The 72,089-nt window shown below is 36.7% G+C and overlaps 2 long non-coding RNA genes across 3 annotated transcripts in view; both read right to left on the bottom strand.

Annotated features, from left to right (window-relative positions):
• Positions 1 to 10,030: 10,030 nt before the first annotated feature.
• On the bottom strand, positions 10,031 to 59,985 carry LOC148007688 (uncharacterized). Of its 2 annotated transcripts, XR_015646699.1 has the most exons (9): positions 59,920 to 59,985; positions 51,897 to 51,926; positions 50,594 to 50,672; positions 38,825 to 38,917; positions 38,134 to 38,212; positions 37,477 to 37,617; positions 16,036 to 16,101; positions 13,799 to 13,825; positions 10,031 to 11,112 (listed from the first exon to the last, which is right to left on the bottom strand). It is a non-coding gene; the product is annotated as an uncharacterized LOC148007688 (long non-coding RNA). The 2 variants fall into 2 exon arrangements; XR_015646704.1 differs by lacking the exons at positions 10,031 to 11,112; positions 13,799 to 13,825; positions 16,036 to 16,101 and adding an exon at positions 36,725 to 36,803.
• A 10,187-nt stretch (positions 59,986 to 70,172) lies between these two features.
• LOC148007690 (uncharacterized) overlaps positions 70,173 to 72,089 on the bottom strand; it is a 124,282-nt gene continuing 122,365 nt past the window's right edge. The window contains exon 18 of the long non-coding RNA XR_015646712.1: positions 70,173 to 72,089. This exon is cut by the window's right edge and continues 359 nt beyond it. This is a non-coding gene — a long non-coding RNA (uncharacterized LOC148007690).

Here is a 72,089-nt window from a genome sequence, read left to right on the forward strand (position 1 = left end):
TTCTGTCACTAACAGGGAATTTAAAGTAGTAAAGACAATCTTTCATTTTTTTCCTCATCTAAAAGACAGCTACATTTGAAAAAAAAAACAGATGTTTTCTCTTTCCAAATTCATTTTCACACAATGCTTTCATTTTCTGATTATTTCATATAAATCTAATATCTTGACATCTTTTCATGTTTCCTTCTTGACTCTCCTACTCCTCCAATGTAATCTACTCCCCTCTAATCACTTCTATAATTATTGTTACACAGACACACAAACCAACACCCACAAACACACATACACATACATACACACACACACACACACACACACACACACACACACACACGCACAGAGAGAGAGAGAGAGAGAGAGAGAGAGAGAGAGAGAGAGAGAGAGAAGAAATGATGAAAAATCTTGATCTCAAATCGTACTAGAAAGATGGCATAGGAAGTACAGGTGCTTGCATCCAACATCTTCTTTCTATGTTCTCAGTTTAATACCCAGAAGTCACATGGCAGAAGGAGATGATTAACTCTTTCAACAAATTTCTAAACTACAATCGTTCTTTATTTCGACCATGCCATCCATTAGTACAGAGATATGAAAAATGAATAAATGAATGTGAGAAAACTTTAAATCATAGCTCACATCTCAAATGAGAAAACAGTTATCATTGGTCTTCAAAAAAGAAATGACTTCATCTAGCTACTTATTATGGTAGTACTTAAATCCTTTAGACAAGTAAGTGATGTATAAAATTTGCTTAGTAAAACCATGTAAAATTCAATAATACACCCAGGATACACTGGTGATAGTAATATAACTGACTGCTTTTTCAAGAATTTTTCCAATTAATTTTCCAATTAATCATTTTATTCACTTTACACCCAGATCACAGCCACCACTCATAGTGACACTCGCATAGCCCATCCTCTTATCCCCCTTTTTCCTCATTCTTTACCCTCGGGGAGAAGGGGCAGTCCCCCCTGGATACCAACACACCATAGTATATCAAGCCTTTGCAAAACTAGGCACATTTTCTGCACTGAGGCCAAATAAGGCAGCATCATTAGAGAAACAGGATTAACCATCAGGCAACAGAGTCAGGAACAGCTCCTGCTTCAGTTGTTGGGTGGCTTGCAATACACAATTTTTAAAAATAATACAAAAGTCCTCTGTGAGTATGCCATGTGTGTTTGTTCTAATGACTGGCTGGAGTTACATCGTCAAGCATCCATTATACAAAAATGTAAGCCTGCATATCACAGAAGACTGTAAAAATATGGACATGATGACACAAAACTTAAAACATTTTTTGTTTTGGTTTTCCAAGACAATTTGTTTTATGGCTGTGAAGATACAACTTCAAATCTCATAAGTGAAAATATTTAATTAGGGCAGGAATACAGTTTCACACGTTTAGTTCATTATTGTCATGATGGGAAACTGGGCAGCATGCAGGCAGAGCTGTTGTTAGAAATTGAGAAGACAATTGTATATCTTGATCTGCAGGCAGCAGAAGCAGACAGTGTGGAGCTTGACCATAGGAGACTTCAAAACCTGTTCTCACAGTGACACACTTCTTCAAACAAAGCCACACCTTCTCACAACACCATTCTCTGTGGGCCAATCATACATTCAAAGCACTATACAAGATTGTTCCATGTAGGCTTGGCTGTCCTGCATCTGCTTTCTGTAGACCAAACTGGCCTTGAACTCAGAGAGATCCTCCTGCTTTGTCTCCTGAGAGCTGACATTAAAGGTATGTCAGACATCTTGTATTATATTAAGCCATAGAAAAGATTATCACTTTAAAATGTTAATGATGAAAATGAATACCATTTATGAACTCTCAGTTCCAGGGCTGCACAAAAGAATATAATGTTGAGGCAGAGTAGAGTGGATTGGAATGACTCCGATAGACTCATGTATTTGAATGCTTCTTCCATAGGGAATTGCATTATTAGTAGGTATGACCTTGTTGGAGTGATTTGACCTTGTTGAAGTTCATGTGTTACTATGGGGCAGACTCTAAGGACTCAGCCACTTCACTTCCTCCTGCTTGTATACCACAGTGTTGAACTCACAGCTTCTTCTCACCTCCATATCTGCCTGCATCCAATCATAGGTTTGCCATGATAATAATGGAGTAAATATATAAACAATAAATAATCCAACATTAAATGTTTTCTTTTATAAGCATTGCCATAGTTATTTTGTCTCTTTACCATCAGGAACATCAGGAATATTGGACTGAATACAGCTGAAGTTTAGGAAGCCCAACTAACAGAGAAGAACTTGTTACTAGGATTTTGGGGTATACTGTGAGAGTGCTGACCATGTTTTGAGGAGGATTGTGAAAGGACTTTAGAGATTTGATATTCAAAATTTTGAGTGTGAAAACTCAATGAGAAGTTTTGAGGAGACTGAAAGACAAGAATGTTACTGGCAGTGAGGAAAATGGAGGTTTAGCTTTTGAACTTTCACAGTGAAATTTAAAGTGTATAACAGAACAGTTTGCCATTTTAAACTGAGACTGTCATTCTGGTCAGTTGAAGATAAAGAGTCAGCCATGATTAAGAGAGACTGGTAACAATGAAGTGAAACACTTGTGTTACTGGAGAACTTGATCCTGGTTAGCTGCAGCTGACAAATTATAGGTGGTTGATGAAAAAGAGAAGAGCATCATTTCCTGAAAGCACAGAGAAACTTTGCTCAAGAGGTCCCCGAAGTTGACTGTGTCTTGAGAGCTGGACTTGGTAATCTGTAGAGACACCCTGGGAGTACTGGTGCTGAAGGCATGAAGCAAGGTGGGAGACAGGGAGAGCACCTGTAATCTCCTAGTGGCACTGTGAGACACAAGGAGATTGGTAAAGGTGAATACTCAGTCACACTTGAAGCCTAGGACCAAAGGGGTTATGCAAAGAAGGTTGACACGAAGAAGAAAGCCTTGAGAGCCATGGGTGAAAGTGTAGCTCAGTGCCTGCAAAGGATGCCTGCAGTTTTGTAGCTACCTGTACCATGGGAAAACACTAAGAACAGCAGCAACAGTGGAATGGATCCAGCTCAAGCCTAGAATATGAAGTATGTGCTACAGAAAACAGAGTTGTAGATGTGATGCAGGTCTATTGTAGGAGATCAGAAGATCTTCAGTAGATTCCAGACACACAGTGTTTGCAATCAGATTTTGCTTTGATTTGATTATAACTATGCCCAGATGTTTATTTTTTGAAGTAAAAATGTATCTTACTGGAGCCAAACAACTGAGAATTTAAATTTTAATGGGCTTTGGATTTTAAAAGGGATTTTTATAAGAGACTGAAATTTTAATGTGTTCAAATTTATAAAGCACATTAAAACTTGAAATTCTCGGACTTCTAAAATTATTTATATTTTTTAATGTGAGATCTTATGGATGGATAAAAAAGGAATAATAGTGGCTTAATAGCAATGTGCTTATGGGTGAAGTGAACAAGGGGTTAGCTGTACCACCTGGTTTTATGTATCAATTTGATACAAAATTATTAAAGGAGAAGTCTCAGTGGAGGAAATGCCTCAATGAGACATAGCTATAAGATATTTCCTCCATTAATAATAAATGAGGGAGGGCCAAGACTATTCTGATTAGTACACTCCCAGAGATATATTTGTACAGTTTATAGGCAAACAGGCTGAGCTAGTTGGAAACAGTCCTCCTCCATGGCCCTGCATTAGTTCTGCTTCCAACTTCTTACTCTGTAGTTACTTCCTTTGGTGATGAAGAACAATGTGGATATGTAAGCTAAATTATACATGTTTCTCTCCAATTCGGTTTTTTGCCATGGCATTTTTGTTGTAGCAATTGAAACAGTAAGACACAGAGATAAAAAAATTATGAAGGAGGTACAATTACAGTAACGCTCGCATATAGGAAAATCTGCACATTCACGATTACTTGTGGGCTTTGGCCCTTCCATTTTCAGATTGGACTTTTGTTCAAAGATTGTTTATATAAGTAGGGAATAAATAGTTGGTATGAAAAATACAGAATAAGACATGAGGAGTTTACTGTACTTAAGTATGTCTGTAAATTATGTTTTCCCACAAGATATAGGAAGGTTCAACAAAAATAAATAAATTAGCTGATAATAATAATGATGATAACAAAGGTATTGATGATTTTGCTGAGAAAAAGCTTTAAATCAGAATGATTCAAACGATCAAATCTCATTGATAATTCAAGAATCCTTGAAAACACAGAAAAAACCTCTTAAAAGAGAAGGAACTAGGTCTATACACATCAAAGTAAAAATGCAATTTTGTGTGCAAAAAATGTTTTCTTCATCAATTTACCACAATTATGTGATAATTCACTCTGGATGACTGACCATGAGCATGATAGTTGGCATTTACTTGGCCAAGTGAATGGCACTATTTGGAGATGTGGCCTTGTTGGAGTAGGTGAGTCACTGTGGGCATGTGCTTTAAGTCTAGCTGCCCGGAAGTGAGTATTCTGCTAGCAGCCTTCAGATGAAGATGTAGAACTCTCTTTTCCTCCTTTCCTCCTGGACAATGCCTCCCTGGACACTGCCATGTTCCCACCTTGATGATAATGGACAGAACATCTAAACCTGTAAGCCAGTCCCGACTAAATGCTGTACTTATAAGAGTTGCCTTGGTCATGGTGTATGTTTGCAGCAGTTAAACCCTGACTAAAACAAATACCCTATAAAAGATCCATGTTTCTGTGGTTCACAGCAAAAAGTATGGATTTGGTTCCCAGTACCCAGATTATGGTTTACAAAAGTTTGTAACTCTCATTGCAGGGATTGAACAACCTCTCCTGAATTCAATGGGCACGAGTCCCACATGTAGTACATAAATGTTTGTATAGCCAAGACAATTACATATATAAAATAAAATATATTAATCTAAAATGATTTAGAAAAAATGTTTGGATGAAATATTCTGTTTGTTTCTTCAACAGTAGATATCTTGTGGTCCTTTCTCTAACACACAATAAGAGTATTTCCTACCTGTGTTTGATAAATGCTCTCCAGGAGACATTGCCATGAATGTGCAGTTTAATATTCTTGTTCTTCATTTAAGGGTAGAGTTCTAATAATTTTTACAGTTGTATGGTTATTACAATCATGGTGGTCAGCGATAAATATCATGACAGACATTCATGTTTTAAATAAACTCAGAATTTCAATAAAGCACAATAATTGCACACAGAAATATACATAATTATATATGGCAATGTACACTTATCTATGAGAAGACAGAAGCGGAAATCTAATGTAGGTGATGTATTGCTTTTCCAATGGCAGCACTCATAGTCACAAGGGAGAGTTTTCTTTACAATTTCATTCCCCTTCTCCTTTTCTGTCAGCATTATTTTAGGCTTCTTTAAAGAGATAGGATAGTTAATATGAAGAAAAGTATGAGTTTCTTGAACATGATAAATCAAATAATCAGAGTAGCAATACTTAGTGATTTGTGTATGAATTTCTCTTCTTTCTCCAAGATTCTCAAATATTGTTCAAGCACGTTATTCCTAGACTGTAAATTTGAGGTAAAATAAAAGTACTTAAGAGATACATGGATATAGGAATTCATTTGTGATTAATAATCTGCCATTAGTTGACAGTGAGGATAGATTTGCAAGATTTAGGATTAACTTGTCTCTTCAAAACTTACATTGGCAAATAACACTTTAATAAGATGCCTTCAGACCATCTCAGACTACGGCATCCATATTTAAATTGGCAATGTGTTTCTACTCCAGCTAGTGAAGACTAGTGCCTCAGAATGATTGAATGACTTACGAAATGGTCCTTTGTAACTGAAAACAAATAGTGAATTGTTAATTACACATTTTTATCATATTTTTCTATGAAACTGAGAAATAAATACAAAACCCTGAGTGCAATGAATGTTGCAAACTTTAGAGAATAATTGTGGCGTAAGTGTCACAGGAATTATAAGTGATAGATTATAGTAAGTCAGGATATAGAGCTGCCACCTCAGTACTTGTTTGAAAATGAAGTGGGGAAAGATCTTTGTTGTGGAAATTATTGAAACCCCAGCTCAGGGTTTCTACCCAACCTTTGGTAATTGAGTCCCACACCCCCCGCGCAAAAAAAAAAAAAAGAAAAAAAAAAAAAAACCACTCACAGCCTTTATATTTACATAAGCCTTAATCAGCACAAGAGATGGGCATATACCATGATATTAGAACCTAATTTCCTATTGATAACCTTGAATTTGTACTGTTTTATCTGGGTGGTTTTTAGTTCTTACAAGGCAGCCCTGATGACAATGCTATCTTCAATCTCAACCCATGGCTGGTTCTCCTTTCTCATCACCTGCACCTTCATTCCTGTTTCAGTGCTATAGCTGGATCACTTTCCTCAGGCCAAATTGGAAAGACAAGGAAAATAATGGGGGGAGGGGGCATGTGTATTCTGGAATTCCTTTTTATCATAACGATATGATACTAAGCATATACACTGACATATGTGTGACTTTCCACAATGTCAGAATTTATTGAATGTTGATAAATTTAATGTTTGGCATAAAATTTCAAGGGATTTTTCCAAGTACACCCAATTTCATTCAAGAGGCAAATTATGTGGACAAATTATTTTTCTTAGATTTTATTTATTTTTAAGTTTATATAGTATTGCTTGTCTATATGTACGTCTGTGAAGCACTTACACACAGAGCCTGAAGATATCAGAAGAATTCTCCAAATTATCTGGGGCTGGATTCACACGTTTTTTAAATAGTCATGGGAGTTCCGGAAATTGAATATAGATATATGTAGAAAATATACAGTGCTCTTAAACACTGAGTCATCACCTAAGGCACAAGACAGGTTTTTACAATGTTAATCTTAATTACTATTATTAACCCTATATCTCATTGTGGTCTCTTTTGATCAAGATAAACACTTTAAAACCTCTATCACCTTCAGAGTACATTGGAAACTAAATATCTGTGTCAAGAAGAGGAGCGCTGAGTACAAGAGGCCAGAGATATATAATATTTATACTAAGATCAGAGAAGTAGTTTCATCATGTGATGACACAAATGTATAAAAAGTGGCTATATGGACCTTGCCATACATGTCTTAGTCCTAGGTGAAAATTACTGGCAGTGTAAAGAAAAACTTTGTACAGAGAGAAATGTCAAAATGAATTACTGACAATTTACACAATATTGTGAGGGAGTCTAAATCTGTTTCCCTGTCCATAAGCTGTGATATAATTTACAGAGAATATAAATATAGATACTGAGCTAATAGCACAGGTTATGTAGACTGGGACATTTTCTTTTCCCAGCCTACATAATCACAACCTTGTCTCTTAAGTCTGTCCACTAATTGAAATGTAGCATGATAATTTCACATCTCTAGAGCAACAGGTTCATAATTTCTAGTAAAAGGGAATGCTCAAGTGAAAAAAATTAACCTCTAACTTCAATTTTCGTTATGCGATATTGAGAATCAGAATAATATTCATTATTGGAAAAAGAAGATTTCAGTGTAAAGTGAAGCTATTACTTAAAATAGAGTTGTAAATTACTAGAATAAGAGTGTTGCACACTAGGAAATAGTTTCCCAAGCTTGTTCAAAGCTCTGAATTTTGATCCTTGCAAATATAGAAACAAACAAAAAAAAATGAAACAAAACAAAACAAAAACCCCAAACAAAATTATATTATATATTCTGATTATGACATACATTCATTCTTTAATCAAATTCCATTTGGGATAATTAACTTTTTTCATTATATCTATAATTTTTCATGTAAAATCTTATTTAACAAAATAATTTTTCAGTAAACAAGCACCCACCAGTCTCTATACCAGAATATGTTTCTTATCCTTCCCTGTTTTCAAAAACTAAAGTCTCTCTAGTACTTAGTAATTTTCCATCCACTGTTCCTTCACTATAAACAAAGAAGTGTCTATAAACAAATTTCCAATAACCTATGATGTCCTCAGAAGCAGTTTTATCTAGAGTATTGTGTAATATTTTTTACAACAAATATAAGACACAGATGCTCAAAGTAAATGAGACTGCACACACACACACGTGTGTGTGTGTGTGTGTGTGTGTGTGTGTGTGTGTGTGTGTGTAAAAGCAGAATGATACTTTAAGAAGATTTATGTGGTACTTATGTAGTAACAAATATCTTCTACAAAATTTTGTTTCTCACTTTTTTCTTCGTGATATATTGGTAGAAAAAGTACAGTATGCTAGAACTAAAAGCAAAAATTTGTTTTATACATCCATATTTTATTTAAGGAATAATATCTAATTAGATTTAAAAAAATTCCTACCGGTAGAAATAATACATATATTTCCTTTGATAAATAAAAGGCAAATTGACACATTAGATGATATCTTTTGTAATTAGAGAATTATTGCTGAACATTTTGTTTCATTATTTATAAAAGCAAAACTTTTTGTAGGTCATGCATATAAAAGTATATTTAGAGAATGGAACCCTAATATAAAGAAATGTATTGTAAAATCTGTATCACTGTACACACCTTATTTTAAAAAATCAATTCTTAAATATGGAAGTGAAGGACCAAATCATCTCTACGTTCACAGAGCCTGAGGATTGTCATCTACAAAAACAAAACAAAATAACCCCCCAATAAAAAAGCAGGCTAGAGTTATAAATGTTTTTCAGCTAGAGGAAATTGTATGCCCAGAGGTTCATTGGGCCATGCGATTTCCTGATGCCTTCACTGCAGCCAAGCCCAGTCTGTGATCCAGGATTGTGATGCACTTTTGCTTGCCAGTATTGCCAAGAGGAGTACAACACTGCAATGAGATTTTAGTGAAGTTGGTAGATACTGAAAAGGAGAGGAAATACTGGTACTCAGTATTAATGTTGGTTTTCAATACTCTGTGGAAACAAACACCTTTCCAATTTTGCTGTATTCTAAATCCATGCTTCAAAATAGGTTAGGAGTCAGATGCTAAAATAATCTTAACTGTTAAAGATAATACCTGCCATAAAAAAAAACCCTGTCAAGAAGTAGTCATGGATGGAGGAATAATGTGATATATAAAATATAGCACCATTATTTTCAATGAAGCTTACTTGCTTTGATATTTTAATATAAGTTTGGGGCTTTAATAATTTCTGAACAAACATTGCAATGTGGGCACCACTCCAAGGCTCTTCCCTGAAAATTGCTGAAACACTGTGTCAAACAAGAAAAAGATTCAAAAGTAAAAGTGACATACTTCCACGGCTATTTGGAGTACAAACTTTTATATCAACTTGGAAATCAATTTGGCAGTTTCTAAGAAAACTGGAGATAGTTCTACCTCAAGAATCAGCTATATGCCTAGAAAATGCTCCAACATCCCACGAAGACACTTGCTCAACTGTGCTCATAGCTGCTTTATTCAGACTAGCCAGAAATGAGAAACAACCTAGATGTTCCTCTGTGGGGCGGCAGGGTGTGAAAGTTACCCTGATTCCTCATTGAGAAATGTCGAACCCCGGTAACCCGAAGGGACAGTGGGAGCACTTGAAATCTTCCAGGAGATCAGGCCCTTCTCTTGTAGACCACAATCTCCTCTGAAGAGAAGTTTGAGATGGATCAGTCACTTAGGGCAATGCACCAAACACCTCCACCACAGGTGAAGGTGTGACCACAGGTCACATAGCCTCAAGACAGTTAAGTCACATGGATGCACAACCATGCCCCCAAATATATAGATGAGGTATTCCAAAGCTCTCAGTCCAAACAAATAAGAGGTACCTGCTTTCAGACCCTGACCAGTCCCAAAAGTGTATTTAAGAATCCTATCAGGACGGATTAAAGGTATGCAGGAATTACTCCAACGTCTGAGAGCTTCTGTCATAAGAGCTGGAACACTGCTGCTTGGGGAAGAGATCTGCTCTCCAGAAAATGCACCAGAACCTCCTTGTCACTCTCCAGGTGGCTCAGCTGGCCTGGGCAACCTAAGTGGCAGAAGCAGAAACAGAAGCAGAGCAGCACCAGCAGCAGGGCAGCAGAAGCAGTTCCCCCTCCTTTCCTGAGTTCCCTCCCCTTCCTCTGGACCTGCACAGCTAGCTCGATCAGAGACCTCCATGGAAAGTCTCCAGCATGTAGGCCAATATCTCTCAACTGGAGAATGGATAAAGAAAATGTGTGACATCTACACAATGGGATACTATTCATCTATTAAAAACAAAGACATCATGAATTTTGCAGGCAAATGAATGGAATTTGACATTATCATCCTGAGTAAGGTAACCCAGTGCCAAAAGGACATGAATGATACATATTCACTTATAAATACAGATTCCATTTAACACTGTATAGGCCCAAAGAAGTTAAACAAGAAGGAAAATGGAGATACAAACAATAAAGAAATCACCAAGTGAGACAACCCTGGAGATAATGAACCAAGGAAAGAGATCAGGAGTCAAGAGACAAGCATCACCAACAGAATACAGAGATAGAAAAGAAAATCTCAGGGGCAGAAAATACCATACAAAACATTGACACAAACATGAAAGATAATGTAAAACACAAAAAAGGTCCTGACCCAAAAGATTCAAGAATTTCAGACAAAATGGAAGACCAAACCTAAGGATAATAGGTGTAGAAGAGATCAAGGAATCTGAAATTAATGGGCCAGCAAATATCTTTAATAACATTATTGAAGAAAACTTGCCTGACCTCAAGAAAGAGATGCCCATTAATATACAAGAAGCATACAGAACTCCAAATAGATTGGACCAGAAAAGAACGTTCTCCCGTCACATAATAGTCAAAACACAAAATGAACAAAACAATGAAATAATATTAAAATCAGTAAGGGAAAAAGTCAAGAAACATATGGAGTGAACCCTATCAGAATTACACCAGACTTATCAATAGAGACTATGAGAGCCAGAATGTTCATGAAAAACAAAACAAAACAAAGCACAACTATAAATTCTTCATGCCATTGTTCTGGACTTAGGAAGATGGTCAAATGCATTGAATCATGCTTGCCTGGGAATCACAGTACATCAAATTCAGTGCATTACAAATGGGTAATCCATTGAATTCTCTCCTCAGCCAACCAATCGAATTCTTCAAAAGAAAAATTTCATCCTGCATCAAAATACAGATAACTTCAGGGCAAACCACAACATTCCCCTGTAGACTAAAAGTCACATTTTGTACATTTAAAAATCTAATGTTGTTATATGTCCCATTATTCTAGGTCATCTTTCTTAGAAGGTGACAATATAAGGCAGAATTCAGGGTACAAAGAGTTGAGAACGCATTAAGTAAGACAATACAGAATCATGTCAATATTAATTACACTCCTGATACAGGTATGATATCATTCTCTTCTGCTGTACTTGACATTATATTTATATGCAATGTAGAACAGGATTCTGATAAATGAAGGTATAAGAAAAAAGACCATAGTATGATGACAGAAGTAACAATAACAATTGAGGTAAACAAACATTCTATCAACCACAGATTTCTCTGCTTGTGCAATCACATAATTTATCAACATTGAATATGTTACTTCTGTTGTATTTACATTTCTTTATATTTTATGAAATATTGGAAGTGTAGAGAAAGCAAAATCATTCATCATTGTTTAAAGTTTAGTATTTTTTGTGTAGTTTATTTCATTACAAAATTTACCACATATTGTTCTTAAATAACACTATTTTTGTAACTGATACTTGTAATTAATAATTTTATTGGACTCATTATTTTGCCTTACTAAGATTTAGTATGGAGATGTTAGAAAATTGTTTTTGGTTCCAGAAGGGAGTACCCTGAGGGAGCAAATCTGGACCAAGAGTGAAGTAAAGACTTGTAAAAACCCTGAAAATCATCAGAAGTAGGAAAGTTTTCAATATTGCTTTGAGCTTGCATGTCCCAGAGCACACAGACCTTATCCCCCCTCCTCCATCAACGTTGATGTAGTTACTTAGTCTGGTGGACAAATTACTGCTCAAACATCCTCTCTCACTATGAGGATGTAGAACCACTTAGAATTCTTTGTTCAACTAAAGCATTCTTAGTAGTTCAGCCAAAGATAATGAGGTATGTTCACTCTACAAACATCTATCTCCTAAGTTTATCTAACTCTTCTTACCTCAAATATACAACAGTTATTTCACTGAAAACTATCTCTGGAGAAGGCCACTTATCCAACACTCATGCAGACCATGTTCCTCTCTAAAAATATGGCCCTGCCAATATTCATTCTTTTTATTCCAGCTTGATAAATATGGGAGCATGGATTCCCCCAGGGCAGAAGAAAACCCAGCCCCAAAGATAGTTAAATTACAGAAGAGACAAGATAAGGACAAGTTATTATTTAAATTCTCTTCTTGGGGATATGGACCCTGCTTGGGCTAGTTCTAGTGTCCACTTAGGAATGTAAGTGCAAGGACAAAGGGACCTACCCAAACACAAGACATTCAACCCAACATATGTCCAATCTTTATGACACGAAGGGACCAAGTTGAAGCAGATAACCAGGAAATGGCCAAACTTGAGACATATCCTATGGGGAAGCACCAATTCCTGACATGATTAATGACATTCTTCTGTGTTTAGAGACAGAAACCTAGGATGACACTTCTCCGAGAGACTCCACACAGCATGAGACAAAAAAAGAAGCAGAGACACACAGAAAAACATTGCTTGGATCTCTGAGAATATTATGGAAGAGTTGGAGAAAGGATTGAGGGCAAAGAATGTAATAGGAAATCCACAGAAATGTGAAGAGAATAAGCTATCATGGATTCGGAGGTCTCTCAGAGACTGAAGTACTGACAGAGCAGCAAACCTAGGATGGACTTAGGCCCTCTGTATATATGTAGCAGATGTAGAGCTCAGTCCTAGGACAACCACAGTGTGGGCTGACCCTCAATCTCTTGCCAGTTGGTGGCATCCATTCCTTTGGCTGTGTTTCTTTTTTGCCCTCACTGGGAGAGGATCCACCTAGTCCTTCATAGACTTGCAATGTCGTGGTAGGGGTTACCCAGGTAGGCCTCCACCCTCTCAGAAAATAAGAGGAAGGTGGTTAGGAGAGAAGGACTGTATGAAGAGCAGAACAGAAGAGGGGTCAACAATTTGAATGTAACATGAATGAATGAATGAATGAATAAATAAATAAATGTGAAAAATTAAGTGAATTGATTGAGAAAATATATTCATGACATGCAATGTAACCTAGAGAGGGAAAAATGAGGTCTACTCACTTTCCCAATACAGGCCACTCCAATAAAGTCAAAACATTCCATATTTGGGTTCCTTATAACAATAAAACCTAGATATTTCTGATAAAAAACAAAATAAATGTCTTAAAGACAAAGATTATTCAATATTACCACAAAGATTGGAATAAACAGACTCTCCCACAGAGTTCTTTGTGACAGCACAATCTCCTGTTCTCTGTGCAACTTCTTTCTATTTTAGGAGTTTGGCAATATTACTCATGCTTTTCTTCCATGTAGGAGGCACAGTAGATTTCAAAATAATTGCGATGTCTCAAGGCACAATTTTATACCCTGATAAACTATTGTAAGAAGTTTTTCCTGCTGCTGTTAAAATAAAAGCAGGTAAAATTTTTACTTGCATATTTATTTCACTTTGAGGACACTTGTGGACCTACATTATAACCTATGAGCCTTTGAAAGTAAAAAATATAAAAGTAACAAACTGTCAACTTGGTTAAATGATTTTCAAAAAATAGATTAGATCAAACCGTTCATTTGAAGTAAATAAATTAACATGCATCACAAAATTTTAAGGCACTCACCCATATTTGCACTTCTTGGAAATAATCCTGAAAAGGAAACACAAAAAGGCAAATATATTACTAGGGTGATGTGGTATTTGCCTTCTATGCATATCATAATCTAATTAAATATTGTTAATGGAAATGGGCCAATGAATATGTTGTGATATAAAATACCACATAAAGCTCAAGAAGAAGGATGGTCAAAATGCATATGCTTCAGTACTTCTTAAATGGGAGAACAAGAATATTCACAGGAGGAGATATAGAGACAAAGTTTGGAACAGAGACTGAAGAAATGGCCATTCAGAGCCTGCTCAACCTGGGGATTCAGCAACTATACATATGGCTACCAAATCAACACAATATTGCTTATGCTAAGAAGTGCATGCTGAGAGTAGCCAGCTATAGCTATATCCTGAGATGCTCTGACAGAGCATGGAGAATTCAGAGGCAAATGCTTGCAGGTAATCATTGAAATGAGAATGGGGTCCCCATTGGAGGAGATAGAGGAAGGAAGGAAGGAAGGAAGTAGCTTAAGGGTTTTGCAACCCCAGAAGAAAAACAATATCAACCAACCAAAGCTCCCGAAGAGTAATTCACCATCAGAAGAGTACACATGGACAGACCCATGTCTCCACTTGCCTATGTAGCAGAGGATGGTTTTGTTGGGCATAATGAGTGGAGAATCCCTTTGTGCTGATACAGCTGGACCCCTCAGTGTAGAGGAATGTCAGGGCAGGGTGTTGAGTCAGGATGGATGTTTTGGTGGGGAACACCCTCATAGAAGAATGGGCCGGGGTGAGGAATGGGGGTGGTTATATCCAGGAAACCTTGAAAGGGAATAATATTTGAAATGTAAATAAAAAATATTCAAAAAAATAAATAAATAAAATGAAAGTTGAGAACCATTAGACTGCCATGTTTTATGTGTGTATAAAATCAACTGCTCATTGGTTGTGCTTTCTTTCTGTACTTTGAATTCTGATCCACTGGTCAAAATGTATAACAATTACGTACATACATTCTGTAATATATAAAATATGTGTTTGGTACATTATATGTGCATTTTAGTCTGGATTTTTTCTCAACTTTACTAAAGTTGAGTTTTCTGTAATTAGAGAACATCAGTTGAAATGTGTCTATGAGGTAACCTATTAAAAATCTGTAGGTCATTTGCATAATTGATGATTGATATGAGAGGACCCAGCCCCCTTTGTGTGGCCCTATACCTGGTTAGGGTTTATTGGTGTGTATAAGGAATCATTCTGAACTACCCACAGGGAGCAAACTGGTAAGCAGTAGCATGGCTTCTGCCTAAGTCCCTGCTTCCATTCCCTGCCTTGAGTTAATGTCTTGTCTTTACTCCATGATAGTGTGTGACTTCAGACTTTTAAGATGAAATAGACACTTTTATACCCCAAGGAAAATATTTCTTTTACTACTGTATTAAGTATTATTTGGGACAATGCTGCAATCTGAATGTTAGACTTATAAGAAATCAAGATTAGATAGAATTTTGTGGATACTTTCAGAAAAACAAAGACTTACACCTGATGTAATGAATCAGAGAGTGAAGAGCAACACTATATGCCTTATTAAATAAAAATTTCATTGCAAGACAAAGATTACTTCTGTAGTACTTATTGCTCATAGAAAACAAATAACATGTAAAAATGATAGGTTAGTAGAATTCTATTCCTCCTAAAAATATGATGACATTGTTGAAGGTATCACATATTTCATCTGCTGGACATACAAAAAATGAAGCTTGAACTAACCAGAAAAATATTTCTGTTAGCTATATTGAATACTAACAGAGAGTACTATTCAGTTCTAGCAAGAGAAAACATGATGATTTGTAGCTATTGCAGGACATTGCAGTGTACAATAATGTCATGTGAGGCAAAAGGTGAAATAGCAGTGAGACTGTTTATAGGACTAAGCAGCCACTTTCTTTATTGCAGTTGAGACTTTCTTCAACGAGTGAGAATCAGTCCTAGAACTGCAAACATATTTGAAATGCATGCTGAGGGAAGTTTTAGGTCCCAGAATAAAATCATTTGATGCTATTCTAAATGGTCAGTTTCACACACACACAAATACATTTTTATTATATCCAGTAGTTTTTGCCATTCTTAGTGTTTGTTTACATGTAATTAATGTTGCATTTAGTGTTGATCATTACACAAATGAATAACCACTAGAAACTCCAAGTACACTCCAAATGTGTACTCATCTATTGTTCAGTCACATACCTGGGTTCCATTAGTACTGATGACTGCTGGATGAGCAAGGGTCACTTTTCCTTAGAAATGCAGCCACTGGTAAGAATACAGAGAACATATTTTGAATTAAGCTAGATAATATATAACAAGGTCAGAGCCAGAATCATATATATGGTGACAAATATTAATAACATTTTGGGACAAGACAAGGATGTTCATTCTTTCGCCTACTTATTATATTATTAGGAGTCAATGCAAGGAGAGAGTGAAGGAGAAAAATGTAACAAAAACGGAATATCAGTGGTTAAATATGTTCATTTGAATATCATCTTATTTTATATGTAAATTTCCTTAATTTTAAACCAGAATCCTATTGCTACACATGGACCCCGCAAAGGTGACAGGATAAAAAATTAACACAAAAAATCAGTAAGTTCCATGTATAAAAAAATTACTATTTAAGACATCATAGAAAAACATGCCATTCACAAAGCATGCACACACACATACACACACAACCACACACAAACACAGAGACATCCAAACGTAAAAGGGTACACTGACAATTTCAGAAAGTAAAAATGTTAAAGAAATTTCAGGATAAAATTCCTCCATGGTTATGAGATAACAGAGCTATTACATTACAAATGGCATTCTTCCAAAAGCAATTCACACATTTAATGTAATTTCTAACCAAAAAATTCATACACGATTAAAAATGTAATTGTAATTTCATAGGGGAACAAGAAGTTTCACTTTGGCCAAAAACAAACATAAAAAGAAAAACAATGAAAACAACATCAACAACAAAATAAAAGCCATGCATAATAGAACAGAATGAATTATCAGGATCCCAGATATCACATTGTGCTATACAGCTGAAGTGAAAAACCTACACAATATGTCAGAAAAGTTAATACATGAATAAATTGGTTAGAAATGAGGACTTACATATAATCCCACAGTGATACCTGTTTGTTTAATAACATTTAAAAATTTAATAAATGATTCTGATCAATGGGTATAGCTACAGATAAAAGAATGAAATTAGATATTTATTAACTGCCCTCCAATTCTCGACTGCAAATGTTTCTATGATTGTAGCATAAGACCCGATGCCTTGAATCTAAAAGAGGAGAAATTAGGTAGTAAATTATAACTCATTGACATGAGATAGAACTTTTAGGTGGGACATTTGATATCATAAGAATAGGGAAAATTATTAAATATATCTATAAAAATAAAGCCATAAAATGTAAGTGGCATTTTAAGCATTTATATGAAACCTATTGACTAATAAAAAATCCATTCTTGGAGAGATGTGTCTATAAAATGAGCCTGTACATTAAAAAAAAAAAATATATATATATATATATATATATATATATATATATATACAAATCTATAGAACTGTTTTCTTTTTTTTATATGACAACACTAATATTTTTTAATTAATCATTTCATTCGTTTACATTTCAAGTGATATTCCCCTTCATAGACTTCCCCATACCATCCTTCCTCCTACCTCTTTTGCCTCTATGAGGGTGCTCCTTCACCCAGTCACCCACTCCCACCTCACTGCTCTAGCATCAACTTATGCTGGGGCATCATACCTCCACAGCACCAAGGACTTTACTCCCATTGGTGACAGATAAGGCCATGCTCAGCTACATATGTATCTGGAGCCAAGGCTCACTCCATGTATACAATTTGGTTGGTGGTTCAGTCTCGGGGAGTTCTCTGTGGTCCAGTTTGTTGATATTGTTCTTCCTTTTGGTTTCGATCCCCTTCAGCTCTTTCAGTCCTTACCCCAGATCCTCTACTGGGGTCTCCAGGCTCAGGCCAATGGTTAGCTGTGAGTATCTGCATCTGTGTTGGTCAGGTGCTAGTAGAAACTTTCAGGGAAAATCCATACTAGGTTCCTTATTGACATACCAGGCAAGCACTTCTTGACATCAACAATATTGTGAAGCTTTGGCATCTACAGATGGGATGGATCCCTAGGTGGGGTGGTCTCTGGGTGGCCTTTCCTTAAGTCTCTGGGTTTTTTTGGTCCCTGTCTTTACTTTGGACAGGAAAACTACTGGGATAAAAAATTTGAGATATATGGGTGCCTCCATCCCTCAACCGGGGGTCATGTCTATCTACTGGTGTTAGTCTCTTCAGGTTCTATCGTCCCAGTATTGGGTATTTCAGCTAATGTCATTCCACTGGGTCCTGAGATCCTCTCAAATCCCTGGAGTAGGACTTTCTAGTGGTAACCTCAGTTCCCCATCCCCCACTGCTACATGTTTCTATTCAATTTCTTGACCCTCTGTACTTCTCTCCTGTCCTGTTCAATACCTGATCCTGCCTCCCCTTCTACATCCTCCTCCTCTTTCCCTCCAAGGTTCCTCCCTCCCTCTACTTCCTGTGATTATTTTGTACCTCATTCTATGTAGGATTGAAGCATCTAACTTTGGTCTTCCTTCTTCTTAAGCTTCATACAGTTTGTGGGTCATATCATGTATATTCTGAGCTTTTAGGCTAATATCCACTTCTCAGTGAATATATACCATGTGTGTTCTTTTGTGTCTGGGTTACCTCATTCAGTAAAATACTTTCTAGTTCCATCCATTTGCATACAAATTTCTTGGAGACATTGTTTTTAATAGCTGAGTAGTACTCCGTTGTGTAAAAACAGAACATAGAGTTTGAAATCTCAATTTACAATCCAAAATTTATATAGTCAATTAATATTAAACAGTAGTTTGTGTGCAACTGAAGAAAAAATTACTAAAACAGAAGTGATTTTAGAAAATTGATCAACACTATAGCATATTAGCTTAAAGACTTAGAAAAGATATAAATAACATCGCAAGATGATGTAATATCTGATACTTTCCAAGGCCTTTACATGAAGGTGCCCTCATCACGAGACTTCACTCTGTAGGTGAATGGATTGTGTGGCGCTGGCAACTTTTGTGACAGAACTCTCTATCCAGCTACTGTCTTCTAATTTTTAACATTCATTTCCTTCAGGCTGCCTAGGTTGTCCTCCCAACCCACAGCATTTTCCATGGTAGTTAAAATGACTGGCCCACCATCGCCGAGGCAGGGATCCAATGCTAAGGAAGACTAGCATGATTCCAAAAACCACCGGGACACCTTAAGTAGCAATACATGTCCAGAGAGAGCTTGCCAGCACGTGTTTGGAATATTCTGAACTACACAGAGCTATAAATCCTTAACTTCATCACATTCCCAGTTGTGCTCTTGTACTTACAAACTATTTGAAAATGTACTTTAAGATTCAAGTTAACAATGGTAGAAATAAATAGCTTTTTCTTTTAACCCGCCAGAATCCACAGACAGCTCCTACCAGTGACTGTCATGTTTGGTCACTCATCAATTAGTGATTTCTAGAGTTGTTATCATTTAAATCATTTTCTCAGGAATTTCTGGGCACATAAACCTAGGCAGGCTCTGTAACTGTGCTTTCTGGATGGCATAAGTGATGCAGAGTCTTCCTCCTTCCTCCCCTCTCTGTTTTGTTCACAAAGAATCATATTTTGCCATCAGAATGTCCAGTACATATTAACTTTTTCTTTCCTGGTGTGCTCTTAGGGAATGAGTATGTGAGAGCCTGCTGGCACAGACAGGGGGTGTGTAATAGAAAGAGAGTTTTGTTATCTTTTGTGAGTGAAAGCATTTTTAATGTGAATAAAAATGATGCATGATTCTAATAGTTTTATTAAATGCATAAAGACCCTAAAAGTAGAAAACATCTTGAAGAGATGAAAACAAGTTGTCATTTACAGTGTTTGAGGGACTGTCATAGAGGTAAACTTTCCCCTATGTTCATATTCATATTCCGAGGATGTATTTTACACCGTGCCTCCAGTTCATTGGAATGTGTGTATATTTACCTTTTCTCTTTACTTATTTTTTTTTATTTTGTAGCCTGTAATTTTTTCTGTGCTTGTTAGGTAAGTATTCTGGCACTCAACATGCCTATACCTTTTTCTATTTTATTTTAAAACAGGATCTCAGTCAATTCCCCTGAGTGGCCTGGAACTCACTCTGAAACCTGGATAGCCATCAATTGTGTCATCCTCCAGCTTCAACTTTCAGAAGTTTGTGCATCCAGGTCCAGCTTGATTTTTCTCTTTAAAGAGGCATGTAAGGCAATATGAGCTCAGACAACTTGGGACCCTCATTGTACATAGCTGTTTTTCTTACATATGACTTTACTCTGTACAAAACATGGACTAAAGTTGCCATTATAAGGAAATTCACAGTTTATCACAAAGGACAGTATTCTCAAAAGAGACAGAAGCTGAGAGCGATCTTGGACTTCTACACTTCAAGCTTCAGAAAAAAATAAATGTCAGTTACTCCAGCTACCTGGCTTATGGCATACTGTTGTGGTCCTAGCAAACTAATACACAGAGGCCAACTAAACATCTCTTGCAATTGGGTGGAGATATGAGTGTAAGCCTCATTCTGAGGCAGCATGGGTTCACCATGAGATTGGGAATGGGCCCATTTATGATAATCCTGCTGTGTTCAAGCCCAATCTCAGACAAATTTAAGAGATTCCACCTGGCATAAAAATCCCACTGGGACTACACAATAGAAGTATTTGGGCTTGGGTTATAAATCTCTGGAAACTCCCTTGAGTTAGTCAAAAACATAGATCTGTATTTAGACTGCTACATCCTTTCTCAGATTCTCTGAAAAGATCCTGTTCAGTACCAACCACACTAAGGCATTACACATGCTTTATTGTTATTGTGATAGAATAACTGATAGAGAAAATAGGTGAGTAAGACAGGGTGGTAGTAGGTGCTGTATGAAGTGTTCATGAGAAGCTGTTTGCATAATGGTAACAGTCATGGAATCGAACGAGAAGCAGAGCTGGGCTATACCTTTCTCTCTTTATAGAACTGTTTTCTATTTCAAATGGAAAAATAATAAACTCAGATAGACAAAACAGTCCTGAACAATAAGATAACTTCAGACAGAATCATAATTACTGGACTCAAGCCATACTGGAAAGCAATAGAGATAAAAACTATATGGTATTTGTACAGAAAAAGTCAGGTTGATCAGTTTATTGGAATCAAAACCCCCAAAATAGTCTTCCATACATATGGATATTTTTCGACAAAGAAACCAAAACCATATTTAAAAAAAAACCTTCAACAAATGGTGCTAGTCTATCTTATGACTACAGGTTGAAGAATGGAAATATTTCCAAATTTATCACCCTGCATAAAACTTAAGTCCAACTGGAGACAGTAAAAGATGGATTAAAATATTCTTGAATGCAGAGATGCAGGTGACAGTTTCCTAAAGAGAACACCAATGGCTTTGGTTGTAAGAACAATTGATAACTGGAACCTCATGAAACTGCACAGCTTTTTTAAGGTCTAGAACACTGCTAATAAGACTAAACAAAAGACTACAGATTGGTAAAGGATCTTCGCCAACCCTCCATCTGACAAAGTGCCAATATCCCAAACTTATATATAACTTAAGAATTTAAACACAAACATCCCAGTTCATCCAATTAAAATATAGGGAACAGAGTTAAGCAGAGAATTCTTAACAGAAGAATCTCAATTTGCCTACTATTTACTGTTGAGGGTGTTTGTTACTTAGGTATCCTGAATACCATGGGTGAGTTCTTAGAAGCCGTTAAAAGTCTGAGATATAAAAATAGAAATATATAGATTTTTTTCTGTATATTTTGAACCCTAAGAAGAGATGTGTTAAAGTAGTGAATATATCCAGTCAGTAAGAAAGACAGAAACTATTTCATCACAAGGACATATTATTGTGGGAATAAATAAAATAATATGTAAAATAAAATGAAAGGCACACACATTTGTATGTGTTTGTGTATTTGTGTGTGTGTATGTGTGTGTGAGAAAGAGAAAGAGAGAGAGAGAGAGAGAGAGAGAGAGAGAGAGAGAAACACAAGGACAAATGTACACATGTACACACATACATGGACACAAAAATTTCAAGTTCATGTGTGGAAGTCTAAGCTCTACTTAAAGTAGGCATTTCTCCCTTTCCACTACATGGATCCTAAAGATTAAGTTCAAATTTTCTGAATTGGTAGGCTGGCCCTTATCCAGCTGACTCAACTTTTTTGAGGCTTAAAAATGTTATTCTTTTAATGCATAAATAAATTTTAAATTGTTTTTAATTCAGGAAATACATACATTTTCCATTCTTTCCCTCAAAACATCCCTGTATCACTCTCCAGTCTATTAATTAAATTAATGACCTTTTCCCCATATCCAAATTATTATATGCATGTATGTATATATATATATATATATATATATATATATATATATATATATATATATATACTCAAGCATATGTCTGTGTTTAACCTGTTCTGTCTGTATAGTTTTGCATGTATATGTTTTCAGGGGTGATCATTTGTCATTGAACCCACCAACTGATGTGTTTATCTCTGATAAAAACCACCTCTCACACTATGAATTTATTGCACTTGCCTAATATACTTTGAAGGTTGAGGCTTCATGAAGTTCTCTGCATGGGTTTGGTTGTTGAAGTGGCATCATCCTTGTTAAGCATGTCTGTTTGTCATACAATATATTTTGACATTATTCTTCTTCCAAATTTTGAAGTTCTCTCCCCTGCCTATCCATGTAGTATATAATCCACTTCCCCAATCCCATGATTCTAAAGGAAAAACATATCTCGCTATTAGAAATAATATACGTAAATCTGAAATACATAAAATAATACTCATTTAAAATATAGTAAGGAAAATTCAGTCATTAATTTGTACCCATAGCTTTTCTTGTGGAAAAACTTGATGCTTATTATTAAAACTTATTTTCACAGAAAAGGTGAGGAGTAATTGTTCTGTGGCTACTATATGATAAAGGGAGCATGTAACCAGTACACCCAGAACTGAGCTTTGTATGTGTAGGTTGATAAAATTATACAGATGAAGGCAGACAGAAGATAAGAGCAAGGCCTGCCATTGGACAAGAAAGAAGGGAGGCTAAAACAGAGGTTTTTGAAGGAGAGGGAGAAACAGAATGGAGGGAGAAACAACATGAAGGCAGACATAAATGATCCTCAATATGCCTCTCTAAATAGATACAGGTTGTAATGAATATTTTTTCATCTTTATCAACTTGAGTATTTCTTATTTACATTTCAGTTGTTATTCCCCTTCCCGGTTTCCGGGCCAACATCCACCTAATCCCTCCCCACCTCCCCTTCTCTCCATCCTCTCCCCATTACCGCCCTCCCCACAACAATCACATTCACTGGGGATTCAGTCTTGGCAGGGCCATGGGCTTCCCCTTCCACTAGTGCTCTTACTAGATTATTCATTGCTACGTATGCAGTTGGAGTCCAGGGTCAGTCCATGTATAGTCTTTAGGTAGTGGATTAGTCCCTGGAAGCTCTGGTTGGTGGGCATTGTTGTTCATATGGGGTCTCAAGCCCCTTCAAGTTCTTTTAGTTCTTTCTAAGATTCCTTCAACGGGGGTCCCGTTCTCAGTTCGGTGGTTTGCTGCTGGCATTCGCCTATGTATTTGCTGTATTCTGGCTGTGTCTCTCAGGAGAGATCTACATCCAGTTCCTGTTGGCCTGCACTTCTTTCCTTCATCCATCTTATCAAGTTTGGTGGCTATATATGTATGGGCCACATGTGGGGCAGGCTCTGAATGGTTGTTCCTTCTGCCTCTTTTCTAATCTTTGCCTCCCTATACCCTCCCAAGCATATTCTTGTTGCCCTTTTGTAATGAATATTTTTAAGAAATGCATTTGTATAGCTCAATTTATGTTATCTAGGTGGGCGGTTTATATCTTTACCAATTGGCTGTAAGTTATTTTGTGGATGTATTGTGGCTTGAGAATTGAACATACAATTCTGATTGTTGAGTTACAGTTTATTGAATCATGATTTTACCCAATCACTGGGACCAGAGAGTTTGAGGCTAGTAGTGAGCCACTAGGAGAGTTATTACCCAGAGATAAATTATAGTTAGTTCCGTATGGCTGCATGGGTGTCAGAACTAACTCTAGGGAACAATGCGGCAAGGTACCACACTGGAATGGCTTGTGGATTGCCTGGGTCTGAGAGTACTTTGGGGGCAACATGGAGCTGTTGAGATAAAACTACCCTACGGTGCCTGTGATCCTATGGGTGCCAGCACCAATGCAAGTTAAAAGGTTCTGATTTTTATAATATTTACTACAACTGGAATGTATGTGGGACAAATTCTAAGAGGTATTTCTCTCCAAGTGCCATGGGATGATCTGTCTCTTTGCTACATTGGCAATCACATGTTTCTTATGATGTGTCTGGTGCCAAAAATTACATTTAAACCATCTGCAAATACAATCACCTTCGGGATGATTCCAGTTTGGACATTTCCCTACACATTATATAGAAATGTACTCCTCTGTAATGAATAGGGTCTATCTTGTAAAGGTGGTGAAATACCTAAACCTACATTTAATATCACATCCACAAAAGTTATGCATATTGAGCTATTAAAAAAAGACTTAATACAATTCATAAGCAAATGGATGGAATTACAGAATATCACCCTTAATGTGGTAACCACATCACAAAAATCACATACATGGAATGCACTCACTGATAAGAGGATATTAGACCAAAAGCTTGGATTACACAAGATTCAATCCACAGACCAAATGAAGCTCAGGAAGAATGGGGAACAAAGTGGAGATGCTTCAGTCTACTTAGAAGGGGGAACAAAAATATCCATAGGAGTAGATACAGAGAGAAAGTTAGGAGCAGAGACTGAAGGAATGGCCATTCAGTGCCTGCCCCATCTGGGGATCCAGCCCATATCCTTACATCCACCAAATCCAGACAATATTGCTGATGCCCAGAAGTGCATGCTGATAGGAGCCTGATTCAATTCTCTCCTGAGAGGCTCTCCAAGAGCATGAAAAATACAGAGGTGAATGCTCTAAGCCAACCACTGAACTGAGAACTGGGTCCCCATTGGAGGATTTAGAGAAAGGACAGAATTAACTAAAGGGACCTACAACCCCATAAGAATAACAATAACAACCAAGCAGTGCTCCCAGGCAATAAACCATTAGCATGAACAAGGCCACTGCTCCAGCTGCATATATCACAGAGGATGTCATGTTGGGAACCAATGGGAGAAGAAACCCTTGGTTCTGCCAAAGTTTTACTCCACATTGTAAGGGAATGCCCTTGCATGGTGGTTGGAATGCTGTGTGGATTGTTGGGTGAACACCCTCATAGACAAAGGGCGTTAGGTTTTGTGATGCCTGTTCGTAGATGTGAAACTGGGAAAGTGGCTAATTTTGTAGTGTAAATAAAACATATCCAGTAAAAAGTAAATAAAATGTTCCAACATACAACAAAGATACATGCTCCACTATGTTCATAGCAGCCTTATTTATAATTGTCAGAACTGAAAAGAACCCAGATGCCTTTCAACAAGGATTAGATTTAAAAAAAATGGTAAATCTACACAATGGAGTACTACTCAGCTATCAAAAACCATGAGTACATGAAATTCATAGGCAAATGGGATGAACTAGAAAATATCACCCTGAGTGAGGTAACCCAATCAAAGAAAACACACTAGGAATGCACTCACTGATAAGTGGATATTAGCCCAAAAGCTCAAATTACTCAAGATGCAATCCACAGACAACAGGAAGCTCAAGAAGGAGGATGACCAAAATGTGGATGTTCCCACTCCTTAAAAGTTGAAAAGAGGGTTGGGGATTTGGCTCAGTGGTAGGGCGCTTACCTAGTAAGCTCAAGGCCCTGGGTTCGGTCCCCAGCTCCGAAAAAAAGAAAAGAACAAAAAAAGTTGAAAAGAAAAATCCATGGGAGGGTATAAGGACGCAAAGTTTAGAGCAGCAAATGAAGGAACAACCATTCAGAGCCTGCCCTACATGTGGCCCATATATATACAGCCACCAAAACTAGATAAGATTAATGAAGATAAAAAGTACATGCTGAAAGTGACCGGATATAGATCTCTCCTGAGAGACACATCTAGAGCATGTCCAATACAGAGGTCAATGCTAGCACCAAACCACTGAACTGAAAACAGGACCCCCTTGGGGGGAATTAGAGGAAGGACTGAAAGAACTGAAGGGGCTTGCAAACCCATAAGAACAACAATGCCAAACAACCAGAGCTTCCAAGGACTAACCCAATACCAAAAGACTATACATGGACTGACCCAGGGCTCCAACAGCATATGTAGCATAGAATAGCCTTGTTCGGGCACCAGTAGAATGGGAAGCCCTTGATCCTTCCAAAGTAGAACCCCAAGTGCAGTGGAATGTTGTTGTGGTGACTGGTAAAGGGAGTGGATGGGAGGGGACACCCATAGGGGAAGAAGACAGTGATAAGGGCTTATAGACAGGAAATCTGGAAAGGGAATAACATTTGAAATGTAAATAAAGAAATTCATCTAGCAAAAAAAAATTAAAAATGTAAACAAAAAAAGAATCCTATAGAGGTTGTTGTGTAACACACACATATGAATAATTATTATAATAATGTTGTTTATATATTTGCTTTTCTCATATATGTGTGTGTGTGTGTGTGTGTGTGTGTGTGTGTGTGTGTTTCTCAAATACAGCTAAATAATATTTAGTGGAAAAAATTAAATCTGTAGTCAGATAGGTGGAAATCGAAAGAAAGTGTAACTTGTGTGATCTCATTCAAATCTGAAAAATCAAATACTCCCTGTTCTCTCCATATTAGATGCCTTTTGTTTTGTGCGGGTTTATAGAAGCCATGTGAAAAATATGATTCTGAAAACTAGTCATTGGCCTATGGAATGCGTTTGGAGAGTGGTAAGAGTGTGATATTTAGCAAATATAAGTAGAAAGGAGATTTTTGGAGGGAGAAATTCTATGTTGATTTTGGTATGACAAGGTTTGGAAAAATAGAGGTTGACAGCAAGGTCAAACTAAAGTAAAATGACATATAGAAGTTATTTGGGAGCTTATATACTAGCTTATACTATTTCACAGAAAAATAAGTAAGAATACTAGAGCATATGTGATATAAAATAATGTAGAAAGAACACTGGCAGCCAAATGTTTAATCAGGAATGGGGAGAGGTCTTGTAGTTGAGTAAAGTGGAGTGTGTAAGCAAAATTAAGGATGTATGAAAAATATTAATGAAACACACACACACACATACACACACACACACACACATATATATATATTTCGTATGAAGTACATGAGTCCGTTATCATAGTTATGCTTTACATATGACTTCAAATTTTATAATTATGTATAATATAATATGTATTCTAATACATAATAAACTACATAAATAATTATAAAATATAAAAAAAAGCTATACGGGGCATCAAGTGAAGGGTGAGCTGGCCATGTCACAGTGAACTTTCTGACCAAGAATTGTCCTGTCTAAAACAACTGCAGTGAACAAAATGGAGAAGAACCTTTGGGAAATGTGATGCAGTGCCCAGCCCAACTTGGGATCCATTACAAGGGGATGCTCCAAGGCCTGGCACTATTATGGATGCTATGGTGTACTTATAGACAGGAGCTTATCATAGCTGTCTTCTAAGAGGCTCAAAAAGCAGCTGACCAAGACAGAAGCAGATATTTATATCCAAACAATGGACTGAAATTGGACATCATGTGGTGGAATTAGGGAATGCTGGAGGATGTTAAGAAGGATGGATACCCCATAGGAAGACCAGGAGTCTCAAATAATCTGCACCCCTGAGATTTCTCAAACACTGAGACATGTAACAGGCAGCATAGAAGAGCTGGTCTAAGGCAACTGACTCATATACAGCAGAGGAATGCCTGTTCTGACCTCAGTGAGAGACGACACGCTTAACCCTCAAGAGTCTAGAGGGCCCAGGGAGTGAGGAGGCCTGGTGGGTTGTTGGGGAGTGGGTATATACTCTTAGATACAGGAGAGTGGAGCAATGAGATGAAGAACTGTGGGAGAGTGGGCCAGGAGTGGGTTAATTCATGAACTGTAAAAGAAGTAATTTAAAAAAGCTATAATTGCTTGGAATATGGAGATATTTATATAAATATATGTATACTTTTCACATGTAATACATAAAGTCCTATATACTGATATATTTCATATATATCAAATATATTTAAAGTATCTTTATATATACTATATATAATGTTGTTTATACATACTTATGTATGTTTATGTGTACATACACTTATATACATATTTTCATACTCTAATCAAGGATTGCTAGTCTATAGTGAGTAGCTATGTATGGAGTTTGTTATGCATTATAATGTATATTGTATTTCATTTCATAATTATAAAATTTACTGATTATAATTTTATAAATACTATACATACCATATTATTATTTTAATATATAGTACAAGCCTCTACTTATATGCAAATACATATATATCTATTCATTGTCTTTCAAACAGAAGAATCTAATTTAATGAAAATACTAATCCAAGAAGATATGAGTTGTTAAAGAATGTTAGTGCCAGACAAGGATTAATTCACTAGAAGTTATAAGTCAAAGAATCCCAGAAAACCTGTGTAATTAGTCATAATCAATATAAGAATCAACAATATACTTCACTAAAATTAAACTTATATATATATAAATTCATATGGAAACAAGAAAGACTCACTATAGAAAAAAAAAAGACAAAACAACAACCAAGTCGCAAGAGGTATCATCATACCAGATTTAAAATTATACTACATAGCTAGAGTAACAAAAGGTATATGATATGGTACTACTATGCTACAACTGCATTAATTAACACTTCTTGAGAAAAAAAATAACCTTCAGAAACACTCAGAGTACTTGTTGCATGAGTCATTTCATGATTCCACATTGGAAATACCTTAAAAATCTTAAAACCAAACAGCATTTTGAAATGAAAAAGAAAATACAAAAAAAAAAAAAAGCAAGCAAAGAACATGCCTCAATGGACCTCTCTGCTCCAGGGCCTGCACTAGTCTTCACTGGGTTCTCTGTACATATCTTACAGCATTCAGCTTAGTGTTTTTATGGCATTCCTGAGTGTGAAAACAAGTTGGTCTGTGATTCTTGTGCCCACTCCTCTGCAAAATTTCCTTCTGTTTGGTTGCCTTGTCCACCCACAGTATGAAGTTTTTAAAATTTTTAATACATTTCTTTTTAATATGGTTCTTCATTATCTTTTGGGTGTGCTTTCTAGTGTAAGACCGAAAGATGGCAGACCTGGAGGGGAGGGTAGATGGGGAGTGCGGGACAGAAGCAAAAGTAGAAACTGCAATAATGATATATTGTATTACAATTAATTTCCAGCTAATCACCATCGACTAGACCATGATGCTCTTCAATAGCAATAAAACCGGAAAGTGCACATACACATACATATTTTTAGCCATACTCTGACAGATAAATCTCCAAGTTCGTGCCTTTTGTTTTTGTTTGATTGTTTTGCAGGTCTTACTGGATTTGTGTTTTGTGTTTAGTTTCAAAATGGTGTTGTATTTATTTTTTTAAGTACTCTTTTGAAAATATTAATCATTTTAGTTATTTATATACCAAGTGATAAGTCCTTTTGTGGTTTTCCCTCTATGAACCCCCATCCTTACTCCCTCTCCTGCTTCTTCTTTTCCTCTATGAAGAATCCCTATACCCACTAATCTACACCTGCCTGACTCCTCTAGCATCACACTATGCGGTGGCATCAAGCCTCCATAGATCAAAGACCTCCCCTCCCATTGAAATCAGATATGGCCATCCTCTGCCACACATGTATTTGGAGGGCTAGTGGCCTCCATGTATATGCTGTTTGGTGGTTTCATTTCTGGAAGCTCTGGGTGGTCCAATTAGTAGATGTTCTTCCCATGGGCTTTCAATCACCTTCAATTCCTTCAGTTCTTCCTGTGGCTCTTGATTTGTGTCCCTTGGTTCAGTCTGAAGGTTGGCTCTGAGTATCTGCATCTATATTGGTCAGATGCTGATAGAATCTCTCAGGGAACAGCCTTAACAGGCTTCTGTCAGCTAGTACTTCTTGGCATCAACAATAGAGTTAGGGGTTGGTGGCTGCAGATGGGATAGCTCTCTATGTGGTGCAAGTCTGGATGCCCTTTCTGTCTCTATTCCATTTTTTGGTCCATGTCTTTCCTTTGAACAGGAACATTTCTAGGTTAAACATTTTGAGATGAATGGGTGGCCCCCTCCTTCTACTGGGGGCCATGTCCATCTACTGGAGATGGTCTCTACAGGTTGTATTTCCCTCTTGTGTAGTATTTTGGATAAAGCCATCACCATTGGAGCCTCTTGTATCTCTGGATTTCGGGACTTTCTAGTGGGTACCCTCAATTCCCTATCCCCAACTGTTACATATTTCTAATCAATTTTCTGACCATCTGTACTTCTCTTCTGTCCATTTCCATAACAAGTCCTACTCCTTATCTTTCTCTCCCAGGCCCTTCCTTCCTTCTATCCCTGTGATTATTTTGCTTCCCATTCTATGTAGAACTGAAAGATCTGGAACTTGTTCTTCCTTCTATTTAAGCTGAATATGGTTTGTGGGTTGCGAAATAACATCAAACCCATTTTCACAGGGAAAATTTCCTGGACAGAACACCAATGACTCATGCTCTAAGATAAAGAATTGATAAATGGTACCTCATAAAATTGAAAAGGTTCTGCAAGACAAAGGACGCTGTCAATAGGACAAAATTGTAACCCAGAGATTGGGAAAAGATCCTTAGCAACCCTACATCATATAGAGGGTTAATATTCAAAATATATGAAGAACTCAACAGGATGGACTCTTGAGAACCAAATAAACATATTAAAAATGATGTATGGGACACCTGCTACACTATGATGATAGCAGCCTTATTTATAACAGCCAGAACCTTGAAACAACCCAGATACCTTGCAACAGAGGAAAAGATTATCAATATGTCATGCATATACTATTCAGTTATTAAAAACAATGACTTAATGGGATTCATAACCAAATGGACAAAACTAGAAATATCATCCTGAGTGTGGTAATTTCATCACAAAACAGACACACATATTGTATGCACTCACGGAGAAGTGGATATTAGCCCAAAATCTAGAATTTCCCAAAATAAAATCCACAGACCGAAAAAACCTCAAGTAGAAAGATGACCAAAGTGCGGATGTGTCAAACCTTCTTAGAAAGGGGAATGGAAATATTCATTGGAGTAGACACAGGGAGAAATTTTGGAGTAGAGACTGAAGAAATGGTCATTCAGAAGGTGCCCCACCTGGAGATCCAGCCCATATACATACAGCCACCAAACCCAGTCAATATTGCTTATTCCAAGATGTGTATGCTAACAGTAGCTTGATATAGCTGTCCTCGAGAGACTCTGCAAGAGCATGACAAATTTAGAGGTGAAGGATCTCATACATCGATTATACTAAGAACTGGATACGCATTGGAGAAGTTAGAGAAAGGATTGAAAGAGCTGAAGGGATTTGCAACCCCATAAGAACAGCAATACCAACCAAACAGAGACCCTAGGGAGTAAACTACTATTCAAAGAATACGCATGGAAAGACCCACAGCTCCAGCCTCATATTTAGCAAAAAATACCCATGTTAAGCACCAATGGGTGGAGAAGCCCTTAGTCCTGCATACGCTGGATATCCCAGTGCAGGGGATGCCAGTTGGGGATGCAGAGAGGGGCAAGTATATGGGTGGGGATCACCCCCACAGAAAAAGTGGGAAGGCGAATGGCACAGGTGGGTTTTGGATGGGAAACCCATGAAAGAGGATATCATTTGAAACATAATTTAAAAACATCCAAGAAAAATGATTTAAAAAGTGAAAATGTGGCACATTTACACAATGGAGTACTACTTACTTATTAAAGCATTGACTTCATGAAATTTGCCGGCAAATAAATGGAACTAGAAAATATTCTGAGTGAGGTAACCCAGACAAAAAAAGAACACATATGGTACGTACTTACTTATAAGTGGACTTTAATACAAAAGTTCAGAAAGTCCTCAAGTGCTTTTAGGCCTTCCTATCCAGCAGGGCATGGCAGAACCTAACTTAAATTCCCTTAGAAATATTGTTTTTATCCAACATCTGTATACCAATATATCTGTTCTTTTTTTCTGTCTGTCCTTACTCCCACACAGGAATGATCAACAATCCTTTCAGCTCTTTGATCTGTTAATATTTATTCTGTAAAAGAACTGAACTGTGGCAAGACAGATTGAAGGCTCAAGGGGAGGGGCACTGCAGCCCACACAACACAGGGACAGGACAAAAGAAGACAGGTCCTGATGTGATCAGGTTTTCCACAGGCAAAGACTTGACATGTATAGCATAATGTTCTAATTCCAACAAATTTGCAATCCTTAATGTGAAAAAATCATGTCTACCTATGAAAGAAATTATGGGGCTGTCAGGGAGGTGACCTTGTTGCTGCATTGCATTGCTGACCATTTCTAGGGTGCATGGGACAGGCATCTTTGGCTGCCTCTTCTCCCAGCAGGATCTGCTGACCTGACTTAATTAATCACACTTACAAACCACAGTCTGTGCTAGTGAGCTAGCATAACCCTACAATCACGCATGTGTGCATGGTTTCCAGGCATCAGAGTCTGAAAATCTTTTCTAATGCTAATGACACAAGGCAAGTGGCCATGAGCTTTAAGCTGTTATATTGCCAATATGAAAAAGGAGGGTCTTCATAAACCCCTGCATAAATTTTTCAGGGATTAATTCAAGTTGCTTTCTGGGCAATGGTGACTACAGAATAATGTTTTGTATTTGCTTTCAGATCCCTATACAAAGGAAAGAAAGAGAGTTTAGGAAAAAATGTGACAAAAATTAGACCTTGTCCAAAAACACAAGATACTTGTAATATCAGGAGAAATCACGTAAACTTAAAAGATGCTGCCTTTAATATGTTCTGCATTAATCAGTTTTACTTGATCAGGTATATTTTTAAAATTTCCTAAGTGTCCATGTAAATGAACTTCTTACCATGAACATAATATTCATTGTTTAATGAAAGCAGTGATTTATCATGAAATTTATCTTCGGGGTTTAAAAAAATGTTGCTATGAGATATTTATTTATTTGTTTGTTTGCTCGGTTCTTTTTATCAGGTTCTTACTGGTTAGAATTTGCTGGGCGGTTTGAATTCAGAGATTGACTAGATTCTGCCTTATAAGTGCTAGAAAAAATTTCATGTGCCACAATTTTTAGCTAGATTTTATTATATTTGGTCATGTGTGTATATTTTTTTCTGTCTACATCTTTTTCTCTATCACTCAGTCTCTATTTCTGTCTCACTCTCAGTTTGTCTTCTCTCTTTCCCTCTCTCTCTCTCTCTCTCTCTCTCTCTCTCTCTCTCTCTCTCTCTCTCTTTCTCTCTCTCTGTGTGTGTGTGTGTGTGTGTGTGTGTGTGTGTTTGTGTACATATGTGTACGTAGGTACCAAAGGCTGTATATGTCTCCAGATCAGCAATTCCATGAAGATTTGAGATTACTGATATGAATCTTGGAAATACTATTGCAGAGAGTTTCTTGCTTTTGCAAGAAGAAACATCACTCAGGATCTTCTATGCTACTTTAATAATTGGCAATTTAGATGGGTGCTGAATATGTAAATGAAAGAACAAACAAAAATGTAAAGTGGCTGCTGATTTAAATGTTCATAAATTCAATTATTTTCCAATAAGCATAAATATATTGATTTAGTAATATCCTTTACATGGATACACTGGAAAAGGCAATGAATACAGAATTACTAAATGTGCTTTGAATTTGGACAATATACACTGTGCACTATAAAATCATGGAAGCAAACATTTTGCAAACATATCAGGGTGACTTTTAAAGCATATGGAAATATGCAGCTTTCTATCCCATGGCAGAACTTTCAGAAGATATCATTGCATCTAAATTAGCTTCAATATAGCACTGAGCAGATAAATATTGTAATATATCAATTCAGGCCATCCTGAGAGAAGGGGGTGACCACCATTATACAGGCAGTGCTACTACACATCAGTCTCTCAGAATCTTCTGTCAATGCTGGAGAAGTTTAAAAATTGCTGAAAAAATACTTGTGACGTCAAGAATTTTACAGATACCTCTCAAATATTGATTCATATTAAGAAAAAAAGCAAGTGAAAATACAATTCTACAGAATTGTATTTGGCAAAATAGTCACAAGATTCCTGGCAGGAAGTACTCAATAAGACATATTGAAATATTATCATTTTTACATTATTTTACTTTATCATAAATTTCAAAGATGGAATATATTTTATATCATCAACCTCAATAAAACAGGCACTTTTGTATGATTTATTACATTTAAAACTTGCATCTTTTCCATTTGGACTATTTTGCTGCCTTACCCCAGATTATTTACATCACAGATTTTGCACGTTGGGGTCTGTCTTGATTAGGGTTACTATTTTTTTTGCATTTTTCTTTGATATTTTATGTATTTACATTTCAAATGTTATCCACTTTCTTGTTTCCCCTCTTTCCCATCCCTCCTCCCCCTGCTTCTATAAGGATGCCTCAATTCCCACCATCCCATTCCTGCCTCAACAACCTGTCATTCCCTTACACTGTAGAAAAGAGCCTTCACAGGACCAAGGGCTTCCCCTCCTATTGTTGTGAGACAATCCCATCCTCTGCTACATATGCAGCTGGAGCAATGAGTTCCCTCATGTATACTCTTTGGTTGTGGTTTACTATCTGGGAGCACTGGGTGGTCCTGTGGGTTGATATTGTTGTTCTTTCTACGGGGTTGCACACTCCTTCAGCTTCTTCAGTCCTTTTCTAATTTCTCCATTTAGGCCCAGGTACTCAGTCTGATGGTTAGCTGCAAACATCTTAATCTGTATCAGTAAGGCTCTGGCAGAGCCTCTGAGGAGGCATCCATATCAGGCTCCTCTCAGTAAGCATTTCTTGGTATCAACAATTGAGACTGGCTTTGGTGGCTCCATATGCGACAGACCCCCAGGTGTGGCAGTCTTTGGATGGCCTTTCCTTCAGTCTCTGTTTCAATATTTGCTCCAGTATTTCCTCCTTTGCAGTTTTTGTTCTCCCTCCTAAGAAGTACTAAAGCACCCACATTTTGGTCTTCCTTCTTCTTGAGGTTAATAAGGTCTATGAGTTGTACTTTGGATATTTGGATCTTTTGGGCTAATATCCACTTATCTTGTGTGTCATTTTGTGACAGGGTTACCTCAGTCCGAATGATATTTTCTAGTTCCATCCATTTGCCTAAGAATTTCATGAAGTCATTGTATGCTTTATTATTTTTAAAGACAATGTTTTCATCAATAGCTGTTTCTAGGCAGGATGACACTGTGTAGAACAGACTGGATTTAAGCATAAAGTGATTTTTTTTCTTAATCTATCACTTAGCAGGCTAAGGTTAACTATTTTTATATCATGGCTATCCTGTCTTCCAAATTTATAAAATAGACACAGAAGTCAAGTTTATATAGGTTTAGCTAAACAAACAAACAAACAAAAACAACAACAACGAATCCCAAATGTGCAGATACCTATATAATGTGTGTCAAAGTGAGATTAAGACACTGAACGTACCTAAAGAAGTTACTGTGTTTTAAAATAAGTTACATTTTATCATGTAAGTAATTACTAATTGTGGATATATTTTTAAAATTATCAGTCTTTGGACTTTGGTTTGAATCATTCTTGCCTGGAATCCAGAAAGATAATTTGTTAGGGAAGAGGCCAGTACTAAGAATACACAGACTGATCCAATCAAGAAGGATAGGTCCTCCTACTTCAATTAAATTAATTATGATTGATTAATTAACTTCAATTAATTTAATTATGCCAGCTCAAAAAAGACAGGGGCTTGCCTCTCAGGTGATTCTAGATCACATCAAGTTGAAAGAAACAATAACCATCTCATTAGTATCTAAGAATAAAAAGTTCTATGATATGTGTGCAATATTCTATATTTTGATATTCTAAGTTTTAAATCATGCTGTTGTAATCTGTGATTTGCTTTTAATTTTAGCATTGACAGTGTTATCTGAGAAAGGTGTATAAATTTCTGTGTACTGCTTACCATTTATGTTTCATGAAGAGCACTGATACAGCTCCAATTCAATGGATCCTTAACATGGACAGTTAGAAGAGTTGAATCTGTGTGGAATTAATATATCTTAAAGTGAACGCGAAGGATATTGGTTACAGTATCTGGGGATATAAAGAATTGTGTATTTACTGTTTCTGTCATTTTTCTTGACAGAAGTTGAATTTGTAAATGGACAGTTTTTCTAAAATCCCTCCTGTCTGTAGCATAGAATTCTAGTTTACATGTGATAATCAGTTTACTCATATGCTTTAGCTTTTCATTGTCTCTGTTTGTCTTTATTTCTGATCTCAATCTTGAGTGGCAAGCACAGGGTTGCTGAAGTAGAGCTTGTATCTTAAAGCACAGAGAGGAAGCAGAGAGCTGTTTGAAATAAAATGAGATTTTTGAAAGAGGGAAAGCTATCCCTAAGATATCTTTTGTCTAGCAATGCAGCATCTCCTAATCTTCCCCAAATGGCCATGAATTAGGAGTAAAGTATCTGAAAATTGGAGACATCTCATTCAAGCCAATCACAACAAAATAATACTAAAAATGTATACTGTACAAAATTTAAATCACCTTATTTATCATCGGTTAAATATTATTTAGAAGTTCAAAATGTCTTCTGAGACTCAGGTCAGTACTTTTAATGTGACTCCTGTAAGTGCAAAAGCAAGTTACATATTTCCATTGTAAAATGGCAAAGAGCATATATCTTTCCTCTGAATCAGACAAAGTTTGTCCAGAGAAATGCGGAGGACGACCTTGAGCTTGGTATCTTTCTGCCTCTATCTCTGGTGTGCTGTTGTTCCTTGTGGGTACAATTTAACCTGCAATTGTGATGAATATCAAACACAAATCTGTTTATGTTATGGAAGTCCTTTATCAAAGGTTGACAATCAAACATATCTGTCCTAAGACTTGCAAAGCCCCACAGTTTGCTATTTGAAACAATTTAAAAATTCATTATCTTCAAAAACCAATGTCTTTTAAAATCCAAATTCTCTATTAAACTCAAAAAAATTCATTTTGAAAAAAATGGCTCTAATAAAGTAATAAAAATCCTTTCTTACATCAAGAAAGAAAAATCAAGCAACAATGTGAACAAAGTAAATGAAACCTTATCAGTGTTAATAACTTAATACATTACTATGTGTGATCCACTTTTTATTTTCTTGTATCATTTAAAGGGTCTGGGTAACATCTCTAGCTCTGCTGTCTGCAGCACATGTACAGCCAACTGCTATTCTAGGCTCTGGGTGTCTTTACTCATGGATGCTACTGATCTTGCTGGTCCCTCTATGATATTGAACCCCAAAACACCCGAATACCTTGTTGCAACTGGGGTGCACTCTCATCAGTAGCCTCTTCTTGCATGTCTTCCAGAAATCCATCCCTGCCACACAGTGATAAGACTCAGCTGTTGTCCATGCTTTCTCGATGCCTTCGTAACTTGTTGCTCTTGGGTGAATCTAGTTTGGGAGACAACAGACTCATGACCACATCAGTTTTGGAACACACTTTCTTCGAGCTGTCCCCGAGGCATCAGTTATCAGGGATTTAACATCTGTGATGCTGTTCCCTTATTTATCACAACTGAATGATTGTTTAGACCAAGATTGTGAGCATCTACTACCCAGAAAAGCAAGGGTTTCCTTCACGTTAGTGGCCCTGGTATTGAAATTTCTGAATTGAAATTACCTCTAGTTTGTTCAGGAAATCAGGGTTAGCTCCTGAGTAAAGGAAATTCTGGAGGATATTCGTTAAGGGACTGAATGATAAATAAAATGTGCTACTCTTGACCTCTGTTTTTATATTTAATGTGATGAAAAAGAAATGAGGGAGGAGATAGATAGATAGATAGATAGATAGATAGATAGATAGATAGAGAAACTAAAAAAAATAAATCTGAAGTATCAGTAGATGATGAAGATGTTTTCAACTTGACAAAATAGAGGAAATAGATCAGCTGAGAAAACATTACTCACAAGGCATCCAAAATAAAACACTGGGAATCCACAGTGCAGGGTAGAATTTCTTCTTTATAGTTTCTCAATTTTCCAACTCCTACAAAGCAGCAGACTGCTCAGAGGAAGCAAGGCTTATTAATACAGAATTTGACAAATAGAAATACACCATGGTGAAAAAAGATCTCAAAGGTCCAGAGAAAAGACATTGCATAGGATAGTAAACTGTTGTTTTCAATCTTAGGGTGTGAATAGACTGAGAAAGTATTGAGGTAACAATAAAAGCAGCAAAAATATTATTTGATTAAGAATTCTGGAAGGAAAATTAGGTTTAAATTAAAGTCCCAGACAAGAAGTATTGCATACGTGGTTGTGGGTAAAGTGGAGTATATAAAAGACATTGAGCCAGGGACATTGATAAGCATTATTACTTTGGAATCAAACAGGTTTAATATTCAGGATATCTGGTCACTAGTGGGCACAGAGATGGAAGGGGGATAGATTGGGTTAGAGGACAGAGATGAAAAGAGTAATGCACATCTAATAACTGAGCAAAGCTACTTTTGACATAGTTCTTTTCCTGGGGAGAAAGGAATGTAAAAATGCTACAGAGAAGTTTAAGTAAAATCCTAAAACTTTTTCTTTAATGTCACCTAGGTGTTTGGTGCTTGTAATGAAGGGGAGGCTCCAATGAGATGAGGATTTCACTTACAGTGAGTTGCAGTGTTTCAGGGGCAGGTACAACATCCTCCAAATATTCTGTCCTCAGCGTGTAACAGGATGCAGAGAGGGACAAGTTGATTGTCTAAGAGAATAAGATCAACATTCCAACTAAGGCACATAAAGTCATTTTGTACCTTTCTAGCTTGGTCTGTTTGCAACATCCCAGAGCAATGTTTAAGTGTCAGCCCAATAGGCAATGTACAGAGAAGGGTGTTTTTCTTCAGCACCTGAAGACACATGCGCAGATGTCTTAAATCTATTCAGCGCTGATGCCAAAGCAGATGAGAAAGTAGAGTAAGTAAAAATACATCCATAATTTGATGACAATAGAAGTTTTGTTACCTATGGCTTCAATAAGCACCTGATGAAGAATGTGATCCACAACTCTCTGTGCCCAGATCCTGCATGGAAAGAACTGGTTTCTAAGGAATGCTGACACACCTGAGACACAGAAGAAACATCCACTTCTGCCCAGAGGAAGCTGTCTGGAGCCCTCAGGACACAGGAACCCAAAATCAGCTGGGACAGTATATTCTGGTTTCGATTTGCAAACAGAGCTGATCCAGTGCTACATTTCTCAGTAACCAAGTCCCTCTGGGAGGGTGCTGGTATCCCAAAAGTGCTGACAGATACATTACAGAAAGTTGAAGTCACTGTCATAGACAGAAAGACCAGCTAAGTGCTCAGATAACCAGATGGTGAGAGGCAGGTACCAGAACCTAAGCAACAGAATCCAAAAACACTTGGCATCACATGAACCAAGATCTCCCATCGCAGCAAGGCACGGATACACCAACACACTGGAAAAGCAAGATTCTGATTTAAAATCACATCTCATGATGATGTGATAGTAGTTTAGGAAGGGCATAAATATAAATCCCATAAATAAATACATAACAACACAGGTAAACAGGAAGAAGCCTTAAAGAGGAAACACAAAAACCCCAAAGGAATTACAGGAGAACACAAACAAACAAGTGAAGAAATTGAACAAAATCATCCAGGATGTAAAAATAGAAAGAGAAACAATAAAGAAATCTCAAAGAGATACAAGCCTGGTGAGAGAAAACTTAAGAAAGAAATCAGGAATCACAGATATAAGCATCACCATTACAATGCAAGAGATAGAAGAGAGATTCTCAGGGGCAGAATATATCATACAAAACATTGACACAACAGTCAAAGAAAATATAAAGCACAAAAAGCTCCTAATCCAAAGCATCCAGGAAATCGAGGACACATTGAGATCAAGTCTAAGCATAATAGGTATAGAAGAGAACAAAGATCCCCTACAACTTAATGAAAATAAAACCACAACACATTCACACTTATGGGACACAGTGAAAGCAGTGCTAAGAGGAAAAAATATATAACTCTGTGTACCTCCAAAAGAAACTGGAGAGAACATACACCAGCAGCTTGACAGACACCTGAAAGTCTAGAACAAAAGAAAGTAAATACATTCATGTAGAATAAAAGGCAGGATATATTCAAATTCATGGCAGAAATCAACAAGTATAAACAAAAAGAACCATGTGAAGTATCAACAAAATCTGGAGCTGAATCTTTGAGAAAATCTACAAGATATATAAAGCCTTAGCCAGAATATTCAGAGGACACAGAGACAGTATACAAAATAACAGAGCCAGAAATGAAAAGGGAAATATTACAACACAAACTTTAAGATAAAAAAATCATCAGGTCCTACTACAGAATCCTAAACTCAACATAACTGGAAAACATTAATGAAATGGGCAATTTTCTAGACAAATATCAGGTACAAAAATTAAATGGGGATCAGATAAACCATTTAAAAATCCCATAAACCCGAAGGAAATAGCAGTAGTCATTAAAATCTCCCAACCAAAAAAGAACGAAAAAACCAAGATGGGTTTAGTGAAGAATTCTATCAGACATTCATAGAAGAACTAAAACCAATTCTCAAACGATTCCACAAATAGAAATAGATGCAACACTACCCAATTCATCCTATGAGGCTGTAATAAGGCTTATACCTAAACCACAAAACAACCCAATAAAGAAAGAGATCAATTTCCCTCATGACTATTGATGACAAAATATTCAATAGGAGTCTTAGAAATGGACTCTGAGAACACAAATACAAATACAATAACAACAACAAAACAGAGAGTCGTTTGGGCTTTCCCACAGGTTGATCATTTTGATAAGGAATCATTTTAAGAGGAATTGTTGATTTGAGGAGGAAAAGTTTTGTCCTATAGGCCAAAGAATCCTAAGGTTTGATGGGCCTGTCTTCATGCTGACCCAGAGCACTACCTACATTCAGAGGCTAACAGGCTTTACCTGCGTGGAAAACTGCTTCTGATCATTAGAAAAGCCTCCAACCCCCACTAGACTCCTGTACAGAGTGGGTAGCACAGCCCTAATGGAAAAATAGCACTTTCCTTGGTCAATCCAGAAGTGGTAATGACCATCACTGAAGAAAGTATCCATAATTACTGTTGCCAGAAGTACTAATCCCTCCATGGTGGCTGAGGAAAGTAAATGTGGCAACACTCACAGTGAAAAAAAATTAATGACCAAATAGCTTCAACACTTGATGATTAAAGCCCTCTTTGATGTATAAATTGCAGTGTAACTGAAATAAAAATTATGTGGAAGAAAATACACCTATATAGAATGAGGTATAAATCAATACAGTATTATACAGAATGGTCTAATAAATCAATTTCCTTTTAAATTTTCATGTTGTATATGCTGATGTCAAATATTTCTCTCCATCCACTTAAAATCAGATCTCCTCACTGGATTCTCACTGATCTTTAAACATTGTGTTAATTTGTGTACAATGTGATGTGCCAGTGAACAGGGTTCTGCATTATTTTTCCTATGACTCTGAAGGAGAATATTTCTTAGATGGCCCCTGTAAAAATCAGGGGTAGGATTTGGCTTTGAGAAAACTGTTTAAATCGTTTGAAAACATCAGTCATGTCATAAGTTCTATCCCCATGCATTCTACCATGAACTTTTTGTAGGAGTTTCCATCAATCTTCATGTTTTGTCAAAAGTTACATTGCAATATCGGCATAGAGGTAATCACTACTTCAAGGAACCCTTTGCTTGTGCTTTAAAGAGAAAAAAAATGAAATATGTGTCTGACATCTAGAGGGACTATAAAAAGTGACTGCCCTGAGAATACATTTTCTTACTGGCAATTTAATTTGCTGTAGAATCTTTGATTTCTCTATTATTATTTTTTACTTTTTCGTATCAAAAATCAGCTGATGAAGCTTGCTGGCTGGCCTATCTTGAGATGAGTAAAGATCAAAATTTTACACACACACACACACACACACACACACACACACACAAACACCCACACACACACACACACACACACACACACACACAGAGGGGAATTGCTCAACATCTTCCTCTGAGATATATATGTCTAAAAGTTTGGGTGCCTTACTTGCTATGGTTTCTCTCTGTATACTAAGCCTTTCATTGTGCTGTGTACCTACAGTTTCCATAGTTTTCCATTTCTTATCCTTTTATTCTTCAAATATAAATTCATTCATCTAGTGACCCATAATTGACCACTGACATGCTTGTTTCACTGGTTTCATGAAGAATTCAAAGATCTTTCTTTTCATCTGTAGGCTGCTAGCAGAATACTTCCTTACTGGAAGCTATGATGAGGGTCTCAAAGTCCACAATAAAAATCACATGCCTACCCTTAACAAGGCCACACCTCCTACTGCCACAACTTGGGATGAGCTTATAAAAACCATCACACTTCACTCTCTGTTCCCATAGGCATATACAAACTTTGGGTCTCTGTGGAAGATACCTAAATATAGCATAATGCAAAATACATTTAGTCCAACTTCAAAATTCCCATAGTCTATAGCAGTTTCAATAATGTTAAAAGTCTAATGTTCAAGGTTTCTTCTGAGATTCATCCAATCACTTAACCGTAATTTCCAAAGCAAGACGGACAACCAGCCAGACAACATTCAAACTCTGGATCTTCATTTCTCATGTAAAAGTGGTCTCCAGACTTTCAAATACTTTATTCTTTCTTGTCTGCAACAAACTTCTTTCTCCTGGGCTGATTCTACACCAAGTTTCTCATGAGATAGTCTATGCCTCTGGTATCTAAAAAATTTTGGGGTGTCCAAGGAAACTACAATGTTACAGATTTTGTTACAATGTCTGGGTTCCACCCACAATTTAATAGACTTCTACAAAGGATTGGCCTCAGTTCTCTAGATCTACAGACGACAGTACTCTAAGCTCAGACTGATCCGCTGCACTGCCACTGATGTTCTTGGTGATCAGCTCAGGGTACTGGTATGTCCAATATTCAGGGGTCTTTGTTGCAACTAGTCTTCACCAACAGCCTCTCATAGGCTCTCTTCATGGTGCAAAGCCACAAATCTGTTTCATGACTCCTTCAGTCCTGGGCTGTCAACTACGATTGAGGTTGCACCTATACCAATCGCCTTTTCATGGTCTCTTACAGTGCCAAGCTTCAGCTCTTCTCCATGACCGCTTCATGCCTTCAAAACCAGTGCCACCTTGGTGACTCTTACACATTACCAAGTACAGCTGCAGCACTACATACATGCTTGGCTATCCATGAAATACAATTTCTTTGTGCCCTCAGAAAACACTTTCGAGAAGATTTCCCCTAAGTGATGATGGTCTATTCTTAATCTGTTATCCCCAGCTAATCACCATCAATTGTCCCATTAGCCCCTTCTATTTTTCACCCTAAGGCCAGAGCCACATGGCTGAAACTGCTATGTACTGCTGCTTTAGTGGACTGGAACATGGTCACCCTTATTCTATTACCGGCCTCTGTTTTCAGACTCCTTTTCTTTCTAAGCTTGGCTTTCCTGGAAATTGCTCTGTAGATTGATCTTGAACTCAAGATGTTCATGGCTCTGTCTCATACAATGTTGGGATTAAAGGCATATACCACCATGCCTGGATTTAAAATTTTCTTCACCTAGACTCTGCTTTATCCTAGCCTGGCCTTGCATTTAGAGATCCTTCTGGCTTTGAGTCCTGGGATGAAAGGTGTGTACCACCATGCTTGGATCTAAACTGAACTAGGTAAGATCTTGACTCCAAATTGCTCAGTCTGTTATTTCCTAGAACGTAGAGTTCAGGTCCATTTCACTTTCTCATTTCCCTTTAAAACTTGAACCATCTATTTCATTTTTTTTCTTTCTAAATTTGCTGCATTTGTTCAAAATGCTGTTCATGAGACTGAACCACAGAACAAATAATCTGCTGGGTTTTTTGGAGATTTCCTTTGTCAGTGCAATTAATATAAACCTGTTTCCCTTAGCCAAAGGGAGATTATCCAGACAAGGGCAAAAAAGCAGCCACATTCTTCCCCAAAATATTACAAAAAATTCTTTCAAGGCTACATTCTAAAATTCTATTCCACTGAAAGCTCTTCAACCATTTCTGTACAGTTCCAATCATTCTCAGGATCAAAGTCTACTGCCTACCTACTAGGACAGCGCATTAAGTCCAACTTAAAGCTTCCATTGATTTCCAAAGTCCCCAAATCCTGATTCTTACAAGGAAAAAAAAAGCATGGGCATGCCTATCACAGCAATACCCCAGTTCCTGGTACCAACTTGTATCTTAGGGTTTTACTACTGTTCACAGACACCGTGACCAATGAAAGTCTGTTTTTTAATTCTTTAATCTTTTTTTAAAAATATTTCAGCCATTATTCACCTCCCAGTCTGGCATCTGACTGTTCCTCATCCCACACCTCCTTCATTCCTCTGTTTTCAAGAGGATGTCCCTCCAGGACCACCGTAACAGATCTTCCCTCTCCGTGGCCCCTAGGTCTCTTGAGGGTTAGTTGCATCTTTTCTCACTGATTCCAGACCAGGCCGTCCTCTGCTGTATATGTATTTTGGCCTCATATCAGCTGGGGTTTGCTTCCTGGTTTGTGGCTCAGTGTCTGAGCAATCTCCGGTTATATGAGACTCCTGATCTTCCTATAGGGTCACCCTCCTCCTCAGCTTCTTCCAGCTTTTCCCTAAACCAACCAGGGGGGTCACCAGTTTTAGTTCATTGGTTGGGTATAAATATCTGCATTTAACTCAGCTGCTTGTTGGTCCTTTTGGGGGGCAGTCATGCTATGCTCCAGTTTATAAGTACAGCACACAGTAGTATCAGAAATAGTGACAGACCTTGGGGTATACCTTGAGGTGTATTCAATTTGGCCTATCACTGGACCATCTTTGCCTCATGTTCTTCTCCATTTTGTCTCTGCAGTTATTTCAGACAGGAACAATTCTGCACAAACTTTTGTGACAGTGGGATGGCAAACCCAATCCACCTACTGGATGCCCTGTTTTTTCTACTGAAAGTGGACTCTACTAGTACCCTCTCCCCGTTATTTGGCATTTCATCTAAGTCCACTACCATTGAGTCCTGAGAGTCTCTCACTTCCCTGGTCGTTGGTACATTCTAGAAGTTCCTCCAACCTCCCACCTATCCAAGTTGCCAGTTTCCAATGTTTCTTCTGGCCCTCAAGACTTCAACCTTGTCCCCCCACATATCTCATCATATCTCAATCTTCCCCTTCCTGTCCCCTTTCACACCTTAGTCCTTCCCTGCCTTCCCCTGTAATTGTTTCCTTCTTCCTCTCAAGTAGTACTGAGGCATCCTTACTTGGACCACTTGACTTGTTAACCTTCTTGAATTTTGTGGATTGTATCCTGGGTATTTTTTAGGTTTTTTGGTTTTTTTTTTTTTTTTTTTTTTTTTTTTTAATGGGGCTGGGGACCGAACCCAGGACCTTGCGCTTCCTAGGTAAGCGCTCTACCACTGAGCCAAATCCCCAACCCCGGGTATTTTTTTTTTTTGCTAATATCCATGAAAACCAGATACACTGAATTAAATAGAAGAGAAACTATTAAAGAACCTGGAACTTGCTGCCACAGTGGAAAATTTCCTGAACAGAATTCCAGTGACTCAGACTCTAAGATCAATAATTGATGAATGGCATGTCATGAAACTGTAAGGCAAAAGACATAATCAATAGGGAAAATCAGCAACCTATAGATTGGAAAAATGTTTTCACTAATACCAAATCTGATAGAGCGCTGATATCCAAAGTATATAAAGAACACAAGAAGCTAACCACCAAGAAACAAACAACCCAATGAAAAATGGAGTACATAACACAGAATCCATAGTAGAGACTTCTTGAATGGCTAAGAAGCACTTAGAGAAATCTGCAAAGTTCTTAGTGAACAGGAAAATAAAAATCAAAACCACCCTGAGATACTTCATTACCCCAACCTGAATGGCTAATGAAAAAACGCAGGTGGTAGCACATGTTGGGGAGGGTATGGAAAAAAGAGGAACATTACTCCATTATTGGAGGGATTACAAGCTGCTACAATCAGCAATCAATAATCTAAGCTATTAAGAATGAGGATTCCATGGATTTTGCAGACAAATAAAGGGAACTAGAAAATATCGTCCTGAGGGAAGTACCTCAGACTGAAAATGAAGTACATAGTATGTACTCACTAATAAGTGGATATTAGCCAAGGCAAGTTTTATAAAGGACACAATTTAATTGGGCCTCATGTACAGGTTCAGAGGTTCAGTCCATTATCATGAAGAAAGGAGCATGGCAGTACCCAGGCAGTCATGGTGCCAGCAGAGGTGTTAGTTCACTATCTTCATCTAAAGGCTGCTGGCAGAATACTGGCTTCCAGGCACCTAGGACAAGGGTCCAAAAACCACACCCTCAGTTACACACCTATCCAACATGGCCATACCTTTCTGGGATATATATATATATATATATATATATATATATATATATATATATATATATCATCATCATCATCATCATCATCATCACAGAAACTTTTCTTAAAAGGTAATCGATAAGGGGAGACTTCAGGATATGCAAACTGTTGGTAAAAGTATTAAGAAAATCCAGGATCATGTAGGTATTAATTACTCTCCTACTCCAGGTGCGATTATCACTCACTTCTGCTGTACTTAACGTTATATTTATATGCAATATAGAGCTAGATTATTATGTATGAATGTTTAACAATAAAGACCACAGCATGAATAACAGAAGTAACAGTAGTAATTTAGAGAAGTAAATATCCTATCTACCCACAGATTCCTTGTTTGTGTCCTTGCATATATCCTCAATATTGACTATGTTAATTCCTTTGCATGTTCAGTTTTTTATATATTTTGAAGTATTGAATGTATAGGGTAATAATAATTTATTCTTATTTAAGATTAAGTATTTTTCTTTTTTATAGCTTATTTCTTTTCAAAATTTACCAAAAATTGATCCTAAGTAACATTATTTTTAATGGGTATGTGTAAATAAGAATTCTGATTGAAAAATTATTTTGTATTAATGTTTAATACAAATGTATTAATGTTAATAATGTATTAAGGCAATTTCAGTATGAAGGTGTTAGTGCAAATTTTGGATCTAGAAAGTTGTGAATAAATAAATAAATTAATGTGAAAAAAAGAGGTGATTTGAGTGAAAATATATAGTCATGCCTTGCAATGAAAGCTGGAGATGGAAAAGTGACAGGTACTCAGTTTTCCAATGCAAGCCACTAATAAGTCAAAACATACCATCCTTGGCTCCTTATAGCAATAAGTCTATGTGTTTTCTGAAGGAAACCCAAAGAATCATCTTAAAGAAAAAGATTAGTCAATATCCTCCACAGACTATTGGAGTAAACAGACTCTTTCACATAGTCCCTTGTGACAGCAAAATTCCCTACGTACAATGCTAGTTCTTCCCACTATTTCAGGAGTTTGGCAACTGAAATCATGCTTTGTTATGTACGGAACTCTGTAGACTTCAAAAAATTACTGTTTTTCAAGTCACAATTTCAAACCCTTATATAATATTGTAAGAAGTTTTTCCTGCTGTTATTAAAATACAAACAGTTATAATATTTCTATGTATGTTTCTTTTTTTGGGGGGATACTCATGGTAATATGTGACAACCTGCGCGCCTTAGAAAGTAAAACATATGTAATAAAAAATTTCAAATAAGTTAAATTGTTTCCAAAAAGTTTAAATTAGAATATATTGACCGTGTGAAGTATATGAATTGAACATGCATCACACAGTTTTAAGGAATTGACACCCATTTCCACCTGATGGTAATAGTCCTGAAAACAAACGATAAAACTGTGCATATATTACCAGGATGATGTGATACTTACCTTATGTTCACTTAGTTAATTCATATTGTTAATGCAAATGGAGCAGGGAAATGTCTTGCCATGTAAAGGCACCTGCCATGCTACCTTAGAGTTCTGAATTAGATATCTGGAAGTCTCATGGATTATACAGAACGATCTCACGAAAGGTACCTCGTTAACTTCACAGATACATTGGGGCATGTATATAGGTACACTTACATAAGAGTCATACATATATACACTCGGTGGAAAGAAGTATAATCAACAATTTTAATTAATGGAAAAATAGTAATTGTTCAAAGTTTTAGAATTTGTGTTAATTTAGTATCTTCCTTTCTGTGTTTTTAAAAAGCATTATAAAAAATTTTAATACAGAGATCAATGATAGCAGCAAACCACTTAACTGAGAATTTGACCGCCTTGGAGGGAATTAGAGGAAGGATTGAAAGAGTTGAAGGAACTTGCAACCTCATCGGTACAACAATGCCAACCAACCAGAGCTTCCAGCGATTAAACCACTCCTGAAAGACTATACATGGACTGACCCAGGGCTCCAACTGCATATGGAGCAGAGAATAGGCTTGTGGGGCACCAGTGGAATGGGAAGCCCTCGGTCCTACCAAGGTTGGACCCCCAGAGCAGGAGAATATGGGGGATACAGTAAGGGGAAAGTATGGGGGAATGCCTGTAAGGGGGAGGGAGACAGGATGGGGGCTTATGGAAAGGAAATCGGGAAAGGGAATAACATTTAAAATGTAAGTAAAGAAATTTATCTAATAAAAAAGTAATTTTAATTTGGCATCTCAAATATTTGTAATTGTTTGTGTAATAGTACATTTAAAAAAAGGAGTGACCCAGTAAGCTGTCATTGGTTGTATGTGAACAGTCAACTCTTTATTGAATTGTGCCTTATTTCTGGACTTTGAATTCTGATCCACTGATCAAAGGTGAATATAAATTATGTAGATAAATTCTGTAACTTATAAAATAAGTATTTGGTATATTTTAAGTGCATATTATTATTTTTGTCATGTTGACTCAAGTTGAGCTTTCTGGAATTAGAAAACATCAGTTAAAGTATGTCTACCAGTTTTCCTGTGTACAAGTCGGTGGGGTCATTTTCTTAAATGATGATTGATGGGGGAGGAACCAGCCCACTGCGTGTGGTACCTCACCTGTTTAGGGGATCCTGGTGTGTATTAGGAAGGATTCTGAACTACCCACAGGAAGAAAACTGGTAAGCAGCAACAACGCTTCTGCTTAAGCTCCTGCTTCCAGTTCCTACCCTGAGTAAATGCATCATCTTCTCTCACTCATGAAGAGTGACTTGAGAATTTAAAGAAAAACAAAAGAAAATATTTCTTTTACTCATGCACTGAAAATTATTAGTGATAGATCTGCAATTCAAAGGTTAGGTCTATAGGAAATCAAGATTACATAGATTGTTGTGAATACCTTCTGGGACAAAACCTTATATGTTATGCAATGAATCAGACAGTGAAGCTCAAGAATATATGGATTATTAAATACAAATTTCATTGAAAGATTAAGATTAATTTTGTAGGGGTCTTGGTTATAAAGCCAAAAATCATCTACAAATAACAGACTAGTGTAATTATTTTGATTCCCCCCCTTTTTTTTATTAACTTGCGTATTTCTTATATACATTTCGAGTGTTATTACCTTTCCCGGTTTCCGGGCAAACATCCCCCTAATCCCTCCCCCTCCTCTTCTTTATGGATGTACCCCTCCCCATGCTCCCCCCATTGCCGCCCTCCCCCCAACAATCACGTTCACTGGGGGTTCAGTCTTAGCAGGATCCAGGGCTTCCCCTTCCACTGGTGCTCTTACTAGGATATTCATTGCTACCTATGAGGTCAGAGTCCAGGGTCAGTCCATGTATAGTCTTTATGTAGTGGCTTAGTCCCTGGAAGCTCTGGTTGCTTGGCATTGTTGTACTTTTGGGGTCTCGAGCCCCTTATATGAAGATAAGACCACATTGTTGATGGTATCTCATGTTTCATACTCCGTACATTAAGAAACATCCAAGCATGAACTATTATTTTTTTCTGTCAGCTCTCTTAATACTACATGGAAGTGCTATTCAGGTTATTAGCAAGATTAAAGATAGTGATTTTTTACCTATTGCTCGACATTGCAGGCTACACTCATGACATGAGAAGTAAAATGTTCCAAAAGTACAGTACCAGTGAAACTGTTTATAGGACCAAGCGACCACTTTCTTTATAGCAATTGAGGCTTCCATCAAAGGTTAAAAAATGAAGCATGGCACTACAAACATAGTTAAAAAACATGTCGAGGGACGTTGTAGGTCCTAGCATAAAATTATGTGAGGCTATTTTAAATGGTCATTTTCACACACAAAAATATATATTTCTGATTATATCCAAGAATTTGTGCTGTTCTCAGGGATTGTTTAGAAATAATTCTTGTTGCATTCATTGTCAGTCTATAATAAATGAAAAACCATTAAAAATTCCAATTACAATAAATGTGTACTCACCAATAGTTTGATCTTATGACATTCACATTGATGGCTGCTGGATGAGCAGGTGTCACCTTTTTGTTCAGAACTTTGACCACTGGTAAGGATATAGAGAACATATTTTTACGTAAGTCATGTAATATATAAAAAAAGCCAAAATTTTAGTAAGTGGAGATTTGTATTAATGATAATACTTTGGAACAAGACAAGGATGTTCACTCATCCCATTACTTATTGCAGTTTTAGGAAATGCAAGAATTATTGAAAGAAAAATAATGAAGAAGAAAAATGTGATACAGATGGGAAAGTCAGATGTTAGGATATCTTCATTTGAATATGATTATATATATATATATATATATATATATATATATATATTACCCTTAATTTTCAACTGGACACCTCTTCCTACTCTTACACCCAGGAAAGTTGATAGGATTACAATTTAACGCAGAAAATTTGATAGTCTTCATATACAACAATGATACTACTTTAAGATGATACTACTTAAATGTCATAATAAATTATTACATTGATCAACTGAATAGAAATGATGACTCATGTATAACCGTACACTGGTACAGTCATCTAATTTTGAAAAAAAATGAAAAAAAATACTAAATGTTTCTTATTAACCTGGATAGCTGCAAATAGAAGAATGAAAATATATCTTTATTGATTACCATCTTAAACTCGACTGCAAATGGTTCAAGGACTGTACCATAATACCTGATGCCCTGACACAAAACTATAAAACCTCGTTACATGCACCACATTCTCCAAGTCTTAGCTCTGGTTTGAAATTAATGACAGTATAAAGAAAAACATCCCAGACAGGAAGAAATGTCAAAACGAATTAGTGACAATTTTCTCACAACAATGTAAGGATATCTAAATTTTTCTCCTTGTCCATGAGCTGTGCTATTATTTGGAGACAACATGGACAGAAATTAGAGTAAATAAATATATTGAGCTGTCAGGCCAAGTTACATAGACTAGGACATTTTTCTGTCTTAGCGTCCATAATGACCCTGACTCCTAAAGATCTCCACTGATTAAATCATAGCTTGATATTTCCCCCTTCTCTGGAGAAGGGGGAAATTTATCAGTTTGATAAATTCCAGTGACAGAGAATATTCTAGGTAGTTTGACCTCAAGAGAATATAAGAAAATATATCAAATTTTACAAAACTCACATTTGAATTTAGAAGTATGAAACATACTATCATTCATAGTTGGAAAAAGAAGATATAGGTGGAAAGTTAAGCTTTTACATGAAGAAAGGAGAACCTTAAATATTTGGACGAAGAGTGTTACTCACCTGTAGAATAATTGTCAAGCTTGTACAAAGCTGTGGAGTTTAATCCATGAAAGCATAGAAACAAGAAGAAAGAAAAAAGGCAACAAATAAACAAACATATATGCTAACTCTGATTTTCATTCTTTTTAAATAAGTGTTTTTATTAAACAATTTTATTTATTTACATTCCAAAAATTGCCTGTTTTCCCATTCCTCCAGCATGATTTCTTTACACCCCCCCCACTCCCCTCACCACCTCTGAGATGGTGCTCCTCCCTTACATCATCAGCATTCCTCTTTCCTGGGGCATCAAGTATCTACAGAACTTAGCACATTCTTTCCCAAGGAGGGAAAGAATGAGACTCAGAGCTCTGAGTCTCATGTCCCTGAGACCACAAATGAGCCCATGAGTGCTCCTCGATTCTTGGCTTAATCTCTGGAAACTCTGGGGTGTCTGGGTGAGTTGACACTGCTTTTCTTCCTCTTGTGTTTGTTTTAATAAAATTCAGCTCAGGATTATTATTTTTCATGATGATTGTACTTTTTCATATAAAATTATATTTAATAAAATAACTTTTGATTGCACAAGCACCTACCAGCTTTTACACCTGAGTATGTTTCTTTTTCTTTTATTTAATATTATTTTATTTACATTTTAAATGCTATCCTCTTCATTTCCACTTGCTTCTATGGGGATGCTCCCTCACCCATCTGCCCACTCCCTCCCACCTCCCAACCCAGTCATTCATTCCCCTACACTGGGGCATCTAGGAATAAGTGCCTCTCCTCCCATTGATGCCATACAAGGCCTTCCCCATAATATTTCTTATACCTCCCCATTTTCAATAGCCAAAGAGACTCCCTAGTACTTAAAAATTTTCCATCCCCTATTCTTTTTACTTTTTTCTTGGCCATAAATATATTCCCAATGAACTATGAAGTACTCAGATAAAACTTCTATCTTCAATTTTTGAAAAGGATGATAAAAACATTTTGTTATTATTTGTTAACTGTAACCCCATTAAATTCCAAGCACACACCATTTACCTGGGAATCTATCCCATATGAATTCACCAAGCCCCAACTCTTGCTGATGCCAAAAGTGCTCGCTGCCAAGAGCCAGATATAGCTGTCTCTGGAGAGGCTCTGCCATTGTCTGTCCAATACAGACGTGGATGCTTTCAGGCAACCGTTCAACTGAGCACAGGGACCCAATGGAGAATTTAGGAGAAGGATTGAAGGAGCTGAAGAGATTTGCAGCCCCATAGGAAGGACCATAGTATAATCAAACCAGGCCTGTTAGATCCCCCAAGAACTAAACCACCAACCAAACAGTCCACACGGAGAGATCTACTCCAGCTGCAAATGTAGCAGAGGATGGCCTTATGAAGCATCAATGGGAGGGGTCCTTAGTTTGGGACAATTCAATGCCCTAGCATAGAGGAATATTATGGTGGTGAGGCAGGAGTGGGCAGGTGGGTGTTTGAGCATGCTCATAGAATCAGGGAGGAGTGGAGATGGGACAGGGAGCTTGCGCAGCGGAAATTGGGAAAAAATAAAGATGTCAAAAATTACGATCATGAAACTTGTCAAATATAATTTTAAAAATAAACTCAAAATGCTTTTTTTTTAAAAGAGAGAGACACATGTTTAATACACTATACTAGAAAATTGTTGTGATTCCAGTCCAGAGAATTCTGAGATGAATTCACAGCATATAAATTGATGTAGTACCCAATCAAAAAAAAAAACTCTATGGAATCTGCATACTTCTTGGTACCCACTCCAATAATTTCCCAAATGAAACACATGGACACACATGCAGACACACACACACACACACACACACACACACACACACACACACACACACACAGCCTTTCTATATTGATATGCCTAGAATAACTTAATGGTTTCGCGACTTACTAACCTCCATTTGGCTAACTCACCTCCTTCTGATATTCTCAAATTATTACTTACTAAAATCTACATTTCACCTTTGCTACTTTGGACACAGTCAGGCAGTCCTCTTGAGGTGGCTGTTTGCTGGCTCGAACATGGCTGCTATGCTCTCTGGTCCTGTACCGTCTCAGACATGGAGTCTTTCTTTTTCCTGGCATGGGGGTTCTCCCTCTTTCCCCTCCTTGTCTCAGTGGCTCCTGCATCCTAAAAGTCAGACCTAGGTATGCCTTTCTCAGTCATTGACTCCCTGCAACTTTCTTTACCAATCAGATTCAAGTGGGTGCAGGTTCCTGCTGTCAAATGCAGACATGGGATTCTCATGCACAAAATTTTGGGAAACCAAATTAATATAATATGAGCTGCAATAGGCCAAACCCACTACATAAACTAATGTCTGAAAAGTAAATATAGAAACAAGCAACGTAAAAATTACTGTTGGAGTATGTAGAATCTTACCAATCGCAAGGATGATACATGTAGGTTTAATATTCATATTCTGAAATAAATTATCCGTTGTTTAAAGATTAATTTCAAATGTATTTGTGTAATTTATCATTTAGTAATTTGCATGTTACTTTCTTTTTACCTCTGCTAATCTTATACTACAATAGTAATAAGATCAGTGAGAACGTTCTTGTTGTTTCTCCTATGCATGCATGCATGTTTGTGGGTGGGTATGTCTGTGTCTGTGAGTGTGTTGAACATTCCTTAATATATTACATATTATTATTATTCAGACAGTTTTTTGATATTTGACAATATTTTTAATTGGAAGAACTGATATATTATTAGATATGATCTAAGACATCAATAATTTTAGAAGTCAAGAGTATAAAGCCGAAAGATGATAAATTCAGTGTTAGTACAGACTACATAAGAGCAAGAGCAGGCAACAAAGAAAGACTTGAGTGATGGCTAATTTTGTTTCTCTATTTGACATTAATTGCCTAGAGGCTTATTGTACCTCTTACCCTAGCTGCCATAAATGTATCTAGGTTCTACTATGGTGTTCTGCTTCCCATGACATGAGGTTGACAGGTCCAAACTTGCACATGTTTTGTGCCAGTAATGACATCGTCTGTGAGGCCAATGGTATAATAGTGATGTTATGCTTGAGAGATGTTGTGGCTCTTATAGTTTGAACCACAAACTATAGAACGTATACCAGGTGGACCTAGGCCTCATCACACATAGGCAGCATATGTGCAGGTTGGTATTCATGTGGGTCCCAAAAAACTGAATCCTGCACTAGATCCAAAGTTGTCTTCTGTATGTAGGATATGTTCTTCTGGTTGGGCTGTGTTTCTTCCCTCAGCGTGAGAGGTAGAACCACACCTTTCAAAGACTTGAACTGTTAGTGTTGTGGGATACCTAGGCAGCCCCCACCTTCTCGGAGGAAGAGAGGGAGAATGGAAAAATGGTTTTGGAGGGGTGGTGATTCAGGAAGGGGACAGTAGGCTGAATGAAAAGGGAAGAAATAAAATATAAAATTAAAATTTAAAAAGTGACAAATGATTTTTCACATATATATGTTATTGTTGGAATAAATATATAAATATATAACGTGATAGGTCTGTATTCAATGGGAAGGAAGTGTTTAAAAACAATGGTGTAAATAGAAAGGGAAACTAGTAACAAACGAAGTGTCTTTGGGTTTTACTTCTGAGAACGGAAACCATGACCAAGGCAACTCTTACAAACATGACATTTTATTGGGGCTGGCTCACAGGTTCAGAGATTCAGTCAATAATCATCAAGGTAGGAGCCTGGTAGTGTCCAGGCAGACATGGGGATGCAAGAGTTGAAAGTTCTACCTCTATTCTGAAGACAGCTAGCAGAAGAATGTATTCCAGATAGCTAAGATGAGGCTATTAAAGACCATGCCCACAGTGACCCATCTACTCCAATGAAGCTATACCTCCTAATAGTGCCACACACTGGGCCGAGCATATACAAACCACCACAGTGAATTAAATGGTGATGGTTGAGGAAACTGAGATTGAGGAGTGAAAATAAGGGAGGATAAATATCCCTAAAGTCACTTTGAAAAAGGCATATGGAAGTAAACTTCTGCCAAAGAGGTTTCACTGTAAAAATAGACATGTAAACATATTTCAAATAGGGTTAAGAAGTAATAAGGTGATGATTTCTCCACTGGACACTATAGCCTAACAAATACATAGTCCAGTGCCAGAATTGGGTGGTCTACTTTGAATTTATTTTCCAGAGATTTCCCATATAGTCCCACCATTAAAAACCATTTTAGTTACCATAGAGAATTTGAATGTAAGACCCTATTGCTGAAGTCAACACATGCTTAAGTCAAAGAACAGACATAAATTTATCTAGCATTGACCTAAAAGCTTGATTCTACTGTGTATCTTAGAGGATAACTTTCTTATTAACAGAATGTATGAAGCAGGCTACTGCAGGAGAAATGTAATCACCACTTTTTCCAAGCTTGGAAATACATCCTGCCAATGAATTCCAACTGATACAATGATGAACTGCCTATCATGAGAAAAACCAACATTTTTAGTGGGATTTGTGTCCCAAAATGAAATCTATACTTGGCACAGTTTTCAGGAGTAGGATATTGCACCTAAACAGGGGCTTGGCAGTACTTGTACACCTACACCTATTATGGAGCTAAGACATATTAATTTAAATCAACTCATAAATAATAATCATACCTGTAAATTAGTGTACCCATGAAAAATATTCAGAGATTAGAAAATCAGGAATACAAATGAATAAACTATGAGTAGGCACAGTTTATTGTTAAAATGGGAAGGCAATGATTCTTGTTTATATTATATAAGTTCATATATGCAATTTTCAGATTCAGCACACATAGCATTTTCTATGTTAAACTATGTGGCATAGAATTAATAATATACACAAAATAGTTGATAGATTCCGTAAATGTATTGGACACTTCTTTCCATGGATCCATGATTAATAAATAATAAAAACAATGTATACAGAAGAAAGAGCCATCCTGATAGACATTAATGCTTTTGTGAGCTTATGTGGGGGAAGGATAACAGCAAAAGCAATGGGAATGATGCATCATGATTCCAAATTTCTAGCACCAATATACTATGTCAGTTTTATGATGTTTCCCTTGACCATTTGTGGGTATTCCTTGAAAAAAGAGAGCTCACATTGTTGAAATGCATAAAATAATACTAGAAAACAAGTAATACTGTAATTAATCATTTTGTTGTACAGCAGTTTCTTTATGTGGCATTAAATATTCTCTTAGTCCTCTGACAGTGTACAAAAATAGCAAAATAGGTAGATTCAAAATTCTTAACATCACTAAAATAAGACAATTTTGGTTTTAGGTGTTATTTAAATTTCGGTTCAATCCATGAGTTACATTCTTACTAGAGAAGAGTCTTAGGAACTAAATGCTCCAAATTAGAATTTTATAAACAATGCTTTAATGAATTCTCATCCACTTCTTATATATGATTTTGAAAGCCATTTTACAGTATGGAGAATAATTTCTCTAGGGAAAATAAATCTGTGAGACAACTAAGGTTGAAAATGAGAGGACTACTTCGAGAAGCAATACTGTAGCTAAATAAAAATTAAATTTCAGACAATATCTATGATCTTGTGAGATTCAAAAAATTATCAGGATATTTGTAATAATTATTTCATCCTCACATGTTTTTCTTTTTATTTTTTCCCAATTTTTATTAAATTGGATATTTCTTATTTACATTTCAAATGTTATTCCATTTCCCAGTTCCCTGTCCATCAGACCCCTAACTCCCCCTCTCCTTCTCTGAATATAGGAATACAGTAATATAGGAGTAGTCAGCAGCAGGAACCTTCTGGTTTCTGCATGTGCCAAGAACTGTACTGTCCAGGTCCCACAGCTCCCTGCAACCAAATCCCTTGGGGGAGAGAGCTGGACACTCAGAAGTGTGGACAATCCTGAGAGCTCAGATAAGACAACTAATTCTTCCCACATTCCTGACCCTAGAGGAATGCCTAGCCCCTTCAGTACACGCTGGGCATAGGCACTTAGGAGCAGTCAGGGGGAGATATAGAGACAAAGTTTGGAGCAGAGACTGAAGAAATTGTCATTTGGAGCCGGCTCCACCTGGGGATTCAGCCCATATACCTATAGCTACCAAATCCACACAGTATTGCTTATGCCAAGAAGTGCATCCTAAGAGAAGCCAGCTATAGCTATATTCTGAAATGCTCTGACAAAGCATGGCGAACTCAGAGAAAATTGCTTGCAGCTAACCATTGAAATGAGATTAGGGTCCCCAATGGAGGAGACAGAGAAAGGAATGAAAAAGCTTAAGGGTGTTGCAACCCCATAAGAACAATACCAACCAACCAGAGCTCCCAAAGAGTAATTCACCATCAGAAGAGTACTCATGGACAAACCCATGTATTCAGTGGCCTATGTAGCAGAGGATGGTTTTGGTGGGGACCAAAGGGTGGAGAATCCCTTGGTGCTGCCATGGCTGGACCCTCAGTGTAGGGGAATGTCACGGCAGGGCGGTTAGAATGGGTGGATGGTTTGGTGGGGAACACCCTCACAGAAGAATGGGCTATGGTAAGGGTTAGGGGGTTATATCCAGGAAACCTCGAAAGGGAATAACATTTGAAGTGTAAATAAAAAACTATTCAAAAATAAATCAATAAGTAAATAAATAAATAAACAAATAAATAAATAAAATGAAAGTTGAGAACCATTAGACTGTCGTGTTTTATGTGTGTATAAAATCAACTGCTCATTGAATTGTGCTTTCTGTCTGGACTTTGAATTCTTATCCACTGGTCAAAAATGCATAATTATTATGTACATACATTCTATAATATATAAAATATGTGTTTGATACTTTATATGTGCATTTTATTCTGGAATTTTTCTCAACTTTACTCAAGTTGAGTTTTCTGTAATTAGAGAACATCAGTTGAACTGTATCTACCAGGTAACCTGATTAAAAATCTGTAGGTCATTTTCATAATTGTTGATTGATATGAGAGGACCCAGCCCCCTTTGTGTGGCCCTGTACCTGGTTAGGGTTTATTGGTGTATATAAGGAATCATTCTGAACTACCCACAGGGAGCAAACTGGTAAGCAGTAGCATGGCTTCTGCCTAAGTCCCTGCTTCCATTCCCTGCCTTGAGTTAATGTCTTGTCTTCACTCCATGATAGTGTGTGACATCAGATTTTTAAGTTGAAATAGACACTTTTATACCCCAAGGAAAATATTTCTTTTACTACTGTACTAAGTATCATTTGTGACAATTCTGCAATCTAAATGTTAGACTTATAAGAAATCAAGATTACATAGAGTTTTGTGGATACTTTCAGAAAAACAAAGAATTACACCTGATGCAATGAATCAGAGAGTGAAGAGCAAAACTATATATCTTAATAAATACAAATGTCATTGAAGATAAAGATTACTTCTGTAGGATTTATTGCTCATAGAAACCAAAAAACCATGTAAAAATAATAGGCTAGTAGAATTCCTTTCTCTTCCTCTTAAAAATATGATGACATTGTTGAAGCTATCACATATTTCATCTGCTGGTCATAAAAATCAAGCTTTAACTAACTAGAAAATTATTTCTGTTAGCTATATTGAATACTAATATAGAGTACTATTCAATTGCTAGCAAAACATGATGATTTGTAGCTATTGAAGGACATTGCAATCTACAATAATGACATGTGAGGCAAAATGTACCAATGGTGAAATAGCACTGAGACTGTTTATAGGCCTAAACAACCACTTTATTGCAGTTGAGGCTTTCTTCAAAGTGTGAGGAATCAGTCCTGGAACTGCAAACATAATTAAAATGCATGCTGAGGGAACTTTTAGGTCCCAGAATAAAATCATTTGATGCTATTCTAAATGGTCAGTTTCACACACACACAAATACATCTTTTATTATATCCAGTAGTTTTTGCCATTCTTAGTGTTTGTTTACATGTAATTAATGTTGCATTTAGTGTTGATCATTACACAAATGAATAGCCACCAGAAACTTCAAGTACACTCCCAATGTGTACTCATCTATTGTTCAGTCACATACCTGGGCTCGCTTAGCACTGATGACTGCCTGATGCACGAGGGTCACTTTTCTTTAGAAATGTAGCCACTGGTAAGGATACAGAGAACATATTTTGAATTAAGAGAGACAATATATGACAACATCAGAGCCAGAATTACATATATGGTGACGAATATTAATAACATTTTGGAACAAGACAAGGATGTTCATTCTTTTGCCTACTTATTATATTATTAGGAGTCAATTCAAGGGAAAGAGTGAAGGAGAAAAATGTAACAAATATGGAATATCAGTGGTTAAATATGTTCATTTGAATATTATCTTATTTTATATGTAAATTTTCCTTAATTTTAAACAAGAAACCTATTGCTACTGATGGACCCTACAAAGATAACAGGATAAAAATTTAGCACAAAATAATTCAGTAAGTTTCATGTATAACAAAATTACTATTTAAGAAATCATAGAAAAACATGCCATTCACAAACCATGTAAGCACACATGCACACACACCCACACATGAACACACACACATGCAAAACGTAAAAGGGTATGCTGACAATTCAGGAAAGTAAAAATATTAAAGAAATTTCAGGATAAAATTCCTCCATGGTTATGGGATAACAGAGCTATTTATTACATTACAAATGGCATTCTTCCAAAAGCAATTCACACATTTAATGTAATCTCCAACCAAAATTTTTCATACACAATTAAAAATGTAATTGTAATTTCATATGGGAACAAGAAGTTTCACTTTGGTCAAAAACAAACAGAAAAAGAAAAACAACAACACAATAAAAGCCATGCATAATAGAACAGAATGAATTATCAGGATCCCAGATATCAATCACATTATCCTATACAGCTGAAGTGAAAAATCTACACACTATATCAGAAAAGTTAATACATGAATCAATTGATTAGAAATGAGGACTTACATATAATCCCACAGTGATATCTCTTGGTTTAATAAAATTTAAAAATATTAATAAATTATTCTGATCAATGGGAATTGCTGCAGATAAAAGAATGAAATTACATATTTATTAACTGCCCTCCAATTCTCGACTGCAAATGTTTCAACGATTGTAGCATAAGACCCGATGTCTTGAATCTAAAAGAGGACAAGTAGGTAGTAAATTTTAACTCATTGACATAAGATAGAACTTTTAGACAGGACATTTGATATCATAAGAATAGGGTAAATGTTAATAAATATATAAATAAATGTTAGAAATAAAGCCATAATATGTAAGTGGCATTTTAAGCATTTATATGAAACCTATTGACTAACAAGAAAGCCATTCTTGGAGAGATTTCTCTATAAAATGAGCCTGTACATTAAAAATATATAAAAATCTCTAGAACTGTTTTCTATTCCATATGGAAAAATAATAAACTCACATAGACAAAACAGTCCTGAACTATAAGATAACTTCAGACAGAATCAAAAGTACTGGCCTCAAGCCATACTGCAGAGGAATAACGATAAAAACTATATGGTATTTGTACAGAAAAAGACAGGATGATCAATTTATTGGAATCAAAACGCCAGAAATAATCTTCCATATCTACGGACATTTATCGACAAAGAAACCAAAACCATATTTAAAAAACAATCTTCAACAAATGGTGATAGTCTATCTGATGACTACAGGTTGAAGAATGGAAATAGTTCCAAATTTATCACCCTGCATAAAACTTAAGTCCAACTGGATATAATAAAACAAGATGGATTAAAATATTCTTGAATGCACACATGCAGGAGACAATTTCCTAAAGAGAACACCAACGGCTCTGGTTCTAAGAACAACAATTGATAAATTGGACCTCATGAAACTGCACAGCTTTTTTAAGGTCTAGAACACTGCTAATAAGACTAAACAAAAGACTACAGATTGGGAAAGGATCTTCACCAACCCTCCATCTGACAAAGGGCTAATATCCCAAGTTTATAAAGAACTCAAGAAGTTAAACACAAACATCCCAAACCACCCAATTAAAATATACGGAACAGAGTTAAGCACAGAATTCTCAACAGAAGATTCTCGAATTGCCTACTATTTATTGTTGAAGGTGAGTGTTATTTAGGTATCCTGAATATCATGGGTGAGTTCTCAGAAGCTGTTAAAAATTTGAGATGTAAAAATAGAAATATAAAGGTTTTTTTTCAGTATCTTTTGAGTCCTAAGAAGAGATGGGTTAAAGTAGTGAATATATCCAGTCAGTAAGAAAGACAGAAACTATTTAATCATAAGGAAATATTACTGTGGGTATAAATAAAATACTATGTAAAATAAAATGAAAGGAACACACATTTGTATGTGTTTGTGCATTTGTTTGTGTGTATGTGGGTGTGTTTGTGTTTGTGTGTGTGTGTGTGTGTGTGTGTGAGAGAGAGAGAGAGAGAGAGAGAGAGAGAGAGAGAGAGAGAGAGAAACACATTGAGAAATGCCCACATGTACACACGTACATGCACACAAAAATTTCAAGTTCATGGGTAGAAGTCTAAGCTCTACTTAAAGTAGGCATTTCTTTTTTTTGACTAAATGGATCCTAAAGATTAAGTTCAAATTTTCTGAATTGGTAGGCTGGCCCTTATCCAGCTGACTCAACTTTTTTGAGGCTTAAAAATGTTATACTTTTAATACATAAATAAATTTTAAATTGTTTTTAATTCAGGAAATAAATACATTTTCCATTCTCTCCCTCAAAACATCCGTGTATTACTCTCCAGTCCATTCATTAAATTAATGACCTTTTCCCTATATCGAAATTACTATATGCATATATATATATGTGTATATATATTTACTCCAGCATATGTCTGTGTTTAACCTGTCCTGTCTGTATAATTTTGCATGTATATGTTTTCAGAGGTGATCATTTGTAATTGAACCCACCACCTGATGTGTTTATCTCTGATAAAAACCACCTCTCACACTACGAATTTTTACACTTGCCTAACATACTTTTCATAGTGTTGAGCTTCATGAAGTTCTCTGAATGGGTTTGGTTGTTCAAGTGGATCATCCTTGTTAAGCATGTTTATTTGTCATACAATATATTTTGACATTGTTCTCCTCAGATAGTCCAATGTCCAATTTTCTGAGAAACCTCCAGACTGATTTCCAGAATGGTTGTACCCATCTGCAATCCCACCAACAATGGAACAGTGTTCCGCTTTCTCCCCATCCTCGCTAGCATTTGCTATCACCTGAGTTTTTGATCTTAGCCATTCTCACTGGTGAGAGGTGAAGCAGTCCCACTCAAATCAGGGACTAGACAAGCTTGCCTAATCTCTCCCTACATATTCAGTATAGTAATCGAAGTACTATTCAGAGTGATCAGACAAAAAAATGAGGTAAAAGGGATACAAATTGGAAAGGAAGAAGTCAAAATATTGCAGATGATAGGATAGTATACATAAGTGACCCAAAAGTTCCACCAGAGAACTCGTAAACCTGATTAACAACTTCAGCCAAGTGGCTAGATATAAAATTAATTCAAACAAATGAGAAGCTTTCATGTGCTCAAATGATAAAAAGGCTGGGAAGAAATTAGAAAAATGAGACCCTTCACAAATGTCCCAAATAACAAAATATCCCAGTGTGACTTTAACCAAGCAAGTGAAAGGTCTTTATGACAAGAACTTAAATTCTCTGAGGAAAGAAATAGAAGAATTTCTCAAAAGACCGAATGATCTCCCACCCTCAGGGATGAGCAGGACTGATATAGTAAAAATGGCCATTTTGCCAAAAGCAATCTACAGGTTCAATGCAAACTACATAAAAATTCCAACTCAATTGTTCAAAGAGTTAGAAAGAACAATTTGCAAATCCATTTGGAATACACAAAAAAAAAATAAAAAAAAACTAGGATAGCAAAAACTATCCTCAATAATTAAAGATCTGGGGAAATCACCATCCCTGGCCTCAGGCAGTATTACAGGGCAATATTGATAAAAACTGTATGGCATTGGTACAGAGATAGGCAGGTACATCAATGGAATAGAATTAAAGACCCAGGTCACTTGATCTATGACAAAGGACACAAAACCATTCAGTGGAAAAAAGAACTTTTTCAAAAAATAGTGCTGGTTCAACTGAGGAGCAGCATGTGAAAGAATGCAAATCAACTCATCCTTAACATCCTGTACAAACCTGAAGTCCAAGTAGATCAAGGACATCCACATCAAACCTGATAACCTGAAATAATAGAAGAAATAGTAGTGAAGATTCTGAAGCACATGCAGACTGGGGAAATTTTCCTGAACGAAACACCAGTGGCTTATGCTGTAGGATCGTGAATCGACAAATAGAACCTCATAAAACTGCAAAACTTCTGTAAGACAAAGGACAATGTCATTAGCACAAGATGGCAAAAAACAGATTGGGAAAAGATCTTACCAATCCTATAACAGATAAAGGGATAATATCCAAAATATACAAAGAACTCAAGTAGGTACACTACAGAGCACCAAATAACCCTGTTTTTAACATGTGGTACAGAGCTAAACAAAGAATTCTCAACTGAGGAATACTGAATGACAGACATGCACCTAGAGAAATATTCAAAATCCTGGGACAAATGCTACAGAAAAGGACCCTGAGATCCATCTCACACCAGTCAGAATGGCTAAGATCAAAAATTCAGGTGAAAACACATGCTGGCAAAGATATGGAGGAAGAGGAACACTCCTCCATTGTTGGTGGGATTGCAAACTGGAAGAACGACTCGGGAAATCAGTTTGGAGGTTCCTCAGAAAATTGGACATTGCAATTCCTGAGGACACAATATACCTCTCCTGGACATATACACAAATGGTGCTCCAACATACATCAAAGACACATGGTCCACTATGTTCATAGCAGCCTAATTTATAATAGCCAGAAGCTAGAAAGAATCCAGATGTCCTTCAACAAAGGAATGGATACAAAAATTGTGGTATATGTACACAATGGAATCTTACTCAGCGATCAAAAACAATGACTTCATGTAATTAATATGCAAATGGGTGGAATTAGAAAATATCATCCTGAGTGAGGTAACCCAATCACAAAAAAAAAACAAAACAACAACAACAACAACAACAACAACAAAATAAAACACACATGGTATGTACTCACTGATGTGTGTACATTAGCTCTAAATCTCGGATTACCCAAGATACAATCCACTTACAACATGAAACTCAAGAAGAAGGATGACTAAAGATTGGATGCTTCAGTCCTTCTTAATGAGGGAATAAAAATATTCATAGGAGGGGTTCTGGAAATAAAAGTAGGAGCAGAGACTGAAAGAATGGCCATTCAGAGCTTGCCCCACATATGGATCCAGCCCATATACATACATCTACCAAACCCACACAATATTGTTGATGCCAAGAATTATATGCTGACAGAAAGTTTATATAGCTGTCTCCTGAGATGTTCTGCCAGAGCATGACAAATTCAGAGGCAAATGCTCAGAGCCCACAATTGAACTGAAAATAGGGTCCCCATTGGAGAAGTTGGAGAAAGGATTGAAGGAGCTGAAGTGGTTTGCACCCCTTTAAGAACAACAATACCAATCAGTGACTGAACCACCATACAAACCGTGGACACACCCGTGGCTCTAGCTGCATATGTAGCAGAGGATGGCCTTGTTTGGCACCAATAGGTGGAGAAGTCCTTTGTCCTGCTATGTCTGTAATCCTTGGTATAGATGAATATCATGGTTGGGAAGTTAGAATGGATGGGTGCTTTGGTGGGGGAAAAATCTCATAAAAGAGCGAGGGGTATGTGTTAGGGGGTTTATGGATGGGAAACCAGAAAAGGGGATAACATTTGAATGTAAATAAAGTATGTTCAATCAAAAAAGCTGTAAGGGGAAAATTATGCCAATTTCAAAGACAGTTAATTTAGAACAATATTTTATTGTTTGCTACTGTATATAAGTGTTTGAATAATTTTCTATGGAGAACATGTCTGAAGAGGACTGGAGACTGAGTCCTCAGCTCCACTCTGACTTGCATCACAGATCATGGGAAGCAGACACATAGGTGATGTTAATTGAACACAGTTTCTCTGAATGAGTTGTTAGCAATTTTAACTGTTGAGAAATCCTTTTGGGTAAAGGGAGGTATTTTAATAAAGAATGGAAAATATTAATAGTCAAATGGCCTTTTTTTAAGTGTAACAAAAGTGTGGAAAGCTGCTATCACATTCAGAGTATATTGGAGAGTAAAATTGTCTCCACAGGTTGAGTATTGACTGCAACAGCCTATAAACACTGATAAAACCAAAATGTCTTCACATGAAGACTATGCTGAAGTTTCTTTTTATATCATCAAAAAAAACTGCTTTACTGACAGCCTAAAAAGAATAATATTAAAAGACAAAAAGGGAAATGTTGCTTAAAGTAAGAGAGACCACGCCCCATACACTGTGATTGACACAATACTTGATGACAAATTATATGGCACGGAAGCAAGTATCTCCTATATAACGTTGTCTTGTACTTCTGTCTGTCTCTCTCTCTCTCTCTCTCTCTCTCTCTCTCTCTCTCTCTCTCTCTCTCTCTCTCTCTCTCTCTCTCTCTCTCTGTGTGTGTGTGTGTGTGTGTATGCAGATATATTTAAGAAATTCAGAATTACAGCATACTCTGTTAAAGAATCACATCTAAGTTTACGTATAATAATTTTTAAAAAGCCTACGAATTTGCTGAAAATTCCATGAAAATTTTTCATTTTAAAACTATGCTTACTGAATCGTGACTTCTGTAATCCCTGATTTAATTCTGAATCGTTCACTTCCTTCTTTTAGCCGCATTCCAAGATTAACGGGAAAAATACAAAGGCGAGACTTGTATTATCAGTAATTATTGCGAAGACAAGATTCAATCAAAGAAATCCTGAATGTAACAAAAGGGAAAACAAACCACTTTCCAGTGTTCCCACAACCACAGGAATTGAATGAAGTGGGTGTCACTCCCAGGCTTGGCTCCAAGGGAAGTTGAAAACCGAAAGGACTTCTGGTCCTTGTAGTTTCACCATATTTTCTCTTGCCAGAAGCCAGGGTCTGAAAGAGAGGGGCAACACACTGCGCAGCGCTTTTATGACTCATTTGCTGTAGACCTTCTATTTACTGGATCAGTTTGCTGCAATCGGATACATGCTGTTGTTGAGGATACAGAAAGGAAAAGGACTTTCTCAGCTTTAAGCTGGTTTTATATCAGTCGGATTTTCTAGACAGCATCTTTTACGAATAGCTGTGGTTCTAAATCAACTCATCAGAATAATTTACGAATGAGATTTAAAAATAATTTTTAACAAGGAAATATACTTTCAATCCTAATGCATATGTTCAATTACTTCATCCAGAAGAAATTAAATCGCTGATGGTTTCTTCGGCCAGTCTTGATAAGCAGTTTTGTCTTACCGTAACTTTTCATGCTAACTTATGGTGTTTGGTTGACACATCCTTGTGTAACCTCTCTCACCCTCTCCCTTCCCCTTTCCCTATCCCCTTTCCCTCTCCTCCCCCTCTCTCTTTTGAACATAATGGGAAAAGGAGTGGATCTGGGTGAGAGGAGAGATAATGAGGAGAGCTGCATGGAATTAGTGGAGGGAATTGAGATGTAATGAATGAGAGAAGAATAACAGAAGAATAAAGATAGAAAATCATGAATGTAAGACAATAGAAATTGAATATAACTAATACTGAAGAACAAGATTTAAAATTTTTGGTTAAGGCCACACTTTATGTAAGTATATTTCGAAGGAAAAGGACACTTTAGAAATAGAATTATGGGGGCTGGAGAAATGGCTCAGTGGTTAAGAGCACTGAATGCTCTTACAGAGGTCCTGAGTTCAAATCGCAGTAAAAATCTGGTGGCTCACAACCAACTGTAATGGAATCTGACACCCTCTCTGGTGTGTCTGAAGACAGCTACAGTGTACTATCAGTAATAATTGCAAAGACAATAATATAATATTTATAATAAATAAATAAATGTTTTTTAAAAATAGAATTATGTTTATTCTAGGAAAGGCTGATCTTCTCAGCGGTTGGTACAAATTACGAAGAAGAGTTTAACATGAAAAAACAAATAAATAGACCTTTTAAAGTGGTGGTACACAGTGTTACATCCATGTTGCAGGACCTCAAAAGATATTTTGTAAATACATAAGCATCTTAATTATGAGCTCTAGATCAATGTCACCGATGGTCCTGTCACAGCATGTCATACTGAAAGCCCTCCGAATAGGGTTTCAGGGTTTTTATTACGGTTACAGCAAATTTTTGGAATTTGTGTAAGGTTCAGCAGGTTAATATTTTAACAATGGCATTTTGGGATACACTGTAGTAACTGCACACAGGGAAAGAACTACCGGATGAACAGAATGGCTAAGTTACCTGTTCTCTGCAGGATGTCATAAGGTAAATGTATAATCTGTTATTTTGCCCTGACTGGCTGGCTGTTGCTAAATGGGGTGGATTCCCATAGAATGTTTGCTCAGCTAGACTTTTGTGATTTTCTTCCTAGAGTTGGAGTTTAGCCCCTAGTCTCTCATAAAATAGGGTTGCTTCAAAAACAGATTTGATTGGGCTTTACAACAGGTTGATGATTTTGATTAGAATCATTCTAAGAGTGATTAACGAGTGTTTGATTCAAGGGGTAAGAATTTTATTCCACATGCAAAACAAACCTAGGGGGATATGGGACAATCCTCATGCTGACTTCTGAGTATCACCTACATGCAAAAGCAAACAGGGACGACCTGCTTGCTCGACTGATTATGATCAGGTGGAAGAAATTCCCTCACCGCCACCCCTCATTTCTGAGATATTTTCTCTGCCCTAATGAAAAATAGCCCATTTCCTGTGTCAATGCAGAAGTGGTAATTGCCATAACTAAGGGAGTTGCCTCCCATTACTATTGCCAGAAGCACAGCCCCCTCCTTGGTGGCTGAAGAAAGAAAATGTGGCAATTCTCACAGTGAAGGAGTATTTTAAAGAATGGCCAGCTTCGACATTTCAACTAATAAAGCCATGTTTTTATACTAATTTTATTGAAACTAAAATGATAAGTATGTAGAAGAAAATACAACTATACAGAATGAAATATAAATATCAAACACACAATGGTATAATAAATGAATTTCCCTTTTAAATCTGCGTTTTGAATGTGTTAATGGCAAATATTCCCCTCCATCCATTTTTAAAGTCAGTCAGCATCACAGGATTTTCACAGATTTTGAATTCTCATTTACCTGTTATGTTAATTTATATATTGTGTGATATGTTACCTAACAGTGTCCTGCATTATTCTTCTTGTGTTTCTGAAGGAGAACATACCTCAGATGGCCCCTGCACTAATCAGGTATAGGATTTGGCTTTGAGATGACTGTTAAATTCTTTAAAAACAGCACTGTCATTTCATATCCTTGGGTCCCTCTGCATTGTACTAAGAACTTTTGTAAGTGTTTCCATCAATCTTTCTGGTCTCTCAAAATCTACATGGCACAGTGAGCACAGAGGTAATCACTACTTCAGTCATCACTTCGCTTGTAGCTTTAAGGGTAAGAATGAAATCTGTGTCTGAGATCTAGGAAGAACACAAAAGTTTCTTTCCCCTTAGAACACATTTTAATGCAATTGAATTTGCAGTAGGCTGATTGAATTCCCTATAATATTTTAATGTCTCCTATCAAGAATCTGTCCATCCTGCCAAGCCTGGAACCTCCAGGTTAGGAAAATGTCAGAGCCAGGAGATGGGAAGGATGTGCTTGGGGTGTAGAACAACCTTATAGAAGAAGGAAGAACAGATGGGATAGGGGGCCTATGGATGGAAAACCAGGAAAGGGAATCACATTTGAAATGTAAATATAAAATATCCAATTAAAAGATCTCCCATGAAGCTTCGAACATTATACTTTCTCATCCCTTACTTATGAACTAGACATTTCTTAAATTTATTGGCAAAGGTGTATTCATTGTGTGGCTGGCCTTTTTTATGATGATTAAAAATCAAAACTGTATATTTACACACGCACACACACACACACACAGAGAGAGAGAGAGAGAGAGAGAGACAGACAGACAGACAGACAGACATTGCTTATTGTCTTCCTCTGAAGTATGTCTCAAAGGTTTTAGGTGCCTTATTAGCTCTGGTTTCTTTCTGTATACTAATCCTTACACAGTTATCTGTATCTCTAATTTCAAAGCTTTACCGCAATATCCATTATCTATTCAAATAAAATATCTTCCTCTTATGACTCATAATTGTCCTTTCAAATGATTGTTTTATTGAAAGAAAAATTCAACATTTTTAGTAATCAGGAATATGCATATTCAAACCATATCAAAATTTTATCTTCCACTAATAAGTATTGCCAAGATCAATGAAATAAATGACCACACAATGTAGAAAGGGTGAAGCATAATAAGAATCCTTATCCACTGCTAGTTAAAACACACAGTTGTATTTCTTTTTTGGAAGTCGGTGTGATTTTGCACTTGGGACCCTGGGAATATTGTACTCCAGATTTTTTCATATCATTCATATCAGTAAGCAAAAGGATACAGCCTAGCCGTCCACGAATAGGGCTATGGTTAATGAAAATATCGTACAAAACACAATGGAATATTATTCAACTGTTAAAAAACAATAGAACTCATAGTAAAGGAAGGATAAAAATCTCATCCTGAGTTACCCGTATCCCACCAAACATCTCAGACAATGCCTAAGAACATGATTGTCCTATGCACAATGTTGATGGCTCTATTTCAAAAGATGATACTGCATTTCTGTTGAACATAAAGAAAAAAAGCAGGTGCCTAACTAAAGCCGTTATCTACTGAATAGTGTTCGTGGTACTGAAAAGTATTCTGCATGGTACATGAAGAAAAATTTAAACACCAACTCAACTCTGCATTCTTTGACCTACAACAGTCAGCTGCCTACATGATACTCTGCTGCAAGAGTGGCACCTGCTTGGGAAAAAGCTACTACTATCTGATGATCTAAGGTCTACTCACTGAGACAGAACACATTTCTGACATTTCTTCCCATGGCAAAATACCTGAGAATAGTGCGAAAAGAATATACCAATGCCTGCTTACACTATGTATCAATAAAAGAATTTATAATAACACTGTTATATCCATCATAAAGTGTATTACTTCACCTTCACTATAGAAGCTAATATATACTGTTTATGGTGTCAGAAACAGAGACCCATATCCTTACAGTGTGCAGTATGGAAGACCTTGGTTAATTCTGTCATAAATCACATATTGCCACCCAAATTCCCCTTCATGGCTCAGTAAAATTTTTAGAAACCATTGTAAAAAGTTACTAAGGCCAGTGATGTTGGGAGGGATGCCAGCAAGCAACATACATTTCAGACATAGTAGGGCTGATGCACATATGAACACATACAGAAAATAACAACATGCATAGTGTCTCCATAGGTCAGTCCATACACTGAGAGCAGGAATGGCATGTGATTTCCCACCTTTCATCAAGTAGCTATCTCTATTTGACAAATTCTCCAAATGGAAAAACTAGTGTACCCCAGTGATACCCTCCTGAGTCCAGAATCCACACAGAAGATCAAGTCTTATTCCATGCAGTAGAGAGACAACTAATGTGACTCAACATTAATATCTTGAGTTATTGTTTGACGCACAATATACTGTATTTTTAAACATACTAATAATTTTTTGTGGGCATATGTCTCTCTGTATCTTTGTGCTTCTTTATTGTGATTTTTTTCTTATTACTAGGGTTGCTGGTTGTGTTTTATTTTGTATAGCTTTTTTTTAATTTGGTTGTATATTTTCTAAGGGGGGAGAGAGAGAGACAGAGAGAGAGAGAGAGAGAGAGAGAGAGAGAGAGAGAGAGAGAGAGAGAGAACATTAGGATTAGGTGGTTCTGCAGGTGGCAAGAATATGTTAGGGGAATATAAGGTATGACAAAATTAGAATATATTGTGTGAAAAAATCTATTTTCAAAAATTAGTAATTCAAAGAAAATATAGATGTTGTTATGGTCATCCTGCTTAAGACATTAAAATTAAATCAAAGTACTTATGGGAGATTGCATTTATTTCATTGGTCAGAGGAGGAGAATATATGGAAATCAATTCCCTAATTCTTAATGATGCTTCATGTATGGAACTGTGATGATTTCTATTT

The sequence above is a fragment of the Rattus norvegicus genome, chromosome 1 (assembly GCF_021556685.1).
Source record: "Rattus norvegicus strain SHRSP/BbbUtx chromosome 1, alternate assembly SHRSP_T2T, whole genome shotgun sequence".
Classification (NCBI taxonomy): Eukaryota; Metazoa; Chordata; class Mammalia; order Rodentia; family Muridae; genus Rattus; species Rattus norvegicus.